General features: G+C 46.6%; 2 protein-coding genes across 2 annotated transcripts; both read right to left on the bottom strand.

Moving 5' to 3' along the window:
• Window positions 1–42,896: 42,896 nt before the first annotated feature.
• LOC136458994 (uncharacterized) lies at window positions 42,897–46,802 on the bottom strand. Its single transcript, XM_066458897.1, has 6 exons — window positions 46,381–46,802; window positions 45,438–45,565; window positions 44,432–44,535; window positions 43,517–43,604; window positions 43,362–43,423; window positions 42,897–43,245 (listed from the first exon to the last, which is right to left on the bottom strand). Exons 1-6 carry the CDS (start codon window positions 46,491–46,493, stop codon window positions 43,093–43,095), a joined length of 648 nt encoding a protein of 215 aa, XP_066314994.1. The 5' UTR covers window positions 46,494–46,802; the 3' UTR covers window positions 42,897–43,092.
• A 10,076-nt stretch (window positions 46,803–56,878) lies between these two features.
• Window positions 56,879–61,277, bottom strand: LOC136458993 (proline-rich receptor-like protein kinase PERK2). Its single transcript, XM_066458896.1, has 8 exons — window positions 60,626–61,277; window positions 58,816–59,280; window positions 58,615–58,701; window positions 58,451–58,521; window positions 58,297–58,373; window positions 58,022–58,169; window positions 57,622–57,783; window positions 56,879–57,532 (listed from the first exon to the last, which is right to left on the bottom strand). Exons 1-8 carry the CDS (start codon window positions 61,170–61,172, stop codon window positions 57,170–57,172), a joined length of 1,920 nt encoding a protein of 639 aa, XP_066314993.1. The 5' UTR covers window positions 61,173–61,277; the 3' UTR covers window positions 56,879–57,169.
• Between the last annotated feature and the right edge of the window lie 10,812 nt (window positions 61,278–72,089).

The following is a 72,089-nucleotide window of genomic DNA, read 5'->3' as shown; positions in this document are numbered from 1 at the left end:
TTCCATCACCGCAACAACACCATCGCCTCCCTAGCACCCCACTGCTCCTCCCAGTGCTCGCTGTTCAAGCTCGGTAAGCTCTCGCCCCACGCTCCGCCACCACCTCTGTCACCATGGTCCCACCTAACCAGACCACCCCAGGCCACGCTAGAGCGCTAGCTAGGTTCGCTGTAGCTCTGTGATGCTCGGCGTAGCGTTTGATTGAGTCGTCATGGCTTCCACCGGCGTCTCACCGTCGACCCGCACCTCCACCCCACCATTGACACCGCTGTAGCCGCTAGCTCCGACGAGAAGGCCACCCACGTAGCTCAATCGATGTGCCAGGTCACATAGATCACCGTGTGATGATGTCACCGCCGACAGGTTCGCCGTCAGCGAGCTCTGGCTGCGCCACCATAGAGCAGCGTAGCGACTCTGTTCTTGTCTCGATGACATGTGGGGTCCTCTGACCGACGGGTCCCACCGGTCAGCGACAGCAGGAGATAGGATAGGTCATTTGATTCCAGATTTTGAATTGTTTGGTGATTTTTATATCTATAGTTTGGTAGCTTCAAAAATTGTGTAATAAATTGTGTAGTGTTCCTTAGGAAGTGTAGTATTTAGGAAAAATATATTCTTGGCACTTACGGTAGAATTTTTGGAAGATTTAAATGGAAGTTTGAAATATGTTTTTGAATGCATGCAAATTTGTTTATTTTAGATCTAGAGTTCCTGTGCTCTAGAAATTATGAAATTTTTGTGGTAAGCTATTCTTATCATGTATGAGCTCTGGTAAAAATATGAGGATAAGTGCATGTGTAGATTTATAGTTATAGATTTTTCTTTTATAAATAGTTAATCCTTGTATGAATTTTTATAAATTATTTATGAATCCAAAATTCATGAAATTTGTTGGGGGTAATCCTAGCACCATAAGGATGCTAAGAAAAATAGGAAATCTGTTGCTTGACACTTTTCACTAGGGTTTTCTATTTATGCTACTTTAAGCCTTTCTATCTTGTCATTTTTGTATAGAATGTTTTGCTGTATAAAATGGCATGAAACTTTTATAGTAGTCTTAAAGTAACCTTAGTAAAGCACTGTAAATTTTTGAGAATTTATGAAGTACATCTGATATATGTTTATTATTTAACCTATGTATCCAAATAAAATAATAAAGGCATATAAAGGATGTAACACCTCGGATGTTAGCCTTGCATAACTTGACTTGCATAACATGAGCATAAGCATCAAGCATTCATAAATCATCATTTACAATTGAAACATTTGATCGAAACATATGAAACATTGCTTGTTATCTCGTGTTTCTTGGAACATATGCATATGATCTTGTACAAATGAATGCAAGTGGGTAATGCTAGTCACTAAAACACCTTAGCTACACTTAGGTTAACAAAAGGAACCTTGTTCATGAAGGCCACATCTCATGATCAAGCATTTAAGTGATATTTCATGTGTTGACCTGGATAGCTCTATGTGTGACCACTGCATAAAATGATAGGATGACCTTGCAAATTGCTCAAACATGCTTAGGATATCATTAGGAACAACTTTGGTATTTAGTGCTAGGGCTAGTTTGATCATTTAGCCATGGTTTGAATTTGTATCATGATTTCAAAGTGACATGTTTGACTAAAGTTGAACTAGGTGTTAGAGACCTTGCATGGAGGAGTTCACTAAAGCAAAGTTGTAATGTTTGGCATAGGGAACAACTTTGATTTTTGGGTCTTTGACTGATTCAGCTCCTAACATGTTTGAAATTGGATCACAAGAATCATCAAAATCTTGATTTCAACACTTAAGAAATTTTTCTAAGTCAAGTTCATTGAACAGCCTGACAAGCTGACCTTCATGACAATATAACTTGAATTCGGTTGAGAATTGAGGCACGATCATTGAACAACATTTGTAACTGGTACTTAGGTCTACAAAGTTGGTTTAGTAACCTAGCGCTAATTCGTCATGGTTTGGAAGTTAATTCATCACCAAAACTCGTCGTCAGGCACTGCATCGCGCGACTGACGAACTGAATCGACCGGCACAGTGGCCGACCGGTTTCAGACACCGCGCGCCGCGTGGCACGAGAAACGGCCGCGCGTCGCCGCCGGTCTGTCCGCGCAGGCCACGACGCGCCTAGGCGTGCCTTCATCACCGCTAGCGCCCGCCCGAGCCACCCCGCGCCTCATTTCCCAATTTCTGCTCTGTCTTCCTCGCCACAGCGACAGCCGAGCTCGGCCCGCACCTCCGCAGTCGCCGTAGCCAACGCCAACTCGCCCTCGCTGCTTCTCCACCCCGGCAACGCCTCCACTAGTGCCTCAGCGACCCACTGCTCCCTCCCGTGCTCGCTGGCCATACTTGGTAAGCCACCGCATTGCGTACGCCCTCACCGGAGCCCCGCCGCGGACTCCATCTCCGTGGCCACGTCGCCACCGTCCATCCCAGGCCGCGTTAGGGCACTAGATAGCTCCGCCGTAGCTCGGTGATGCTCGGCGCAGCGTCCATTCGAGCCACCGTAGCCCACGCCGGCGTACCGCCGTGGTCCAGCCCCGCCGTTCTGCCATGGCCGCCGCCGTCAGCTCTAGGGTCGGCAATAGGTCCGGCCAAGTAGCTCAATCAATGCGCCAGGTCATCTAGGTCATGCCGTGATGATGTCACCGTCGGCGAGCTCTGGCCGCGCTAGCATTGTGCAGCGCCGCTGCCCTGTTTCGTGTCACTGACGCGTGGGGTCCCCTGACCAGCGGGTCCCACCTGTCAGCGACAGCAGTAGTGAAGGCTAACTCATTTTGAATTTAGTTTTTGATTTGTTTTGTGAAATTTGTATCTTCAGTTTGGTAGCTCCAAAAATTGTGAAATAAATATGATTGTGTTGCTTAGGAAGTGTAGTATTTAGTAAAAATATGTTCTTGGCTTCAACAGTAGAAATTTCTGGAGATTTAAATAAGGATTTGAAATGTGCTTTTGAATGCATTCAAATTTGTTTATTTTATATCTAGAGTTCCTGTGCTCCAAAAATTATGAAATTTTTGTGGTAAGCTAGTCTTAGCATATGTGAACTCTGGTAAAAATTTGAGGACCAGTGCATGTGTAGATCTATAGTTATAGATTTTTCTTTTATAAATAGTTAATCCTTGCATGAATTTTTATAAATTAATTATGAGTCCAAAATACATGAAATTTATTGGAGGTGATACTAGTACCATATGGATGTTAAGAAAAATAAGAAATCTATTGCTTGACACTTTTCAATAGGATTTTCCATTTATGCTATTTCAAGCCTTGCTGCCTTATCATTTTTATATAGAATGTTCTACTTAGTAAAATGATATGAAATTTTTATGGTAGTCCTTTGATAGCATTAGTGAGGCACTGTAAATTTTTGAGAATTTATGAAGTACATCTGATATATGTTTATTATTAAACCTGGATATCTAAATAAAATAATAAAGGCATTTAAATAAATAGTTTGGACTTCACCATTACATCATCTTAACTGTATTTGGTATGCTTAAACTGGTGGTAGAGTCTAGGTTGTCAAATTTTGAATGATTACATGAAGTAGAAGTATTTTTACTTTACATTGCATGTTAAATAGTTTCCGGACTGATTCTAGAATGTGATGAGTTGCATGTTGAAACTGATGTAGACTGTAAAAATGGTTAATAACAAAGTTATGGAGAATTTGATAAGCTTTCTAGAAAGTTTAGGATCACTATTTTTGGATTTGTAGAACTCTAGTTATGAGTGAAACAAGTAGCTCCTGTTCGTGGCATAATCGATGCATTGTAGAAGTAGTTAAGTAATAATCGAGAAGAGATATGCACCTACTCAAACAACGTGATGCACTTGTTAATATATATGCATTTGTAATACTTATACCATACTCATGCATCTAGGATCGGAGGAAGAGATCACGTTGCTGGAATTCGAAGAAGCAGAGGAAGGGAACCCGCAGGAGGATCCGCAAGCCACAGCTCCCGAAGGCGTGGAGCAGAACCCTAAAGAGCTTCCGGAGTGCCCTGACCACCGCCCTACTTCCTTTCTGCGAGGCAAGCCCCGGAGCATTATAAGTCTCCCAGTAATTTACAAATGTTTACTTACGTATTTATGATTGATGCATTAGGTTATAAGAGTTGAATGAAACCACTTGATGCATGTACATTCCTTGTCCAGATATTAACCCTTTAACCGGTATAGGTCCAGGATCGAATATATGCTTAGCCATGCTTAGACCGGTAGAAGTCGGGTGATGTCCTGTCACCTGCGAGATATAGGTGGATACCGGAGCATGGTTGGCTATATCTGCTATCATGGAACAGAACCATGTGGTAAAAGTAAATCGAGACTGGACGGGAAGTCGATAGAGAAGCAACAAGACATGGAGGTCTTGGGTGTGGACTTATCCCCGTCTGTGTTGATTAAGGACCGTACCATTGTTGACACTTCTTACAAGATTGAACGCGTGCCTCTCACTTAGCTGGCCGGATAACTCGTTCCGACCATGAAGCCGAGTAATTCAACTTAGGCCAAGAACCGTTCTGTTGTGCGCTCCTTCTAGGGAATGATCAGACTGAGCCCAAGGGCAGGCTTGGCCTGAGCATCCTGGCATCTGGTGTTCCAGATTGTGTGGAGCGATATGGACCCGCGAAATGTGTACCTGAGTTGTACCAAAGGTGACCTAAGACTATCGTGGCTGATAGATCTGGGTTTGTGTTAGGAATAAATTCCCAGCTGGTTGAAATCGATTCGAATCGCCGTCTCTCCCGGATAGTGAGAAACTTGGCTAGTCCCAACATCGTAGTAACTATATTATGAAACATGATGGTTCAGATGAATATGGAATTATAATACCTGCTATGGTTACTATTGTATGCTTCTAAATGATATACCACATGTTTGGCACAGGATAGTTGCTAATCTAGAAATGGATAGTCATAATCAACTTGATAAAGGAATCATAATGGTACAATGGGTAAATTGCCTTTTACGCAAAATGTTGTCAAGTTACGTCCACTTATACAGCCTTGCATAATCCTTGGAGTCATTTTATTTTTGGTTCATGACGGGTAAGTCTAGCTGAGTACCTTCTCGTACTCAGGGTTTATTTTCCCATTGTTGCAGATGGCACTGTGTATCATGGTTATTGCAAGAGTTGCTTCTATCCCGCTATGGATGAGGAGTAAGCCTTGGGCAGGCTTCTTTAGTAATTCCTATCTTTGCTTTTGTGGACCGTGATCTGGCTTGGCACTGTATCAAACTATGTTGGAAACTTTATCTTCGAACTTATTTGCTTCCGCTTTATTTATCAAACTCGGTTTGTAATAACTTTTATTCGTACTCTGATGATGAAAAGTATCTGTGAACTTTATGTAATATGTGGCATGTATGTTGAATCCTGTACGATCTTGGTTGTTGTAAATCGTTTATCGAGACCCGTCGTGGTACTCGACGGACTACCGGGTTTATATGGGTTCAAGTATGATAGTGCGACTGCTTGTGGATTGCCATTGTACTTGTATTCTTATAAATTGGTCGGTTCTGCGACAGCTGGTATCAGAGCAGGATTCAACGTTAATTGTCACAAGTGTATTTAAAACAAAAGTTTTTGTTTTCCAAAAACCCTTCTCTAGCAACTAATAGTTATTTAATAGGTATTTGAAATCTAAAGTGTGCCAATGATCACTTTCCTTATGCCCAAATTAAGGACTATTAGGTGGCTATTTAAGTACTAACATGGGGGTTTTTACTTCGTCGTCCATACGGCGTGCTATAGTATGGATACCATTCAATTGAGTGGTAATGTATGGATCAAATGCCTCTACGCCAAGGTAAGATGAGTGTATGACCGCAAGATGTGAGCGTGCGGTCGGGAAGAGTTAGCTTTGGTGCGGCTATGTATGCATGCTTGCATGTGTATATGGTACGTATTTAATTGTGGGTTTAAATTATTGTTGGGTAGATTGATACGGAAGTATATGTATGGGGATACATATATGAAAGTATTTACAATTACATTCTGCATATTTCATTATGGGTCTAGGGCTGAAATGAAATTTTATGTAGGTACACTAACAACGAAACGTGTAGCTCGACTAGTTACGATATATATGAGAGAACGTATGTATGCCACCGCGTCTACCGTTAGAAACAAATTTTTTCTAAGTTTGTGAGGACGTATGGAACGAGCATGCATCATGTTAAATTACCATCCACATAACTATATTGTTCCTCCCCTTATAAAATTCTTACTCGGTTATATAACTCTTATCCATTATGGCATTGTCTCACCAAGGGTACATGTTAATGGTGCAGATGGCACGCACCAAGCAGACTGCTCGCAAGTCCACCGGAGGCAGAGCTCCTAGCCGTCAGCTTGCTCCACATACCCGTCAACGTCACACGTTCCTTGGAGAGTTTTGGATGCCTACACTCTTGTGGAGAGTGCTCAGCTATGTAGGTTATCCCGATGGAATGGAACCCCGCTACTTCTGGGTGAATGAGCGGTTGGGAGAAGGTCTCTTAGTTACAATGGAGGCCATTGTCCGTCCCTGAGGTGATGATTCTGAGTGGATAGGTTGGTGTTATGAGTCGACTGGCAGGACTGCTGAAGAAGCAGCTGGCAGGGCAGCCTTTGGGATCCTGAGGGATATCATGGATCGTTTTCCTCAGGAGCTGGCAGCCGCTTTGGTTGGAGTTTTTCCGAGGGGCAATCCCTCCACTAACTCATGGCAGCAGGTAAGAGGAAGACCCTTGGAAATTGGTGCAGCAGAAGGGCAGAATAGTGATAACCCTTCCATGAGCGCCATGTTCACAGTGATGAGAGTGTTAGATGGAGTTGAAGGTAGCCTCAGACGTGTGTCTGGTGCTCTTGGTCATGCCCGCGAAGACCGACGTTAGCTTTAGAGGGAGCACGACGCCGAGATTGAGAGGCTCACTGAAGAAATGACTCAGTTAACTCACCAGCGAAATGTAGCTTGGTCCAGGGAAGATGTCCTGAGGGCTCGACAGTTTGAGCTAGGACAGCAGCTGGCCAATGTGGAAGAATACAACGATAATCTACATGAAGAGGTTCATCTACTGCATAATCAGCTCCACCCGTATGTTCCACCTGGAGCCACAGAAATGGATCTAGAAGGGTACGAGGAAGAAGAAGAAGTGGCACCTGAAGAAGAAATAGAGCCTGAGGAAGGAGATGATTCTGCATCTGACCTCGATAGTGATCATGATGAGGATTAGATCGCTTAGCATTTAGAGGAAGGACTAATGTACCACCTTTATTTATGTAATGGACCTGTAGTTCGAAGCTGGCATTCGTAACCAGACTATCATGTAATGTTAATCGCACGTTTGGTTGAACGTCAATGCAATTCCAGTTCTTCACGATAATCACGCTTTAAATTTACATGCGTTATGAGCACGATAAGTGGTCAAATTGGCGATGTCATGTTGTGAGAATGAATTATTATGCCTCTGTTTTTATTGTGCTTTTGAGAATTTTCTCCAGTAATTTCAGTTTGGCATGAGTACCTAATTCATCTGCAATCTCTTGGCATCAACCAATAATCGCTTATTGTTGCAACTTCGCAGATGACGCGCACCCATGCTGGAGCTGGTGGCAGCCAGGATGGCAACCAGGATGACTTGCCACCCCCACCGCCATCGTCTGCTCAGGAATTCTTTACCCAGTTCCTTGGGAGCCAAAGGACAATGGAGGAAGCTTTGCGTCTCATCGCGCAAAACACTGCTCGTGGCCATCCACAGCAACCAGGGGCTGAACCAAATTAGCATAGTTCATTCAAGGAGTTTCTGGACACGAAGCCTCCGATCTTCAAGGTGGCTGAGGAACCACTGCAGGCCGATGAGTGGCTAAATACCATCGAGCAGAAATTCCGTCTGCTAAGGGTCACCGAACATCTGAAAGCAGAGTATGCTTCTCATCAATTACAAGGACCAGCAGGGATCTGGTGGACACACTTCCTGTCGTCTCTGCCTGCTAATGCGCGAGTTACCTGGGATCAATTCAAACTGGCTTTTAGGGGACACCATATTCCCCTGGGCCTGATGCGCATGAAAGCAGCCGAATTTATGAGGCTCACTCAGGGAACAAAGTCACTCACAGAATATATGCACGCATTCAACAACTTGTCAAGATATGCTCCAAGTTTTGTGGATACTGAAGAGAAAAAGATTGAGAGTTTCAAGCGAGGTCTGGGTACCAAATTAATGAAGACTATGGCAAATTCTCGATGTGCCACGTACAATGAGTTTATTAGTGATGCCTTAACCCAAGAAAACCACAACAACATGCATGCAGTTGCTAAAGGTCGCAAGAGGGTATATGAGGCCGGTGCATCCGGATCTTTCCAGTCCAAAGCGCCTATCGCAGCTAGGCCACAATTCTGTCCACCTGCACCCAAGTTTAGGCCTCCACCACCGAAAGCTCAGAATAACAGGCCACAGAAACCATTTCGTAAGGCGTTCACTATTGCCTTACCAAAAGGAAATGGCAATCAGGACAGCTCCACCGGATTCAGAAGTAATCAACCTTGTTTCAACTACAACCAACTAGGTCATTGGTCCAAGGAGTGCCCCCACCCTAAGAGGAATAGCAACTCAAATCAGAACAATCAGAGGCAGGTGAATGCCAGGGCACGTCAGGGACAAGTGCATTATACCGCTGTGGAGGAAGTGCCCGCTGGGGAAGTTGTCACGGCTGGTATGTTTCTCGTCAACAAGCATCCCGCAGTTGTTTTATTTCACTCGGGAGCTTCTCATTCATTTATGAGTCAAGCATTTGCATCTAGACATGATCAAGAAATTATAGAAGTAAGTAAAGGGGGTTTTAACATAAGTTCAGCAGGGGGTACTATTACTACCAAAAAGATAGTCAAAAACGTACTCATCTTGATACAAGGGAGAGAGTACACAACAGATTTGATAATATTGCCGGGGTTGTCGATAAGTGTAATCTTAGGCATGAATTGGATGAAGGATCATGGTGTTCTTATTGACACTAGCACCCGCACTATTATGTTGAGAGAACCCACGGGAGGGAATGCTTTTCTAGTCCCACTCTCCCGCGATTTCGAACCCCAACATTTAGCCTGTGCTATCCAAACCACCACCATATGTGATATCCCCGTGGTTTGTGAGTTTCCAAATGTATTTCCAGAGGAATTACCAGGTCTACCACCGGATAGGGACGTGGAATTTAAGATTGAATTAGTGCCAGGTACCGCACCCATATGCAGAAGGCCCTATAGAATGCCACCCAATGAGTTAGCAGAACTTAAAGTTCAATTGCAAGATCTATTGGACAAAGGTCTTATCCAACCTAGCTCATCTCCGTGGGGATGCCCAGCATTGTTTGTGAAAAAGAAGGATAAGTCACTGAGAATGTGTGTAGATTACAGACCACTCAATGTTGTGACCATCAAGAACAAATATCCGTTGCCCCGCATTGACATCTTGTTCGATCAGCTAGCAAAGGCAAAGGTATTCTCCAAAATTGACTTGAGATCAGGGTACCATCAGATAAAGATCAGACCAGAGGATATACCTAAAACTACTTTCTCTACTAGGTACGGCTTATACGAGTATTTGGTTATGTCTTTCGGACTAACAAATGCCCCAGCCTATTTCATGTACCTAATGAACTCGGTATTCATGCCCGAACTGGATAAGTTCGTGGTCGTGTTTATCGATGACATATTGATTTATTCAGAAAATGAGTCAGATCATGAAGAACACCTGAGGATTGTCCTATCCAGATTGAGGGAGCATAAGCTATATGCCAAGTTTAGCAAATGTGAATTTTGGATGAGCAAAGTACCTTTCTTAGGTCACATTTTATCGAGAGATGGAATCTCAGTAGACCCATCAAAAGTACTAGAGGTCATGGAGTGGAAAGCCCCAACTTCGGTTCATGAAGTTTGGAGTTTTCTAGGGTTAGCAGGATACTATCGTCGGTTTATTCCAAATTTCTCAAAAATAGCTAAGCCTATGACCAGACTACTTTAGAAAGATGAGAAATACAAATGGACACCAGAATGTAAAACCGCTTTTCACACCCTCAGAACTTTGTTGACTACAGCACCTGTGCTAGCACAACCAGACATTGAAAAGCCTTTTGATGTATTTTGTGATGCCTCAGGAATAGGTTTGGGATGTGTGCTTATGCAAGAAGGGAGAGTAATTGCATATGCCTCTCGGCAATTGAGAAAACATGAAGTCAACTATCCTACACATGATTTGGAACTGGCAGCCGTTGTCCATGCATTAAAGATATGGAGACATTACTTGTTGGGCAATGTATGTCATATCTATACTGACCACAAAAGCCTCAAGTATATCTTTACCTAGCCAGAACTGAACATGAGACAACGTAGATGGTTGGAATTGATTAAGGATTACAATTTGGAAGTGCATTACCATCCGGGTAAAGCAAATGTAGTAGCTGATGCACTTAGTCGGAAGTCCCATTGCAACACTATGGAAGCACTATTGGAAGATGGATTCAACTTGCTACATCCTGCCGTACTCCACAATATCATAATCAGTTGTTCGCTTGAGGGCAAAATCATAGAGCTACAGCAGACAGATGTAGGAATAAGTCACATCAAGAGAAAAATGCAAGAGCAAGAAACCAAACATTTTAGATTGGATGAAAGAGGTGTATTATGGTTTGAGGACCGACTAGTGGTGCCAAAAGACCATGAGCTAAGGAATCAAATCTTAGAAGAAGCTCACTCGTCCAAATTGTCTATCCATCCGGGTAGTAGTAAAATGTATCAAGATCTAAGAACCCGTTTTTGGTGGACTAAGATGAAGAAAGAGATCACAGCCTATGTTGCTAGGTGTGATAACTGCAGTAGAGTGAAAGCCGTCCATATGAAAACCGCTAGATTACTTCAGCCATTGCCTATTCTAGGATGGAAATGGGAGGAAATCAGCATGGACTTTATCACAGGCCTTCCAACAACGCCACAAGGTCACGATTCAATCTGGGTCATTGTTGATCGTCTTACCAAGTCAGCACACTTTATACCCATGAACACACGGTATATAGTTGGGAAATACGCTGAGATATACGTATCCCAGATCATGAGATTGCATGGAGTACCTAGGACCATAATCTCGGATAGAGGACCACAGTTCATAGCTCGTTTCTGGGAACACTTACACCAAGCTTTGGGAACCAAGCTAATCAGAAGTTTAGCTTATCATCCACAAACTTCAGGATAGACAGAGAGAGTAAACCAAATCCTAGAAGATTTACTTAGAGCTTGTGTTATATCTTCAAAAGGGTCATGGGAGAAATGGTTACCTTTAGCTGAATTCTCCTATAACAACAGCTATCAAGCGAGTATCAAAATGGCTCCATTTGAAGCCTTGTATGGCCGAAAGTGCAGGACTCCCTTGAATTGGATTGAGCCCGGTGAAAGGAGATACTTTGGTATTGATTTTGTCAATGAAGCCGAAGAACAAGTACGTATCATCCAACAGCACATGAAGGAAGCTCAATCAAGACAGAAGAGTTATGCCGATAGAAGAAGAAGACCACTAACTTTTGAAGTGGGTGACTATGTATACTTGAGAGTATCACCCATGAAAGGTGTGAAAAGATTTGGGATGAAAAAGAAGCTTTCACCAAGATATGTAGGGCCATACAAAATTTTGGAACGAAAAGGAAATGTTGCATATAAGCTACAACTACCACCAGAGATGAGTGCAATCTTTGATGTGTTCCATGTTTCTCAGCTAAAGAAATGTCTTCGAGTACCGGAAGAAGCGATTGCACCCACCAACGTGCAGCTTCAATCGGATTTGACCTATGAAGAAAAGCCAATTCGAGTAGTAGAAGAGATGGAGAGAGTGACAAGGAGTAAGATTATTAAGTTTTATAAGGTGGTGTGGAACAATCATAGTGAACAAGATGCTACGTGGGAAAGAGAAGATTATCTATGAGAAGTTTATCCCGCCTTTTTCCAAGAATGGTAGGTCTTGCAAATCTCGGGACGAGATTTTTATAAGGGGGAGGGGCTGTAACACCTCGGGTGTTAGCCTTGCATAACTTGACTTGCATAACATGAGCATGAGCATCAAGCATTCATAAATCATCATTTACAATTGAAACATTTGATCGAAACATATGAAACATTGCTTGTTATCTCATGTTTCTTGGAACATATGCATATGATCTTGTACAAATGAATGCAAGTGGGTAATGCTAGTCACTAAAACACCTTAGCTACACTTAGGTTAACAAAAGGAACCTTGTTCATGAAGGCCACATCTCATGATCAAGCATTTAAGTGATATTTCATGTGTTGACCTGGATAGCTCTATGTGTGACCACTGCATAAAATGATAGGATGACCTTGCAAATTGCTCAAACATGCTTAGGATATCATTAGGAACAACTTTGGTATTTAGTGCTAGGGCTAGTTTGGTCATTTAGCCATGGTTTGAATTTGTATCATGATTTCAAAGTGACATGTTTGACTAAAGTTGAACTAGGTGTTAGAGACCTTGCATGGAGGAGTTCACTAAAGCAAAGTTGTAGTGTTTGGCATAGGGAACAACTTTGATTTTTGGGTCTTTGACTGATTCAGCTCCTAACATATTTGAAATTGGATCACAAGAATCATCAAAATCTTGATTTCAACACTTAAGAAAATTTTCTAAGTCAAGTTCATTGAACAGCCTGACAAGCTGACCTTCATGACAATATAACTTGAATTCGGATGAGAATTGAGGCACGATCATTGAACAACATTTGTAACTGGTACTTAGGTCTACAAAGTTGGTTTAGTAACCTAGCGCTAATTCGTCACGGTTTGGAAGTTAATTCATCACCAAAACTCGTCGTCAGGCACTGCATCGCGCGACTGACGAACTGAATCGACCGGCACAGTGGCCGACCGGTTTCAGACACCGCGCGCCGCGTGGCGCGGGAAACGGCCACGCGTCGCCGCCGGTCTGTCCGCGCAGGCCACGATGCGCCTGGGCGCGCCTTCATCACCACCAGCGCCCGCCCGAGCCACCCCGCGCCTCATTTCCCAATTTCTGCTCCGTCTTCCTCGCCGCAGCGACAGCCGAGCTCGGCCCGCACCTCCGCAGTCGCCGTAGCCAACGCCAACTCGCCCTCGTTGCTTCTCCACCCTGGCAACGCCTCCACTAGTGCCTCAGCGACCCACTGCTCCCTCTCGTGCTCGCTGGCCGTACTTGGTAAGCCGCCGCATCGCGTACGCCCTCACCGGAGCCCCGCCGTGGACTCTGTCTCCGTGGCCACGTCGCCACCGTCCATCCCAGGCCGCGTTAGGGCACTAGATAGCTCCGCCGTAGCTCGGTGATGCTTGGCGCAGCGTCCGTTCGAGCCACCGTAGCCCACGCCGGCGTACCGCCGTGGTCTAGCCTCGCCGTTCCGCCATGGCCGCCGCCGTCAGCTCTAGGGTCGGCAATAGGTCTGGCCAAGTAGCTCAATCAATGCGCCAAGTCACCTAGGTCATGCCGTGATGATGTCACCGCCGGCGAGTTCGCCGTCGGCGAGCTCTGGCCGCGCCAGCACTGTGCAGCGCCGCTGCCCTATTTCGTGTCACTGACGCGTGGGGTCCCCTGACCAGCGGGTCCCACCTGTCAGCGACAGTAGTAGTGAAGGCTAACTCATTTTGAATTCAGTTTTTGATTTGTTTTGTGAAATTTGTATCTTCAGTTTGGTAGCTCCAAAAATTGTGAAATAAATATGATTGTGTTGCTTAGGAAGTGTAGTATTTAGTAAAAATATGTTCTTGGCTTCAACAGTAGAAATTTCTGGAGATTTAAATAAGGATTTGAAATGTGCTTTTGAATGCATTCAAATTTGTTTATTTTATATCTAGAGTTCCTATGCTCCGAAAATTATGAAATTTTTGTGGTAAGCTAGTCTTAGCATATGTGAACTCTGGTAAAAATTTGAGGACCAGTGCATGTGTAGATCTATAGTTATAGATTTTTCTTTTATAAATAGTTAATCCTTGCATGAATTTTTATAAATTAATTATGAGTCCAAAATACATGAAATTTATTGGAGGTGATACTAGTACCATATGGATGTTAAGAAAAATAAGAAATCTATTGCTTGACACTTTTCAATAGGATTTTCCATTTATGCTATTTCAAGCCTTGCTGCCTTATCATTTTTATATAGAATGTTCTACTTAGTAAAATGATATGAAATTTTTATGGTAGTCCTTTGATAGCATTAGTGAGGCACTGTAAATTTTTGAGAATTTATGAAGTACATCTGATATATGTTTATTATTTAACCTGGATATCTAAATAAAATAATAAAGGCATTTAAATAAATAGTTTGGACTTCACCATTACATCATCTTAACTGTATTTGGTATGCTTAAACTGGTGGTAGAGTCTAGGTTGTCAAATTTTGAATGATTACATGAAGTAGAAGTATTTTTACTTTACATTGCATGTTAAATAGTTTTCGGACTGATTCTAGAATGTGATGAGTTGCATGTTGAAACTGATGTAGACTGTAAAAATGGTTAATAACAAAGTTGTGGAGAATTTGATAAGCTTTCTAGAAAGTCTAGGATCACTGTTTTTGGATTTGTAGAACTCTAGTTATGAGTGAAACAAGTAGCTCCTGTTCGTGGCATAATCGATACATTGTAGAAGTAGTTAAGTAATAATCGAGAAGAGATATGCACCTACTCAAACAACGTGATGCACTTGTTAACATATATGCATTCGTAAAACTTATACCATACTCATGCATCTAGAATCAGAGGAAGAGATCACGTTGCTGGAATTCGAAGAAGTAGAGGAAGGGAACCCGCAGGAGGATCCGCAAGCCACAGCTCCCGAAGGCGTGGAGCAGAACCCTGAAGAGCTTCCGGAGTGCCCTGACCACCGCCCTACTTCCTTTCTGTGAGGCAAGCCCCGGAGCATTATAAGTCTCCCAGTAATTTACAAATGTTTACTTACGTATTTATGATTGATGCATTAGGTTATAAGAGTTGAATGAAACCACTTGATGCATGTACATTCCTTGTCCAGATATTAACCCTTTAACCGATATAGGTCCAGGATCGAATATATGCTTAGCCATACTTAGACCGGTAGAAGTCGGGTGATGTCCTATCACCTACGAGATATAGGTGGATACCGGAGCACGGTTGGCTATATCTGCTATCGTGGAATAGAACCATGTGGTAAAAGTAAATCAAGACCGGACGGGAAGTCGATAGAGAAGCAACAAGACATGGAGGTCTTGGGTGTGGACTTATCCCCGTCTGTGTCGATTAAGGACCGTACCGTTGTTGGCGCTTCTGACAAGATTGAACGCATGCCTCTCACTTAGCTGGCCGGATAACTCGTTCCGATCGTGAAGTTGAGTAATTCAACTTAGGCCGGGAACCGTTCTGTTGTGCGCTCCTTCCGGGGAACGATCAGACTAAGCCCAAGGGCAGGCTTGGCCTGAGCATCCTGGCATCTGGTGTTCCAGATTGTGCGGTGCGGTACGGACCTGCGAAATGTGTACCTGAGTTGTACCAAAGGTGACCTAAGACTATCGTGGCTGATAGATCTAGGTTTGTGTTAGGAATAAATTCCCAGCTGGTTGAAATCGATTCGAATCGCCGTCTCTCCCGGATAGTGAGAAACTTGGCTAGTCCCAACATCGTAGTAACTATATTATGAAACATGATGGTTCAGATGAATATGGAATTACAATACCTGCTATGGTTACTATTGTATGCTTCTAAATGATATACCACATGTTTGGCACAGGATAGTGGCTAATCTAGAAATGGATAGTCATAATCAACTTGATAAAGGAATCATAATGGTACAATGGGTAAATTGCCTTTTACGCAAAATATTGTCAAGTTACGTCCACTTATACAGCCTTGCATAATCCTTGGAGTCATTTTATTTCTGGTGCATGACGGGTAAGTCTAGCTGAGTACCTTCTCGTACTTAGGGTTTATTTTCCCATTGTTGCAGATGGCACTGTGTATCATGGTTATTGCAAGAGTTGCTTCTATCCCGCTGTGGATGAGGAGTAAGCCTTGGGCAGGCTTCTTTAGTAATTCCTATCTTTGCTTTTGTGGACCGTGATCTGGCTTGGCACTGTATCAAACTATGTTGGAAACTTTATCTTTGAACTTATTTGCTTCCGCTTTATTTATCAAACTCGGTTTGTAATAACTTTTATTCGTACTCTGATGATGAAAAGTATCTGTGAACTTTATGTAATATGTGGCATGTATGTTGAATCCTGTACGATCTTGGTTGTTGTAAATCGTTTATCGAGACCCGTCGTGGTACTCGATGGACTACCGGGTTTATATGGGTTCAAGTATGATAGTGCGACCGCTTGCGGATTGCCATTGTACTTGTATTCTTATAAATTGGTCGGTTCTGCGACAAAGGAATAGTTTGGGCTTCATCATTATATTGTCTTGAATGTATTTGGTATGCTTAAACTGTTGGTTGGCTTTATGTTGTCAAAATTTGAGTGATTACATGAAGTAGGAGTATTGTTGCTTTAAAATGCAAATTTAAAAGGATTCTGGATAGATTCTGTAGTTTGATAAGTTGCATGATAGGGATGATGTTTGCTATAAAAATGGTTAATAACAAAGTTGTAGATAATTTGATAAGCTTTCCAGAAAGTCTAGGATCACTGCATTTGGATTAGTAGAACTCTAGTTATGAGTGAAACAAGTAGCTACTGTTTTGTGATATAGTAGATGCATTGTGGAAATAGTTAATTAAATAATCGAGAAGAGATATGCACCTACTCAATAAACATGATGCACTTGTTAACACCATGCTATTACAAATACTTATATGAATGCATTCATCATGTGTCATCATGCTATACTTGTACGCATATATGCATTCGCAATACCTTATGCCATATTCATGCATCTAGGATCAGAGGAAGAAATAACGTTGCTGGAATTCGACGAAGTAGAGGAAGGGGACCAGCAGGAGAATCCTCAAGTCGTAGCTCCTGAAGGCGCGGAGCAGAATCCTGAAGAGCTTCCGGAGTGTCCTGACCACTGCCCCACTTCCTTTCTATAAGGCAAGCCCCGGAGCATTCTAAGTCTCCTAGTATTTTACAAATGATTACATCAGTACTTATGATTGATGCATTAGGTTATAAGAGTTGAATGGAACCACTTGATGCATATAAATTCCTTGTCCAAAAATACTACCTTCAATCCAGTATAGGTCCAGGATCGAATATATGCTTAGCCATGCTTAGACCGGTAGAAGTCGGGTGATGTCCTATCACCTGCAAGATATAGGTGGATACCGGAGCACGGTTGGCTATATTTGCTATCGTGGAACAGAACCATGGGGTAAAAGAAAATCGAGACTAGGCAGGATGTCGATAGAGAAGCAACAAGACATGGAGGTCTTGGGTGTGGATCTATCCCTGTCTATGTCGATTAAGGACCGTACCATTGTTGGCGCTTCTGACAAGATTGAATGCATGCCTCTCACTTAGCTGGCCGGATAACTCGTTTCGACCGCGAAGCCAAGTAATTCAACTCAGGCCAGGACCCATTTTATTGTGCGCTCCTTCCGAGGAACGATCAGACTAAACCCAAGGGTAGGCTAGGCCTGAATGTCCTAGCATCTGATGTTCTAGATTGTGCGGCACAGTACGGACCCGGGAAATGTAGACCTGAGTTATACCAAAGGTGACCTAAAGCTGCCTTCACGTGGTATGCCTAGGTTTGTGTTAGGAATAAATTCCCAGCTGATTGAAATCAATTCGAATCACCGTCTCTCCCGGATAGTGAGAAACTTGGCTAGTCCCAACATCGTAGTAACTGTGTTATGGAACATGATGGTTCGGATGAATATGGAATTACAATACCTGCTATGGTTACTATTGTATGCTTTTAAATTGATATACCACATGTTTGGCACATGATAGTTGCTAATCTAGAAATGGATAGTTATAATTAACTTGATAAAGAAATCGTAATTGTACAATAAGACAATTGCTTTTATGCAAAATGTTGTTGAGTTATCTCCACTTATACAGCCATGCATAATCCTTGGAGTTGATTTATTTCTGGTTTATGATGGGTAAGTCTAGCTGAGTATCTTCTCGTACTTAGGGTTTTATTTCCCATTGTTGCAGATGGCACTGTGTATCATGGTTATTGCAAGAGTTGCTTCTATCCCACTGTGGATGAGGAGTAAGCCTTAGGCAGGCTTCTTTATTAATCCCTATCTTTGCTTTTGTGGACCGTGATCCTACTTGGCACTGTATCAAACTATGTTGGAAACTTTATTTTCGAACTTATTTGCTTCCGCTTTATCTATCAAACTCGATTTGTAATAACTTTTATTCGTACTTTGATGATGAAATGTATCTGTGAACTTTATATAATATGTGGCATGTATGTTGAATCATGTACGATCTTGGTTGTTGTAAATCGTTTATTGAGACCCGTCATGGTACTCGATGGACTACTGGGTTTATACGGGTTCAAGTATGACAGTGCGACCACTTGCGGGCTACCATCATACTTGTACTCTTATAAATTGGTTGGTTCTGTGACATTCTTGGTGCGACGTGATGTCCGTAGACCCCTCCATGGATGTATTCCAGCAGGTCCTTCCCCTGCTCGGTGGGGATGCAGCGCTGTAGGATTCCGATGTGGCTGCGCTTGTAAAGCTCCCCTTTGATGATGATGAAGGACTTGGCACGACGTGCGAGCTATCAGGCCTCTGTCTTGTTGGTGGGGAGCACCTTATGGAGGAGGCAATCGAGATAAGGTATTCTCTAGTCGGTCGGAGGGTCAGGCTTCGCCACTTGGTCTTTGATGAGTTCCATAACCTTGGGGTCTGATGGAACTGAGGGTCAATCAGCCCCCGAGCCCAAAACTAGCGGCTCATTATCAGTCTATTCTGGTTCCTCGTATCGGACCGAGGGCTTGTGCAGGTCACTAGCGAAGATGCTGGTGGGGACCGACTCTTGGCTCGATGTCATCTTTGCTAACGTGTCAGCTGCTTCATTGAGCCGCCTCAGGATATGGTTGAGCTCGAGGCCGTTGAACTTGTCCTCCAACTGTCGGACCTCATGACAATATACAACCATCTTGGTGTTGTGGTAGCTTGACTCCTTCATGAACTGATCGATGACCAGTTGTGAGTCGCCTCGGACATCAAGCCATTGGATGCCCAACTCAATGGTGATGCACAAGCCATTGACGAGTGCCTCATACTCAGCCACATTATTTGAAACAAAGAAGTGGATGCGAATTGTGTACCTCATGTGCACCCTAAGGGGGAAACAAAAACTAGCCCAACCCTGGTGCCCTTCTTCATCTATGATCCATCGAAGTACATCATCTAGTACTCCTAATCGATGGCTGCCGGTGGCATCTGGATCTTGGTCCATTCAGCCACAAAGTCAGCTAGTACCTAAGACTTGATGGCTGTTCGTGGGGCATACATGACGCCCTAATCCATTAGCTCAAGTGCCCATTTTGCGATTCTCCCTATGGCCTCCCAGTTCTGGATAACCTTGCTGAGGGGGAAAGATGACACGACAGTCACCTGGTGTGAGTCAAAGTAGTGATGTAGCTTCCTCTTAGTGATCAGGATGGCATATAGGAGCTTCTAGATCTAGGAGTAGCATGTCTTGGAGTTGGACAAGACTATGCTAATGAAGTACATCAGGTGTTGTACCTTAAGGGCGTGTCCCTCTTCTCCCCATTCTACAACCAAGGCGGCGCTGACCACCTAAGTCATAGCTACAACATAGAGTAGGAGCGGCTCTCCCCCAGCTAGCCGGACTAGAATTGGGGCCTTCATTAGGAGCACTTTGAGCTTGTCAAGCACCTCCAGAGCCTCAGGCATCCACACGAATTAGTCGGTTTTCTTCAGGAGTCAGTAAAGTGGGAGCCCCCATTCGCCGAAGCACGAAATAAACCGATTAAGCGTTGTGAGGCATCCGGTAACCTTCTAAACTCCCTTTAGGCTTGGAATTGGGCCCATCTTCATGATGGCTGAGATTTTTATTGGGTTGGCTTTGATGTCATGCTCAGAGACAATGAATCCAAGCAGCATGCCCCTTGGGACCCCAAAGACGCATTTCTCAGGGTTGAGCTTGATGTTGTTCTCCCAGAGCTTCCTGAAGGTCTGCTTTAGGTCAACCACAAGCTAGTTGGTCTACTTGGACTTGACTATGATGTTGTCCATGTAAGCCTCAATGGTCTGCCCAATGAGGTCTCCAAAGCATTTGGTCATGCAATGCTAGTACATATCCCCGGCGTTCTTGAGTCCGAACGACATCATAACGTAGCAAAACGATCTAAACAGGGTGATGAAAGAGGCCATGAGCTATGTAACACCCTAGGTGTTAGCCTTGCATAACTTGACTTGCATAGCATGAGCATGAGCATCAAGCATTCATATATAAGCATTTACACTTGAAACATATGCAACATTTCTTATTATTTCTTGTTTCCGTGTGTATAGGCATATGATCATTAGTGTAAACATGTATTTGGTAGATGTGAGTCACAAAAACATGTAGCAACACATAGGTTAGCAAATAGGACATTGTTCATGAAGGTCACCTTTCGTGATCAAACACTTAAGATTTCATTTGTTAAACTAGATAGCACTATGAGTGACTAATACATGAAATGATTGTATGACCTTGCAATTAGCCTAAACATGTTTAGAGTATCATTATGAACAACATTGATATTCATGGTTAGGGGTAAATAGGTCATTAGGCCCTAGCTTGAATGTAGACCATCAATTGAATATGACATGTTTGACCAAGTTTGAACTATGTGTTAGAGACCTTGCATGGAGGTGGTCACTAAAGCAAAGTTGTAGTATTTGATATAGGGAACAACTTTTATTTTTGGGTCATTGACTAGTTTAGCTCCTAACCTACTTGAATTGGTCTCACAAGAATCAGCAAAACAAGTATTTCAACACTTAATAATATTTTTCTAAGTCTGGATGATGAACAGCCTGACAAGCTGACCTTTAGGGTGACATAACTCGATTTTGGTTATGAATTAGAGAATGATTCTTTAACAACAAATGGAGCTGGTACATAGGTCTACCAATTCGGTTTAGGATGTTTGCACAACGGAGCCATGGATTTTTAGTTAATTTGATTGCAAAACTCGCTGTCAGGCCTTGCCATCGGGTGACTGATGAACTAAAACGTTGTTTTAGTGGCCGACCGTTGCCAGGACTCACGCGCCGCGTGGAGGCCAGCAGCGGCCATGCGTCGCCGGTGTCCTACCCCACGTGGCAGAGCCAGGCCTGAGCCGGCGTTAACACCCCAGCACCGCCTGCTCCAGCCCAGCGCCCTCATTTCCTATTTCTGGTTCCCTCCTTCGCCTTTACGCGCAACCGCCACAGCCACCACAGCGCCGGGTCTCCACCACCGCCATTGTTGGTCACCAGCGTGCCCCGCCACTCCTCTGTCACCATAGCACTCCACTACCACCCCAGCAACTCACTGCATCCACCCGTACCCGCTGATCGAGCTCGGTAAGCTCCAACACCATGCAAGGGCTCGCCGGAGCTCCACCGCCGAGTCCGTCACCGTGGCTAGAGGGCCACAGTCCACCTCTCTCTACATTAGCATATGTGCTAGGCCCTCCATTGTTCGTAGATGCTTGTACGAGCGTTAGGTAGGGCCATCGAGGTCATCGCCGGTGTACCGCCACCGTCCTGCTCCTCCGAGCCACCATGGCCGCCGCCGTCGTCGCTAGCGCCGACGAGAGGCCCAACCAAGTAGACCAATCAATTGCACTAGGTCAAGAGGGTCGTCCCGTGTAGATGTCACCGCCCGCCGCGAACTCGCCGTCGGTGAGCTCTGGCCGCGCAAGCCTCGCGCAGCGCCGCTGCCTTGTTTGGGTCACTGACGTGTGGGGTCGTCTGACTCACGGGCCCCACCGGTCAACGACAGTAGGGATTAAGATAGTTCATTTTGATTCCAGATTTTACACTGTTTTGTAATATTGATATCTCCAGTTTTGTAGCTTCAAAAAATGTGAAATAAATTTGGTAGTGTTCCTTAGGAAGTGTAGTATTTAGCAAAAATATAGTCTTGACACTTACAGTAGAAATTTTGGAAGATTTAAATGGAGATTTGAAATGTGTTTTTGAATGCATGCAAACTTGTTTATTTTATATCTAGAGTTTCTATGCTCCAAAAATTATGAAATTTTTGTGGTAAGCTATTCTTGATATGTATGAGCTCTGGTAAAAGTTTGAGGATCAGTGCATGTATAGATTTGTAGTTATAGATTTTGCTTTTATAAATAGGTAATCCTTGTATGAATTTTTATAAATTATTAAGAATCCAATATTCATGAAATTTGTTGGAGGTCATCCTAGTACCAAAAGGATGCTAAGAAAAATATAAAATCTATTGCTTGACACTTTTCACTAAGGTTTTCTATTTATGCTATTTTAAGCCTTTATGCCTTGTTTTTTTGTATATGATGTTTTACTGTATAAAATGGCATGAAATTTTTACAGTAGTCTTTTGGTAGTATTAGTAAGGCACTATAAATTTATAAGAATTTATGATGCACATTTGGTATATGTTTATTATTTAACCTATGTATCTAAGTAAAATAATAAAGGCATTTAAATAAATAGTTTTGGCTTTACCATTAAGTGTTCTTGAATGTTTTTGGTATGCTTGAACTGTTGGTAGGCTTTGTGTTGTAAAAATTTGAATACTTATAAGAAGTAGAAGTATTGTTGCTTTATAATTCAAATTGAGCAGGTTTTCGGACAGATTCTGTAGTTTGATAAGTTGCATGGTAAAAATAATGTTTGCTGTAAAAATGGTTAATAACAAAGTTGTAGAAAAGTTAATCATATGTCTTGTGTTAAAATTTGAGGACCATAGGTCAAACGGTTTAGGAGTTACATCTATTTAAAGTTAGTATTTCTGAATTTGCTTGCTCTCTGGAATTTCTAGACAGCACTGAGTTGCTTATCTGTTTTAGTTAAGATAAAATGTGATTTAGCTTTTTATGATTAAATAAGAGTTGTAGGCAATTTTATAAGCTTTCCAGAAAGTCCAAGATCACCATATTTGGATAAGTAGAACTTTAGTTATGAGTAAAACAATTAGCTGCTGTTTTGTAGTGTGGTACATGAACTGCTGAAATGTTTCAATGAATCATTAAGAAGAGATATGCACCTACTCAGTAAAAACACAATACACCTGTTATTATTTTAGCACCTTGATGTTAAGAATACATACAAGAATGCATCCATCATGTCTCATCATGTTATACTTATCAGCATATATGCATTCACAATACCTTATGCCATATCCATGCATCTAGGATCGGACGAAGAAATAACGTTGCTGGAATTCGACGAAGTAGAGGAAGGGGACCAGCCGGAGAATCCTCCAGTTGCAGCTCCTGAAGGCGAGCAGCAGAATCCTGAAGAGCTTTCGGAGTGCCCTGACCACCGCCCCACTTCCTTTCTGTGAGGCAAGCCCCGGAGCATTTTAAGTCTCCCATTATTTTACAAATGATTACATCAGTACTTATGATTGACGCATTAGGTTATAAGAGTTGAATGGAACCACTTGATGCATATAAATTCCTTATCCAGAAATACTACCTTCAACACAGTATAGGTCCAGGATCGAATATATGCTTAACCATGCTTAGACCGGTAGAAGTCGGGTGATTTCCTATCACCTGCGAGATATAGGTGGATACCAAAGCACGGTTGGCTATATTTGCTATCGTGGAACAGAACCATGGGGTGATGTAACTCAAGGCCGTACGGAGTCTATGTGTAGGGTGACTCATGTGATTCCATCTGTGATGATCAAGGACCGTACCATTGTTGGAACTTCTGACAAGATTGAACGCATGCCTATCACTTAGCTGGCCGGATAACTCGTTCCGACCGTGAAGCTGAGTAGCTCAACTCAGGCCTGGCCCCGTTCTGTTGTGCGCTCCTTGCAGGGAGCGATCAGACTGAGCCCAAGGGCAGGCTAGGTCTGAACGTCCTGACATTTGGTGTCCTAGATTGTGCGGAGCGGTACGGACCCACAAAATGTGTACCTGAGTTGTACCAAAGGTGACCTAAGGCTGCCTTCACATGGTATGCCTGGGTTTATGTTAGGAATAAATTCCCAGCTGGTTGAAAATCAATTCGAATCGCCGTCTCTCCCGGATAGTGAGAAACTTGGCTAGCTCCAACATCGTAGTAACTGTGTTATGGAATATGATGGTTCGGGTGAATATGGAATCACAATACCTGCTATGGTTACTATTGTATGTTTTTTAAATTGATATACCACATGTTTGGCACAGGATAGTTGCTAATCTAGAGATGGATAGTTATAATCAATTTGATAAAAGGGATCGTAATTGTATAACTAAGTCAATTGCTTTTATGCAAATGTTGTCAATCTATCTCCACTTATACAACCTTGCATGATCCTTGGAGTCGATTTATTTCTAGTTTATGATAGGTAAGTCTAGCTGAGTACCTTCTCGTACTCAGGGTTTTAATTCCCATTGTTGCAGATGGCAATGTGTATCATGGTTATTGCAAGAGTTGCTTCTATCCCGCCGTGGATGAGGAGTAAGCCTTGGGCAGGCTTCTTTATTAATCCCTCTATTTGCTTTTGTGGACTGTGATCCTACTTCAGCACTGTACTAAACTATGTTGGAAACTTTACTTTCAAACTTAATTTGCTTCTGTTTTTATCTATCAAACTTAGTTTGTAATAACTTAGTTTCATACTCTGATGATGAAAATGTATCTGTGAACTTTATGTAATATGTGACATATATGTTGAATCATGTACGATCTTAGTTGTTGTAAATCGTTTATCGAGACCCGTCGTGGTACTCGACGGACTACCGGGTATATATGAGTTCAAGTATGACAATGCGATCACTTGCGGACTGCCATTGTACTTGTACTCTTATAAATTGGTCGGTTCTGCGATAGCTGGTATCAGAGCAAGATTCAACGTTAATTGTCACATGTGTATTTAAAACAAAAGTTTTTGTTTTCCAAAAATCCTTCTCTAACAACTAATAGCTATATAAATAGGTATTTGAAATCTAAAGTGTGCCAATGATCACTTTTCTTATGCCCAAATTAAGGACTATTAGGTGGCTATTTAAGTACTAACATGGGGGTTTTTACTTCGTCGTCCATATGGTGTGCTATTGTATGGATGTCATTCACTTGAATGGTAATATATGGATCAAATGCCTCTACACTAAGGTAAGATGATGAGTGGTATGACCGCAAGATGTGAGCGTACGGTCGGAGAGAGTTAGCTTTGGTACGGCTATGTATGCATGCTTACATGTGTATGTGGTGCGTATTTAATTGTGGGTTTAAACCGTTATCAGGTAGCTTTGATACGGAAGTATATGTATGGGTATACATATATGGAAGTATATTTAAATTTACATTCTGCATATTTTATTATGGGTTTGGGCTGAAATGAATTTTTTATGCAGGTACACTAACAACGAAACGGGTAGCTCGACTAGTTACGCTATATATGAGAGAACGTGTGTATGCCACCGTGTCTACCATTAGAAACAATTTTTTCCTAAGTTTGTGAGGACGTACAGAATGAGCATGCATCATGATAATTATCATTCACATAATTACATTGTTCCTCTCCTTATAAATTTCTTACTCGGTTATGTAATTCTTATCCATTATGGCCGTGTCTCACAAAGTGTACATGTTGATGGTACAGATGGCAGCACCCATTGGATGTGAGAATTTCCTAATGGTTTTCGGAACACCTAACCTCTTGTGGAGAGTTCTGCACTTTGCGGGTACCATGAACTGCCCCTTTATCATTGGATTGAAGAGTACTTAGAAGGATAGCCATGGTACGAGGTGTGGCTCACTATACCAGCCCACACACAACCGCCCTTCTAGCAGGAGTGGAAGGCAGAATCAGAAGGGAAGACTCCTTGGGAGGCTGCCCAAGTTGTGGCCTTTGAGGTTCTGAGGCAAATCTGCCAATAGCATGGGGATGCACTCACTAGTAGTGCGGCGAGTATGTTTCCTTGGGTGGATCCATCCACCATAAATTGGGAACAACGTAGCCAAAATGCTTTGATTAGAGATCGGGATGAGCGAGCAGATAGCTCTAGTCCCTCCATGAGTGCAATGTTTGCGGTGATGAAGATGTTTTATGCACGCCAGGACACTAGGGATTTCTGGCAGGAATCATACACCACCTGCATGGACAAACTCATGAGAGCTAAAGCCACGCAAAACAAGCTCAAGATGTGTGTGCGCAAGCAAAAGAAAGCCACAAGTAAAGCCCGATGGGAATCTGACCAAGCCTATGTAGCTTTGGGCACTCTTCATGCCCAAATGGAGCAAGTGGATCAACAGAGGGTAGTAGCTTAAGAAGCTAGAGCCAATGATCAAGCAGTACTTGTAGGACTATGGGAGCAGTTGGAGACCGCCCATGCGGAGGTGTCCATAGCTAGACATCAGCATGATGTAGCAGAAAACTGTGTCGCTAACATAAGGATAGAGCGAGATAGGCACCGCGACATGAGCAACGCTCAGGATCATGCTGAAAGGGGCCTACGTCAGTAGCTTGCACAGGCTCAACTTCAAGTAATGAACCTTCAGCACAAAGTGCACTATTTGAACAACCAGCTGAACCCTATCCTTGATGGGGAAGAAGATGGTCCAAATATGGAAGAAGATGAGGACGAGGAAGAGGAGGTGGATCCTGAGGAAGGAGATGAGCCTATCTCTGACCTCAATAGTGATCATGATGAGGATTAGATTGCTTAGTGCTTAGTGGAAGTACTTAATGTATCATTGTTGGTTATGTAATGAACTTGTAGTTTGAGTTTGGTGTTGGTGATTTGAACTATCATGTAATATTGTTATTTGCATGACTATCACATGTTTGGTTAAATTGCAAATTCTAGTTGATCTATCTGAGCTCATGATTTGGATATTAACGTGCTATGAGTCTGATGAGCGGTCAAATTGGTGGTGTCATGTTGCGAGAATGGATTATTATGCCTCTATTTTTATTGTATGAATTTGAGATTTGTCTCCAGTAATTTCAGTTTGGCATGATTATAATTCATCTGCTATCTTGTGGCATCAACCAATAATCGCTTATTGTTGCAACTTCGTAGATGACATGCACCCATGCAGGAGCTAGTAGCAGCCATGATGGCAACGGTGATGACTTACCACCACCGCTGCTGCCGTTCGCTTAGGAGTTCTTTGCCCAGTTCTTGGGGAGCCAAAGGACAATAGAAGAAGCTCTGTGCCTCATTGCGCAAAACACCGCTCGTGGCCACCCACAACAACAAGGGGGCAAGCCAAATCAACACAGTACATTCAAGGAGTTTTTGGATACAAAGCCTCATATCTTCAAGGTGGCTGAGGAACCACTATAGGCTGATGAGTGGCTCAACACCATTGAGCAGAAGTTTCGTCTGCTAAGGGTCACCGAGCATCTGAAAGCTAAGTATGCTTCTCATTAGCTGCAAGGACCAGCAGGGATCTGGTGGACACATTTCTAGTTGTCTCTACCTGCTAATGCGCGAGTGACATGGGAGCAGTTCAAGCTAGCTTTTAGGGGACATCACATTCCCTGCCCTGGGCCTAATGCGCATGAAAGTGACTAAATTTATGAGGCACACTCAAGGAATGAAGACCCTCATAGAATATATGCACGCATTCAACAACCTATCCAGGTATGCTCTAGGTTTTGTGGATACTGAGGAGAAGAAGATAGAGAGCTTCAAGCAGGGTTTGGGTACCAAACTGATGAAGACCATGGCCAATTCTAGGTGCACCACATACAACGAGTTTATTAGTGATGCTTTGACCCAAGAAAACCACAATAACATGCATGCGGCTGCTAAGGGTCGTAAGAGGGCATTTGAGGTAGGTGCCTCTAGATCTTCATAGTCAAGAGTGCCTATCACAACGAGGCCACAATTCTATCCACCTGCACCCAAGTTTAGGCCTCCACCACCTAAAGCTCAGAATAGCAGGCCACAGAAACCATTCCGTAAGGCATTCACTATTGCCTTACCAAAAAGAACAAGCAGTCAGGGGAGCTCCATAGGACCTAGGAGTAAGCAGCCATGTGTCAACTACAATCAAGTGGGTCATTGGGCTAAGGAATGCCCCACCCCAAGAAGAATGGTAACCCAAATCAGAACAATCAGAGGCAGGCGAACATAAGGGCACATCTGAGATACGTACATTATACCATTGTTGAGGAAGTACCCACTAGAGAAGTTGTCATGGCTGGTATGTTTCTCATCAACAAGCATCCCGTTGTTGTTTTATTTGACTCGGGAGCTTCTCATTCATTTATGAGTCAAGCATTTGCATCTAGACATGATCAAGAAATAATTGAAGTAAGCAAGGGGGGTTATAATATAAGTTTAGTAGGGGCAACTATTGCTACAAATAAGATAGTAAAAAATGTGCTCATCTCTATACAAGGGAGGGAGTATACAACGGATTTGATAATATTGCCCGGGTTATCGATAAGTGTAATCTTAGGCATGAATTGGATGAAGGATCATGGTGTTCTCATTGACACCAGGACCCGTACTATTATGTTGAGAGAACCCATGGGAGGGAATGCTTTTCTAGTACCACTCTACCGCAATTTTAAACTCCAACATTTAGCTTGTGCTATCCAAACCACCACACTTTGTGATATCCTAGTGGTTTGTGAGTTTCTAGATGTATTTCTAGGGGAATTACCAGGTTTATCACCTGATCGGGAGGTGGAATTTAAGATTGAGTTAGTGCTAGGTACGGCACCCATATTAAGAAGGCCCTATAGAATGCCACCCAATGAGTTAGCAGAACTTAAGGTTCAATTACAAGATCTATTGGACAAGGGTCTTATCCAATCTAGCTCATCTCCATGGGGATGTCCAGCATTGTTTGTGAAAAAGAAGGACAAGTCACTTAGAATGTGTGTAGATTACAGACCACTCAATGTTGTGACCATCAAAAACAAATACCTGTTGCCCTGCATCGACATTTTGTTTGATCAACTAGCGAAGGCAAAGGTATTCTCCAAAATTGACTTGAGGTTAGGCTACCATCAGATAAAGATCAGGCCAGAGGACATACCTAAAACTGCTTTCTCTACTAGGTACGGCTTGTATGAGTATTTGGTTATGTCTTTCGGACTAACAAATGCTCTAGCCTACTTTATGTACCTGATGAACTCGGTATTCATGCTCGAGCTCAACAAGTTTGTGGTCATGGTCGTGTTTATCGATGATATATTAATTTATTTAGAAAATGAGTCAGATCATGAAGAGCATCTGAGGATTGTTTTATCCAGACTAAGGGAGCATAAGCTATATTTGAAATTTAGCAAGTGTGAATTTTGGTTGAGCAAGGTACCTTTCTTAGGTCATATCTTATCAAGGGATGGAATCTCTGTAGACCCATCAAAAGTATAAGATGTCATAGATTGGAAAGCCCCAACTTCGGTTCATGAAGTTCGAAGTTTTCTAGGGTTAGCAGGATATTATCGTTATTTCATTCCAGACTTCTCAAAGATAGCTAAGCCCATGACCAGACTACTTCAGAAAGATGAGAAGTACAGATCGATGCCAGAATGTGAAGCAGCTTTTCACACCCTCAGAACTCTGTTAACTACAGCACCTGTGCTAGTACAACCAGACATTGAAAAGCCTTTTGATGTATTTTGTGATGCATCAGAAATAGGTTTGGGATGTGTGCTTATGCAAGAAGGAAGAGTTATTGCATATGCTTCTCGGCAATTGAGAAAACATGAAGTCAACTACCCTACACATGATTTAGAACTTGTAGCAGTTGTTCATGCATTAAAAATATGGAGACATTAATTGTTGGGCAATGTATGTCATATATATACTGACCACAAAAGTCTCAAGTATATCTTTATCCAACCAGAGCTGAACATGAGACAACGAAGATGGTTGGAATTGATTAAGGACTACAATTTAGAGGTGCACTACCATCCGGGAAAAGCTAATGTAGTAGCAGATGCACTCAGTCGAAAGTCTCATTGCAACACTATAGAAGCATTATTGGAAGATGGATTCAACTTGTTACACCCTGTTGTACTACACAATATCACGATCAGTTGTTCACTTGAAAGCAAAATCATAGAGTTGCAGCAGACAGATATAGGAATAAGTCACATCAAGAGAAAAATGCAAGAGCAAGAGACTAAGCATTTCAGATTGGACGAAAGAGGTGTGTTATGGTTTGAGGACCGACTTGTGGTACCAAAAGACCGTGAGCTGAGGAACCAAATTTTAGATGAAGCTCACTCGTCTAAATTATCTATTCATCCGGGTAGTAGTAAGATGTACCAAGATTTGAAAACCCGTTTTTGATGGACTAAGATAAAGAAAGAGATCACAACCTATGTCGCTAGGTGCGATAACTGCAGTAGAGTAAAAGCTGTTCATATGAAATCTGCCGGATTACTTCAGCCATTGCCTATTCCAGGTTGGAAATGGGAGGAAATCAGTATGGACTTTATCACAGGCCTTCCAATGACACCATAAGGTCATGATTCAATATGGGTCATTATAGATCGTCTCACCAAGTTAGCACATTTTGTACCAGTTCACACAACATATCACGTGGGGAAGTACGCTGAGATGTACGTTTCTCAAATTGTAAGACTGCATGGAGTACCCAGGACTATAATCTTAGATCGAGGACCACAATTCATAGCTTGTTTCTAGGAGCACTTACACCAGGCTTTGGGAACTAAATTGATCCGAAGTTCGGCATACCATCCACAAACTTCAAGACAGATGGAGCGAGTAAACCAAATCTTAGAGGATTTGCTAAGAGCTTGTGTTATATCTTCCAAAGGTTCATGGGAAAAATGGTTACCACTAGCTGAGTTCTCCTATAACAACAGTTATCAAGCAAGTATCAAGATGGCTCCATTTAAAACCTTGTATGGCAGAAAATATAGAACTCTATTGAATTGGATTGAGCCCGGTGAAAGAAGATACTTTGGTATTGACTTTGTCAATGAAGCTGAAGAGCAAGTATGTGTGATCCAATAGCATATGAAGGCAGCTCAATCGAAATAAAAGAGTTATGCTGATAGAAGAAGGAGACCACTGACTTTTGAAGTGGTTGACTATGTGTACTTGAAAATATCCCCCATGAAAGGGGTGAAGAGATTTGGAATAAAGAAGAAGCTTTCACCTAGATATATAGGGACATACAAGATTCTAGAATGAAAGGGAAATGTTGCTTATAAGTTACAACTTCCACCTGAGATGAGTGCAATATTTGATGTCTTCCATGTTTCTCAGTTGAAGAAATGTCTTCGAGTACCTGAAGAAGCTATTGCACCCACCAACGTGCAACTTCAATCGGATTTGACCTATGAAGAAAAACCAATTCGAGTATTAGAGGAGATGGAAAGAGTAACATGGAGTAAGATTATTAAGTTCTATAAGGTAGTGTGGAATAATCACAGTGAACAAGATGCTACGTGGGAACGAGAGGATTATTTACGAGAGGTTTATCCCACCTTTTTGCAAGAATGGTAGGTCTTGCAAATCTCGGGATGAGATTTTTATAAGGGGGAGGGGTTGTAACACCCTAGGTGTTAGCCCTGCATAACTTGACTTGCATAGCATGAGCATGAGCATCAAGCATTCATATATAAGCATTTACACTTGAAACATATGCAACATTTCTTATTATTTCTTGTTTCCGTGTGTATAGGCATATGATCATTAGTGTAAACATGTACTTGGTAGATGTGAGTCACAAAAACATGTAGCAACACATAGGTTAGCAAATAGGACATTGTTCATGAAGGTCACCTTTCATGATCAAACACTTAAGATTTCATGTGTTAAACTAGATAGCACTATGAGTCACTGATACATGAAATGATTGTATGACCTTGCAATTAGCCTAAACATGTTTAGAGTATCATTATGAACAACATTGATATTCATGGTTAGGCGTAAATAGGTCATTAGGCCCTAGCTTGAATGTAGACCATCAATTGAATGTGACATGTTTGACCAAGTTTGAACTATGTGTTAGAGACCTTGCATGGAGGTGGTCACTAAAGCAAAGTTGTAGTATTTGATATAGGGAACAACTTTTATTTTTGGGTCATTGACTGGTTTAGCTCCTAACCTACTTGAATTGGTCTCACAAGAATTAGCAAAACAACCATTTCAACACTTAATAATATTTTTCTAAGTCTGGATGATGAACAGCCTGACAAGCTGACCTTTAGGGTGATATAACTCAATTTTGGTTGTGAATTAAAGCATGATTCTTTAATAACAAATGGAGCTGGTACATGGGTCTACCAATTTGGTTTAGGATGTTTACACAACGAAGCCACGGATTTTCAGTTAATTTGATTGCAAAACTTGCTGTCAGGCCTTGCCATCGCGTGACTGACGAACTGAAATGTTGTTTCAGTGGCCGACTGCCGCCAGGACTCACGTGCCGCATGGAGGCCAGTAGTGGCCGCGCGTCGCCAGCGTCCTACCCCACGTGGCAGAGCCAGGCCTGAGCCGACGTTAACACCCCAGCACCGCCCGCTCTAGCCCAGCGCCCTCATTTCCTATTTCTGGTTCCCTCCTTCGCCTTTACGCGCAACCACCGCAGCCACCACAGCGCCGGGTGTTCGCCACCGCCATTACCGGTCACTAGTGTGCCACGTTGCTCCTCCATCACCGTAGCACTCCACCACCACCCCAGCAACTCACTACATCCACCTGTGCCCACTGATCGATCTCGGTAAGCTCCAACACCGTGCAAGGGCTCGCCGGAGCTCTGCCGCTGAGTCTGTCACCGTGGCTGGAGGGCCACAGTCCACCTCTCGCTACGTTAGCGTATGCACTAGGTCCTCCATTGTTCGTAGATGCTTGTATGAGCGTTAGGTAGGGCCACCGAGGTCATCGCCGGCATACCGCCGCCGTCCCGCTCCTTCGAGCCGCCATGGCCACCGCCGTCGTCACTAGCGCCGACGAGAGGCCCAACCAAGTAGACCAATCAATGCACTAGGTCAAGAGGGTCGTCTCGTGTAGATGTCACCGCTGGCAAACTCACCGTCGGCGAGCTCTGGCCACGCAAGCCTCGCGCAGCGCCACTGCCCTGTTTCGGGTCACTGACATGTGGGGTCGTCTGACTCATGGGCCCCACCGGTCAGCGACAGTAGGGATTAAGATAGTTCATTTTGATTCCAGATTTTACACTGTTTTGTAATATTGATATCTCCAGTTTTGTAGCTTCAAAAATGGTGAAATAAATTTGGCAGTGTTCCTTAGGAAGTGTAGTATTTAGGAAAAATATAGTCTTCACACTTACAGTAGAAATTTTGGAAGATTAATGGAGATTTGAAATGTGTTTTTGAATGCATGCAAACTTGTTTATTTTATATCTAGAGTTCCTGTGCTCCAAAAATTATGAATTTTTTGTGGTAAGCTATTCTTGATATGTATGAGCTCTGGTAAAAATTTGAGGATCAGTGCATGTATAGATTTGTAGTTATAGATTTTTATTTTATAAATAAGTAATCCTTGTATGAATTTTTATAAATTATTTAGGAATCTAATATTCATGAAATTTGTTGGAGGTCATCCTAGTACCAAAAGGATGCTAAGAAAAATATAAAATCTGTTGCTTGACACTTTTCACTAAGGTTTTCTATTTATGCTATTTTAAGCCTTTATGCCTTGTCTTTTTTGTGTATGATGTTTTACTGTATAAAATGGCAATGTAAATTTTTAAAAATTTATGATGCACATTTGGTATATGTTTATTATTTAACCTATGTATCTAAGTAAAATAATAAAGGCATTTAAATAAATAGTTTTGGCTTTACCATTAAGTGTTCTTGAATGTTTTTGGTATGCTTGAACTGTTGGTAGGCTTTGTGTTGTAAAAATTTGAATACTTATAAGAAGTAGAAGTATTGTTGCTTTATAATTCAAACTGAGCAGGTTTTCGGACAGATTCTATAGTTTGATAAGTTGCATGGTAAAAATGATGTTTGCTGTAAAAATGGTTAATAACAAAGTTGTAGATAACTTCATCATATGTCTTGTGTTAAAATTTCAGGACCATAGGTCAAACAGTTTAGGAGTTACAGCTGTTTAAAGTTAGTGTTTCCGAATTTGTTTGCTCTCTGGAATTTCTGGACAGCACTGAGTTGCTTGTCTGTTTTAGTTAAGATAAAATGTGAATTAGCTTTTGATGATTAAATAAGAGTTGTAGGCAATTTTATAAGCTTTCCATAAAGTCCAAGATCACCATATTTTGATAAGTAGAACTTAAGTTATGAGTAAAACAATTAGCTGCTGTTTTGTAGTGTGGTACATGAACTGCTGAAATGTTTCAATGAATCATTAAGAAGAGATATGCACCTACTCGGTAAAAACACGATACACCTGTTATTATTTTAGCACCATGATGTTAAGAATACATACAAGAATGCATCCATCATGTCTCATCATGTTATACTTATCAGCATATATGCATTCGCAATACCTTATGCCATATCCATGCATCTAGGATCGGAGGAAGAAATAACATTGCTGGAATTCGACGAAGTAGAGGAAGGGGACCAGCCGGAGAATCCTCCAGTTGCAGCTCCCAAAGGCGAGGAGAAGAATCCTAAAGAGCTTCCAGAGTGCCCTGACCACCGCCCCATTTCCTTTCTGCGAGGCAAGCCCTGGAGCATTTTAAGTCTCCTAGTATTTTACAAATGATTACATCAGTACTTATGATTGATGCATTAGGTTATAAGAGTTGAATGGAACCACTTGATGCATATAAATTCCTTGTCCAAAAATACTACCTTCAACCTAGTATAGGTCCAGGATCGAATATATGCTTAGCCATGCTTAGACCGGTAGAAGTCGGGTGATTTTCTGTCACCTGCAAGATATAGGTGGATACCGAAGCACGGTTGACTATATTTTCTATCGTGGAATAGAACCATGGGATGATGTAACTCGAGGCCGGACGGAGTCTATGTGTAGGGTGACTCATGTGATTTCGTCTATGCCGATCAAAGATCATACCGTTGTTGGAACTTCTGACAAGATTGAACGCATGCCTATCACTTAGCTGGCTGGATAACTCGTTGTGACCATGAAGCTGAGTAGCTCAACTTAGGCCAGGCCCCGTTCTATTGTGTGCTCCTTACGGGGGGCGATCAGACTGAGCCCAAGGGCAGGCTAGGCCTGAACGTCCTAGTATTTGGTGTCCTAGATTGTGCGGCGTGGTACGGACCCACGAAATGTGTACCTGAGTTGTACCAAAGGTGACCTAAGGCTGCCTTTACGCGGTATGTCTGGGTTTGTGTTAGGAATAAATTCCTAGCTAGTTGAAAATCGATTCGAATCGCTGTCTCTCCTAGATAGTGAGAAACTTGGCTAGCTCCAACATCGTAGTAACTGTGTTATGGAATATGATGGTTCGGGTGAATATGGAATCATAATACCTGCTATGGTTACTATTGTATGCTTTTTAAATTGATATACCACATGTTTGGCATAGGATAGTTGCTAATCTAGAGATGGATAGTTATAATCAATTTGATAAAAGGGATCGTAATTGTATAACTAAGTCAATTGCTTTTATGCAAATGTTGTCAATCTATCTCCACTTATACAGCCTTGCATGATCTTTGGAGTCGATTTATTTCTGGTTTATGATGGGTAAGTCTAGCTGAGTACCTTCTCATACTCAGGGTTTTAATTCCCATTGTTGCAGATGGCACTATATATCATGGTTATTGCAAGAGTTGCTTCTATCCCGCCGTGGATGAGGAGTAAGCCTTGGGCAGGCTTCTTTATTAATCCCTCTATTTGCTTTTGTGGACTGTGATCCTACTTCGGCACTGTACTAAACTATGTTGGAAACTTTACTTTCAAACTTAATTTGCTTTCGCTTTTATCTATCAAACTCGGTTTGTAATAACTTGGTTTCATACTCTGATGATGAAAATGTATCTGTGAACTTTATATAATATGTGATATGTATGTTGAATCATGTACGATCTTGGTTGTTGTAAATCGTTTATTGAGACCCGTCGTGGTACTCGATGGACTACCGAGTTTATATGGGTTCAAGTATGACAGTGTGACCGCTTGTGGGCTACCATTGTACTTGTACTCTTATAAATTGGTCGGTTTTGCGACAAGCTGGTCGGACTCTTTCATCAAGATCTGATGGTACCCAGAATATGCATCAAGGAAGCATTGGGTTTCGCACCCCAAGGTTGAGTCAACTACCTGATCTATGCATGGCAAAGGAAACAAATCCTTCGGGCACGTCTTATTGAGGCTCGTGTAGTCAACACACATTCTCTATTTCCCACTTTTCTTTTTTACCAAAATGGGATTGGACAACCACTCTGGGTGGTATACTTCCTTGATGAAACCGACCGCTAAGAGCCTAGCGATTTCCTCGCCGTTGAGCCTCCACTTCTCCTCGTTGAAGCGGCGTAGGCGTTGTTTGACTGGCTTGGAACCCGGCCTGATCTTCAAGGCATGCTCGATGACTTCCCTCGGAATTCTCGGCATATCTGAGGGTTTCCATGCAAAGATATCTCGATTGGCGTGGAGGAAGTCAACGAGCATGCCTTCCTACTTGGGGGAGAGGGCAATGCCGATATGCACCATCTTGTTAGCAGGGTTGTCGGGGTCGACAAGGACCTCCTTGACGTTCTCTGTAGGCTCAAAGGATCCAGCCACCCACTTCGCATTGGGTGCTCGTTCAGCGATGTCCTTCCCAATGGTTGTGAGCTCCTCGGAAGCTAGGGTTGTCAAAGCGAGCTCGTAGCTCTTGACCTCGCACTCGTAGGCCCTCTAGAAAGAAGTGCCAAAGGTGATGACCCTGCATGGGCCTGGCATCTTGAGCTTGAGGTAGGCGTAGTTGAGGACAACCATGAACTTCATATAGCATGGTCATCTCAGGATGGCATGGGAGGTTCTGTGGAACCCAACCACTTTGAAGGTGAGGGTCTTCGTCCTATAGTTGGATGGAGACCCAAAGGTGATGGGCAAATCAATCTGACCAAGTGGCACGGCCTGCTTTCTAGACATGATGCCGTGGAAAGGTGCTCCGGTCGGCCGAATACGCGCTCGGTCGATGCCCATGGCATCGAGCGTCTCAGCGTACATGATGTTGAGGCTGCTGCCTCCATCCATCTGTACCTTGGTGAGCCGCTTCATACCGACAATAGGGTCAACCACGAGTGGGTACCTACCTCGGTGTGTGACGCTATTCGGGTGGTCGGATCAATCAAAGGTTATGGGACACCCTGACTATTTGAGAAAAGTGAGCGTGGCGGGCTTAGCTTCATAGACCTCTTGGTGCGCGAGCTTTTGTCAATGCTTGGAGTCATATGTCTCCAGCCCACCGAAGATCATGAGGCAGCCATCCGGCGACAGAAAGCCATCTTCCTTTTCTCTAACATCGTTAGCTTCTGCCTTGGGCTTCTTCTTCTGCTCCCATTTCTTGGAGCCACCGGTGAAGAAATGCTTCATGAGGGAGCAGTCCTTGTACATGTGTTTGACGGGGAAGGCGTGGTTTGGGCATGGCCCCTTGAGCGGCTTGTTGAAGTGATCGAGGGTGCCCTCAGTCGATGCTCGACTGGATTTTTGCTCAGTGGTGGCCACGAGTGAGCCTACGAGCCATTTTCTAGTTCTTCTTCTTATTCCAATGGTCGGAGGGGCCTTCGTCAGCGTCCTCGTCTCGCTTCGCCTTGCTTCTAGAGCGATCAAAAATTGCTCCAACCGCTTCCTCGCCGAAAGCGTAGCTGGTCACAATGTTGAGGAGTTCCTTGGTAGTCCGTGGGCCCTTATGTCCCAACTTATGAACCAACGACTCATAGGTGGTCCCTAATAGGAAGGCTTCGATGACGCTGGCATCGATGACATTGGGAAGCTCATTGGACTACCGGGAGAAGCGTCGGATATACTTGCGGAGAGTCTCTCCTGACTTCTGTCGGTAGTTCTTCAAGTCCTAGGGGTTTCCAAGGCATGCATAAGTGCCCTAGAAGTTTCCCATGAAGATTTGTTTTAGGTCTGCCCAACTTTGAACGTGGTTGGGCGGAAGGTGCTCTAGCCATGTTCATGTCGAGTTGGCTAGGAACAAGGGGAGATTGTGGATGACAAAGTCATCACTGACCGCATCGTCGGCCTAGTAGGCGAGTCGGTAGTCCTTGAGCCACAAGCCGGGGTTTGTTTCCCTGAAGTATTTCGGGATGTTACTCGGTGAGCGGTATTAGGGCGGGAGCGCCGCCTTGAAGATATGCCAATCGAAGGCCTAGGGCCCCGTTGGTTTTGGACTATGACTCTGGTCCTTGTGGTTGTAGCGTCCACCCCGTCGAGGGTGGTAACCACGGCTAGTCCCCTCCCCCGCATCGATGTGGGTACACCAAGTGGGTGTCGAGTGCGTTATGGTTGTGGCCGAGATGCTGCTACACCAAAACCATGATGCATGGCCTACCACCATGCGGTGCCTGGTGGACTAATGCGTCCTTATCGGGTCACACTGAGGGCATACGTTGGCTGGTGGTGAGCTCCCATCGCCGAGACAACGAGCTCTTGGCCTGCTGCGCAGCCGCACACTCGAGCAGCGTGCGAATCTCATGGTGGGCCCGTTGATCCTCGAGCAGCGTAGGCCCCAAAAGCCCCCTAAGCAAGGCTGCCACACCATTGATGTTCTGGCTTGCCCAGGCAAAGTGTAGGAGTGCTTGATCATCCTCGATGATCCTCTGGTTCTCGTTATGGGCCATGGCGCATGCGCGTCCCTAGTCTTAGTGGCACTCGATCTCATGATCGAGCTCCGCGCATTCCTACTCGAGCTAGAGTCGCACTTCCTCAAGCTCTAGGTGTTGGGCCTTCAGCTGCTCCACCCGCAGGCGAGGTGGGGCTCCTACATCCCCCTTGACCTCATCGTTGAGGTCATTCATTGAGGTAGCCTCCTCCTCGTGGATGCTTTTGACGTGTCCCTCGGGGGTACCTGTCATGAAGCATTCATGAGAGGGGTGATGGCTCCCCCTAGTGGAGTCAGAGCCAGAGGGCGACTCTAGCTCCTCTACGAGGAGATCATAGAAAGACTCCACGACGTGTTCGATCACCCCCATGAACTAGTCATTCATGGGGGATGGAATCATGCGTTGCACCACAAGGTGGCCAACGGTCTCTGCGGCATTGTGGATACCAAACAGGAGCACTGTCGGGACGCTGTGGATGAGGTATTCTAGAGAGAGCAACTCTCCCTTGGTAAGCTGCGCCATGACGTTGGTGAACGAGAAGGTGAGGTGGCACAGGCCCTCCCGAGATGGTTGGGGTCCTAGGAAGACACCGAGCTTACGCTACAACCTCCCGTAGTTGAAGTCGAGGAGCTGGCCGCTCCTAGGGGCGCGAGCCTCCGGCACATGCAGCCGTAGCTCCTCAAGCGCCTCGGTGATCGCATCGAGGACAGTGGAGTGGAGGGGTTGAATGATGATGGGCGCCCACGCCAGCTTTCCCTCCATCATGATGATGAAGTCCAGGTCCCCAAAGCACACATGTGTGCCCGGGATCTAGCTGATATCGTGACTAGCCATCCAAGGCCTGGTGTTGATATCGAGACACGCAAAAGGCCCCTACCTAGTGCGCCAACTGTCGGTATTTCGAGTAAACACCAACGAGTAAATTTGTATGTTGCGCGTCTGACCTGGATGGTGTGCTAAGAGGACATAAGGATTATACTGGTTTGGGCCGAATATCCCTATGTCCAGTTTTGGGCTACACGTGTTATTAGCACTGAGTTTGTAGTAGGGGGTTATAAACTGGCGAGAGAGGAAGGAGCTCCCAAGTCTCTATGGTTCGATTGCTCGATGCTTCTACTGCTCGATCTATCGATCGATCGACCTCTTTGAATGGTGCCCTGCCTTCCCTTTTATAGACCCAAGGGGAGAGAATAGGATACCAGAGACCGAGAGAAGGGAAGAGGGAAAAAAGAAAGAGAAATAAGGCTCCTAGGGGTGTGCCATCCTCCTCTTCACGTGGGTCCCACTGATCCTGTAGATTTGTGGTGGCAGTGGCGTCGCACCGGGGTCCTATTGGCCGCTACAGCATACATTCGGGCATCGTGCGTCGTTCTTGTCTTCCATCCCATCCGAGCGGACAAAATGGTTAAAGGGTCTCCTAACAGAGGCCATATGGGGGGATGGTGGTACAGTGCCAGTCAACTAACATCGGTTGACTGATGTTGGACGGTGGTCAGGTAGGGAGTTGGCAGCACAGTGCTGACCTATTAACATGGTGGGTGATGTGAGTCTCCTAGCATGGCCTTACGTGACTGCTAGTCGTATCAGGATGCACCTGAGACGTGCTCCTAGGCATGCGCCTCCATGTCATAGTGGTTGAAGTGGTTTGGGTCCCACCCTGGGGCCACTACTTTTGTCTGGCGACAAATCTGCCCCCTAGGGAACGGGCGAGGCGGAAATCCTACCCTAGGGGCCAGGTGAGACGAAATTCGGCCCTCAGGGGTTAGACAAGGCAGAGCCCTCCCCGTAGGACCAGACTAGTAGGAGCCCGTGCCCTGGGGTTGGAAGAGTTAGAGGCCACGCCTTGGGGTCGGACGAGGCGGAAACCTCATCCTCGAAGTCAGAGTCCACGCCTTGGGGTCAGACGAGGCGGAAACCTCGTCTTCGGAGTCGAACGAGGCGTGGCCCGGCGCCTAGGGGTTGGATGAGGCAGAAACCTCGTCCTCGGAGTCGGACGAGGCCGCAGTTGCGTCCTTAACCATCAGATGAACTGATGTGACGCTCATTAATCCTTTGGCTCGGGTACCCGGATATAGATATCCGACATGCAGCGTCGCCGCCGGGAGAGGAGTTGAGGAGCGCCGCTGCGAGCTCGTGCCACCGCACCGCTGCTGGTAGAGGAGGGGCGTGCGTTGCTAGGAGACGAAGAGCAACACAGAGAGGCCACACCCGCTCCACCATGCCCAACCCGCATCGCCACGCCGTGCCCAGCCCGCACCTCCGTGCCGCTCACGACGGAGAGAGAGTGAGAGAGTGGAGGAGGGAGGGGAGCCATTGTGCGCCTGTGTGGGGGCGTGAGGGAGGCGCGCCGCTGTGGAGTCGGAGGGAGGGGCACCGCTATGCGAGGGTGTAAGGCATGCAGCGTGACTTAGGGAGATAGAGGTGGGGATGGAACTTAGGATTTGTTGTGCTCGCGATATATACTAGGAACCCGTTACCAGGCCTAGATGGGCTATATGGACCACTATTAATCGAGGCGGGCCGTATAATGTGACCGCCTCGGTTAATGATTAACCGAGTACATTAACCGAGGCGGTTGCGTTAGGATAACTGCCTCGGTTAATCGATATTAACCGAGACGGGCAAATAAGGTTGCCCACCTCGGTTAATGATTAACTGAAGCGGTTGCTGGACCGGCTGCCAGCCACCCAATAGCGAAGGTGGGCAACCGGCCCGCCCACGTCCGAGACAGTTTGTTAAACGCCTTGGTTAAGTTTTTGTGTAGTAGTGACTGTTTGTTCGACATGTCCCGCTCTCGTCAAACTATCCATAAAAACACGACAGACACGATCGATAGTGACTGACTTTGGCAATTCTAGACTTCTGAGTTTTGCAATTAGGATTTTTATGAAGATTATGCTTATGATGCTGATGCTTAAAAATGCAATGATGGGTTGTGAAAGGAGTCAAAATAGGACAGAAGAATGCATCGGTTGCATAGGGGTCTATTTGGCATGACTCCGTCAGCAGCTTCTGGGGAGGAGCCATATCGAACACTTTGGAAGGAGAAGTTGTTTTCTTATGAACAAAAGAGGAGTTGGAGCCATTTGGGGTCTAGAGGAGCTGCAATTTGTGGCTCCTTCTCAAGTGTTTGGTGCTCCTCTGGAGAAGCACTTTGCAAAGGAGCCATGCCAAAGAAACCCTAAATGTAATGATATACTAGCTGCAACTAGTTTTGCTCTATATATTAATTTGGGTTGCAAAATGTACCATGGTTTTTTTAAATGTTTCATGAGTTCTCAATTGGATCCTCGAACTAAAAAAAGTCACTATGTAGGTCCTCAATCTACTACTAATTCTCATTTGGGTTCTTGAACTTAAAAAGTGACCATGTAGGTCCTCATTCTGCTGTTGTGCCTATATGGCCATGTCGATTAAAGTTGTAGAAAAAAAACGTCCTCTTCATCTCTCTCCCCTTGCAATTCCTAGTTCCCTCTCTTAAATCCACCTCTCTTGGTCTATCCCATGGTCGTTGAGTGTGCGCCTATGGAGCGTAGGTGTAGCTGCAAGGCTAGTAGGTGGTGCAGGCGCAAGGCGGGCGCGGGAGCGACGGGAAAACCACATTCATGTTGAAGGGAGTGGACATGGTGGAGGTAGGGGAGGGAGTGGTGTTTTCCGCAAGTTTCATCAAGCCTCATCCATGCTGGCACAACCACATAAGCATATAGAGGTGATCTGGTAGGATTTGAACCTCTACTTGGACGCGACATTAGTTGAATGACCTAAATCGTCACTTTTAGACCCAGGTGAGTATTCATATGTATAGTTGATTGAGGATACAGATGGTTTTTTTTTAGTTTGAGGGGTGAGAATCCGTAAAAAATTGGGGCTCATGGTACATTTTGCTCTAATATATATATCCGGGTTGCTTAAAATTTGATATCTAGATTGCAACATGCTGCTGATTCGAGCACGGCAGCTCGCACTTGGCAGTCTCCATCGAATCTACCCCTCCCAACAGGCAATAGCTTGACACTTGTTCCTTTGTTTACCTATACGCTCTACGATCCTTCTCGTAACCTATGTCCATATGCTGGGAGCACATGTTATATACAGTACAGATCAACAGGTCAGGAACGCGGGTCGAATGATCGATCGGATCATTAGTTACTTTGATTGATGACTCATTGAGATCACGCGAGCATGGACATACGTATACGTACATAATCACTACACGAAACACGTAAACAAACAGACACCAGTAATAACAATCTTCAGACGAACTCATCCTCCATTTCCTGCATGGACTTGCCGGCCGAGGCGATCTGGCGGTTGGACGTCATCTTCTCGGCCACCATGAGGCCCTTGTAGCTCCGTATCTCCGCCCACTTCTCCTTCTCCAGCCTTTCCATCTCCTCCTTCCGCTTCTGCCAATTCAGTGATCGTTAGACGCCATACATAGCCTCGCTGTTATATTTATATAGGGGAAAAAAACATGCACAGTAGCTCTCAAGAAGAAGGCTCAGATATCAATCAATCATACCTTCTCTTTCAGCTGCATCTTCCTCTCGGCCTTTTCTGCTGCATTTGATGCCTCTTTCTCGGCTGCACACAAGGGAAGAAAGATTATTAACGTGCATCTGCCATGCATGATGCATGGTGTACATTACATGGGCAGATCAGCGTCTATGTAAGCACCTTTCAAGTCTGCTCGGCGTTCTACCCGCGTTTTATTCAACCTGTTGATGATCTCGTTGACACGCTTCTCGACTGTAAGCACATGAACCTGTCAATCAGTAGATAGCTAGTGTGAATTATCAGGTGTCAGTATTCGCAATGCGTGATCCCAAACTAGCTACAGGCACAGGATGATCTAAGAAACCCCAAAAGGATTCAAAAAATCTGTCCAGCCAATATGCTAGCTATATCTAGCCCTACAAGAAATCCAAAATGCTTTTCCAGCGAGATATATGATGCAAAAGGTTGGATTGGATGCAATAATGTAACATTTGAACATGATTAAAGTGCTACAACAATCAGACAAGTGGTCTGCCCAGATACACCTTTAGCAGCACTGAGGTGTTTCCTCACCTTCTCCCTTTACAATATTAACCAATGTGTTTTTTTTTTTTTCTTCATTCGAAATGAGACCCAACTCTGCATTATTTGAGAAGACTTGTTCAACGAGTGAAAAAAAAGAGGATGCAACGACATTGTCGAAGCGCAAAAGGTGAGCGTTACAGTGACAGACTGAACTCTACTGTACTATACACTACTAGGCATGTTCGCTTGAACTTATCAGCTAGAATTTACAGTATTTTTCTTTTACAACGAAACAGCTTCAGCCGACTTATCATTCGACTTTAATACCAACCGAACATGTCCTCTTCTCTCTCCATCTGCGTTGCAGTATCAAAGAATGCTCTAGTAAATAGACTGATGAATAATTTAATTCTATTTAGCACAAGCGCATCGAATTAGGTGGATGGCACGTGGGACCGTTCTCCCACCTGGCCGAGGATACGATACGAGTCCCAGATTTGGAGGGAGAGGGAAAGGGCAAAAAAAAAAAAGGTGGGATATATACGAACAGTAGTAGTGATGACTGATTACCATCCGTGGGTTGTGGAAGCCAACTTGGCCGACATCCATGGATGGGGACTTCTTGAGATTAGACCAGGGCGTGTAGATCACCTCAACGTTGTTCATCTTGTTCCCTGCACAACAAGCACATGCAGAGAGAGCCGCGTCCAATTCAATCGCTGACAACGTTTTCATGATCACGAATAATCACCATCGGCCAAATCAATATACGCGCCAAGATAATTGAGTGGTCCCGTCCCGTGTGCAGCTCGCGCCAATAATACACGAGAGAGAAAGAAAAGGCTCTCTCCTCAGTCCTCTCGCTGCAGGAAAAAGAGAGGGGGAGAGATCGACCGGTCGATGGGGGAAAAACTAGAAAAGATTCCCGCCGCCGCAACATGCAATGTGAGCTGAGGCAGGGGAGTACCCGACAGGTCACACCGTATTCTATTTTGATTCTCCCACGGGGGAGAGCATAACTGCAGATGCAGATACTCAGGCTGTCTCCACGAGACCCACTGGGAGTCCTAAATTTAAAATGGATTTTCAATAGAATATCTATAGTCTTTAAAAGTATTTTATATAGAAAACTTATTTTAGATGTTAGGTGAGGTATAACTCAAATCTGGGTATTCTCTTTTTTGAAGACCTATTTATAGAAATAGTTTTTTTTGTCTTATCGTTGGAGAAGACAAAAATGAGTATTGAAACATTTGCATGTAGCGCTATCAAACATATGGAATGAGTCGATTCTTGAAGACAGGCTAAATGGTCTTTACTAGGAAACCTAGCTACGCCCATGAATCTTCGAGCTTCTCTCGGGTACTCTTTTTCTTTTGCTCTTTTTTCTTGAATTTGCATGATTTATAGTACTATCAGAAACTGTGAATTATTTCATGCCATCATTATTCTAGGTCGTCATATGAAAAAACACTGGCGGTATCTAAGTTTTGTATCCTTCAAAAGTGAGTGTTGCTCTACGTCTACTAGCAGCTAGCCAAGGAGGGAAAACTACACTGCTAAAATTGGCACGTACCTTGAATGGAATGAGCCTTTACGAGCTGTGCGCAGTCCTCCAATAAGCCCTCGCTGATGGTATCTATGGTCTCGCCTTTCTTTAGCCTCAAATAGACGTGTGCCGAGGATACCTTGTCCACATGGAACCTGCAGGCGCACCCAACATAGTATATTTTAGTGAGCTATTTTAGTAACTCGTTAACCCGTAAGTATATATGCTTTTGTTTGGTTAATTAGCCGAGCTATAGCAAGTATATACTACAATTCTTTTCATCTCGATTAACGTTGCCAAATACTAAAGCGCTCCAAAAACAAGATATAATACATCTCCAAGCTTGCTATATATACAAGGTGCGTGTGTGAGGACGTGAGGTCCCCTGGAGGCCACTAGTCGTCGTCGTCGTCGTAGTACTCCTGGATAAGATTTAATCACATAGCCAGCGCCCAGCAGTAAGCAAACAAAACGACTTGTACAACCGACAGAACGCGGCCAGAGGCGAGACGACGACGATGGACGTCCGACTTGGTTTGGTTTGGTCGTATCTATTGCATTGGTAGGCCGGTAGTTGGGGCGTTGGGGATGGGATGTCCACGCCAGCCTCGTCAAGGCCCAGTCACGCGTCAATCTATCCGCTCCTCGCCGCTCGCCCTCCCAGTACAGAGGAGAGCCTAGCTATTTCACCGCCGCGACACCACGTCCACGTGCTTGCCGTCACCGGCGCCGGCCTGCCCTCGCCCTCGCCTGTGGTCTCCATCTGGCTGCTTCCGCTCTGCATGCGCTAGCTGTAGCACAATGCTGCCTCTACGTATCGAAAGGGCGAGCGAGACGCGCGCGCGCAGAACACGCGTCGCGGTCGGAACCACCATTGGATCGCTATGACTAGCTAGAGCGTCGTCGCGAAGAAATCAGAGGCCGGGACCGGCTCCGCCGGGATGGAAGAACGAGCTAGCTAGCGACGTACCAGACGTCCTCGGGGAGGCCGTACTTGATGAGCTCCTCGTTCTCGTTCTTGTCGGCGCCCATGTAGATGGTGTAGTCGCCGGCGTCCGGACGCGCCTTGAAGTAGACCACCATCGTCGCTCAAACAACTCTATCTACCCTCTTCTTCTTCTTCTTCTTCTTCTTCTTCAGACCGGCCTCTTTATCTCTAGCTAGCTTCTACCAGCCTACCGGCTACCGTCTCTGGACTCCACCGGCGGCTGCTGTATATACAACGTCTACGTGTATATTCAGGTGTAGCTCTGTCGCCGCGGCAAATAAAGGCTAAAGGAGCAAGCAATCAAGAAACTGCAAGAGGGAAGGGAAGCAAGTAGGAGGTTGGGTAGCAGCACTACAGCAGGCAGGGAAGGGTGCGGGGGGGCCTGTGCGGCAACGAAACAGGCGAGGGGCAGACAGGGGCGGGTATATAACGGCGTCGGGGGGGGGGGGGGGGGGGGGGGGGGCGGCCGGACCGGGTCTCGCGGCGAAAACGCCGAGCTAGCCTCGCAAGGGGCCACGGCCGAGGAGTCGTCTTGGCAGTCTTCTCACGATGGGGGGTTGGGCCTCCACGTGGAAACACGATGGATCCGATTAAAAAATTGCGGCGTGGCCCCCACTTGGGGGGCCTTATCCCTTCGCCACTTTTGCTCTCGTTGCTCTCCCCGGCCCCTCCACTCTCGCTTTCGTTAATGTTAATCCCTCTTAATTATTATTTATCTCTCTTCGGCGGCACCAGCACCAGCTCCCCAGCCTGTGAAAGGCAGAGAACCCCTGGTAATCTCGCCTGACCTGGGCCTGACATGGCAAAGCGGTTGGGGATAAACTACCCGAGTTTTTTTTTTTTTTTTTGACAACAATACTACCCGAGTTGACCTCCATAGGTTCTGTGTAACGGAAGCAATTGGTGGCGCCGTCAAAGCGCCGGATCTTTTGCGAAAACGACGCCCGCTCCGGGGGGAATTTTTTTAACACTTTTTTAAACTAATTTTAAATCTAACGAACACTTTTGGCCGCGCCTATTGCCATGACGCGGTTGTGGCACGGCGGGAGGCTGACGTGGCGACGACCGGAGCGCTGACCGGTGACGTGGCAGGGTCTACCGCTCCACCGATCTTTGCGTGGCAGTGACGCGCCATAGCCCACGGCACGGCAGGATCAGATAAATAACGCCCGCGAGCCGCCCTCCCTCCCGCCTGCCCGCGAGCCGCCCGCCCTCCCTGCCCGTAGCGCCGCCGCGCCTACACGCCGCCCACCTCGCCTGGCGTCGCCTGCCGCGTCTGCCGCGCCACGCACACTGGCGCGACACGGACGCCCTTACTGCAGTTCAACCCTCGTTGAGGTGAAATTTGGTGCCTATTTCTTCGTAATCAAAACCCTCGTACCTTCCCTATCCCTTTATATTAATCGTTAGCCATTAGATTGAGAGATTCTTTTAAAATATACTTTAGCCGTTAATTTATCTTATATTGTATTATTATTTATATACTTAAATTGTTAAATTTCTTACAATGTATTATTAATTATAGCGAAAACAAATGTCTAATTAAAAAGCACGTGGAATATAAATCTATTTATGTGTTTTTTGTGCACTAGACATACGTATATATAGCGACAAATTTGGTTGGTTGAGTTTTTATGATTTAAATTGTTATATGCTTGTTTTCTTACCTGGAAATATTAATCCAAATGATCATTTTACTCAATCATATATTGAAAGCACTATAACCTCTAAAATCATGCACAACATCATCGATGTCGTACTGCTATAAGTCTATCGTAGCATTGTGCGAAAAAAATAGATAGCTTGTTTACCTGTAAGTACTTCGATTCACTATATTCTTCGAGACAGTTACATATGATGAAATTATTAAAGGCTAATTCATTATCGTGTTCAATGCAGCAATGGAACGGGCATGATACATTCTCTATAGCTCTGTATATCTAGACGGAAGCAGAGTTAGTTAGAGGGAATGCGAGGCGCAAATACAGAGAGTACACGGACGGTCTTGACGTCCTGACACGGCACCAGGTTACGCTCTCTTTACTATCATACATGTGTCTTGTTCGATGTACACTATATCACAACCTAACTCAATTACGAAATGCTCAGGTGCATTAGTGTCCTTGGGATGCTCCGGAGCTCGAGTACTATATGAGTCATGTCACTAGGGATGAGTCAGACGAGTATCACTGCAACGTCCCTCTTATTTTCTTCCACGTGGTCGAGATTCACTTGCCCATCAGGGTCTGCAGACAGTTTAGAAGAATGGCATGTTACCCACCACTGCTTTACTCCACCAATCAAGAATTGTACGGGTGCGTTATCGATTAATAACAAAGCTACAATTAGAGATGTGTGTGGTACAACTAACATCGTTTTGTTGCGGGTACGACCATAGGAAGAGGTACAAGACCAAGGATTGGCGCGTGATACACAACGCGTAAATCCACTTGTGGCAGAACAGGGAACGACAGTCGGTCCATGTGGGTCCCTCACACGACCAGCACACCTTCGATGAGTACCTGTGGTAGCTTCACAGGTCTACGAGGACATATATCAAGCCTCCGTACACTGAGGATGCGATTGACGATGACTCAGAGGAAGATGTGATCGAAGATGTGTACGACGTTGCCACTAGGTAGGACACACAACTACAGAGAGCCTTGCTTCAAAGATACGTTGTAAAATACTCAGAATGATATAATTTGTTATCTATTTGGTATTAAGTTTGTGTACTAAAACTATCCAACCGCGTTTCTATACCCAGGCGACATAATTGTCAAAGATGTCCAATGAAGCAGCGTTTTGGCTTCACGAGTCTAGAGGATAGAGGCTAGGCGTTCTCGAGGCTTTTGTGGAGGTAAACATAAACTTATCAGTTCCGGAAATGTATCTTTAGTGTATATGTGTTTGGGAAATACACTAACTTTAACGTCTATTTATGCAGAAGGTGAAGCGGAACTACAGGAAGCTAGCTCAGAAAGCTGAGCTGCATGGACACTCCTTGGGTGGAATCGGCAGTCCCGGCACGGTTGGGTAGCACGTCTTCTGGCTCTTTGAGGACACCAGCCGACTCTTCTCAGCCGGTGACAGATGCCACTTCCACAGTGCGTACACCACCACATCATAGCGCCGGGAAGGACCCTACAACCGAGGACGACGATGACGACGACGACGACCCCCCGGGCTTCCGCAGACAACACCACCAGTGGGACGATTGACCGCAGGACGAGATCGGCATGTGTCAGCTAGGTGGTACCCCGCTTGGTACCCAAGAAGCCTCACAGGTAGTAGCAAAGGTAGTTTCTTTAAATACGTAGGCTCCATGAACTAACGATTATAAAGATTATATGTAATCGTGCATATCATATACTTGCAGGGTACGAGTCGTACGCACCGACAATACGACCACACCGATGTTGGCTACACTTCCAATGTGTTGCCAACAAATCCGAAGAGACAGAGGCGTCCGAGGGATCCTTACACTCATGGGTCTTAGTTTGTTAGGTCGAACGAATATTGTCGTCCGAAATTTGCAGGCTTAGTTGGTTATGTTATGTCGAACCAATGAAAATGTTATGTGGCAGCTTGTCAACTTGCGCACGGACTTTATTTATTTGCTTCATATTCGTTTCAATGTGTCGCGGCAGCACTACCGGCGAGATTAACTAGCAACTAGTTCGGGAACCGGCAGTCTCAGCGTATCTCGCCGCCGGTGGCCGACGTCTTGACCCCGATCCTCCCGATCTTGGTCATCGCCGCCACGAAATCGCCGAAGAAAACACCCTGGTTGGACGCGCAGTAGTCGATCGTGCTGCGCGACCTCATGTTGGACTAGCCTAGAGCACCTGCTCGGAGCCTACCGGCGAGGGGTCGAGGGAGGCGAAGGCGTTGGGGTCGGAGCTGCAAGTGTCGTTCAGTTGCGACGCGAAGCCGGGGTCCATGGTCGCGTTGCTGCCGATCCTCATCGACAGCAGCCGATCTTCTGTCTGCGTCCAGGTCCTGCCGCGCCGTGGTACTTGGCACGGCAGTGCCGCGCCGTGGTCGGTGGCGCGGCAGACCCTGCCACGTCACCGGTCAGCAGCCCTGGTCGTGGCCACGTCAGTCTCCCGCCGCGCCACCATGCATGGCGTGGCACAAACATTTCGTCGCGCCATGGCAATAGACGCGGTCAAAAGTGTTAGTTTGAAAAAAAATAATGTTAGATTTAAAATTAATTTATAAAAAAATGTAAAAAAAATCTCTAGGGGACCTCTTCTCCTCGCCAACGGGGGCGTGCAGCGTGCTCGCCTGCTTGCCCACACACAGGCCACAGGCCCACAGCTCTCATCGGGCCGTCGGGTCCGTTCATAGTGATTTCATAATTACCGTGCAGTTTGAGTTTGCCATGGTACAACGAGCACAGCGGGCCGGGGTCGGGGTGGAGTGACCACTGCCGTCCGTGCCCGGCGATCTCGGTGCCGTGCGCCTGCCATGCCGGGTGCCGGGTGCGAGCCTGCAAAGTGGAAGCAACGCTCAGGGGTGAAGTGACCACTGACCGGAGTTTATTCGATTTCGCCCAAATGGAGGGATGGCCCCGTACGACCACGAGCGGGCGCCCGGCGGGGGATGCATGGTTCTGCCGTCTTCTGCGACTGTGGCCTGTGGGGGGATCATCTCATCGATCCGACTCACCACGGCAGGAGGGCAGCGTTCCAGCGCCACGAAACGTGGGGAGACGGAGATGCGGGGCGCGGCGCCGGGTCGGCCGCTATCGTCCCGTCCGACGCAGCAGCGCCTACGAGCGGCTGATGATGCCCGCCTAGGCGAACGCGATTCGCTCCATCCGTTCGCGTCAGCCTTTCGGCACTTTGCATGATGCATCGCAGTATTTTTGGATCGGCGATCCAAAGGTACACCGGCCTGAAGGACGATAGAATCGGAGGCGAAAGGAACAAGCAAAGGACAGCCTATCAGATTATATGTTACGAACAGTGGCCAAATTGGCCGTTAAATAAGAGTGGCCGATTTTTTGTTTTTTCAAAATTCAAAGGAAAAGGGTCGATCGCACGGATCGCATCACCGATCAGGCGATCACCCAGTTAGATGAGAAGATTATCGGTAAAGAAACCCACGTGAAACTCGACGCAAGAAATGCTGGGAATTTTTGGATAAAAGGGAGCTCACATAATGCTTATCCATTATTAAAGGATTCATTGGTTGGTGTTCTGTTTGGTCGCGGCATTCAAGTGGGAATGAATGATCGGCTGTTCTATTAAATTTTAAACTCTATTTTCCTCTTACCATTGTCAAAAAACACCTGCCAGTTTCCTTGGGAATGACCGTGGCATATGCCTTGCCATTGCATCCAAATCCGTTTCAGGGCTTGGGCCCAGTTTAGTTCCAAAAATTTTGGCAAAATGGGCACCGTAGCATTTTGTTGTTATTTGGTAAATAGTGTCCAATCATAGTCTAATTAGGCTTAAAAGATTCGTCTCGTGGATTTCGTCTAAACTGTGTAATTAGTTTTATTTTTTATTTATATTTAATGCTTCATGCATACGTCCAAAGATTCGATATGACAGGGAATGTGAAAAATTTTGCAAAATTTTTTGAAAAATTTTGCAAAATTTTTTGCAAACTAAACTGGACCTTGTTTGAAATGGAGGAGGAGAAAACAGGGGGAAACAATGATCAAGGGTACGGATGTAATAGGAAAATAGGGGATTGGAGAAACACAAGAAATACGTAAAAAGGTGGTGTTTGTGAAACATAGAAAACAAACGGAAAAAACACAAAACAGGAGTATGGATGCAATAGAAAAATAGAGGATTGAAAAAACACAAGAAATACTATGAAATGGTGTTTGGAACATAGGAGTCATAAGACAGGAATAATTAAAAATAAGAATGATAAATGATCATTTAACACCATGATTTTACTATCGACTAGCATATATAATGGTGATCATAAATGTGTAGTATCTCGCACTGGTTCATGAACCTAGTCCAAATGAAATACAGAAACATGGCATTATACAGGAACAGAGGAATGCATGTTTAATGGTTGATGTGACCTCTAAAGATCATTGGCCAAGAATAGCCTGACGATCTTTGGGGTCCGGCTACTGCCCACCACCACATCGACAGTGTCAGGCACGTATACCTTCATGACAAGGGTTTCAAGGTCATTGTGACATTCTTTAGTAAGGCCCCGTTTAGTTGCCAAAAAATTTTGCATAGTAACTGTCACATCGAATCTTGTGGCACATGTATGAAGTACTAAATGTAGACGAAAAAAAAAACTAATTACACAGTTGGTCGAGAAATCGCGAGACGAAACTTTTGAACCTAATTAGTCCATAATTAGACACTAATTATCAAATACAAACGAAATGCTACAGTGAGCCAAAATCCAAAATTTTTTGGATCTAAACGCACCCTAATTGCAAACAAACAAGGTGGTGTGCACAGAAACCGAAACATAAACTGAAGGCTTCGGTTGTACTGCAACCAACTAGCACTGGCTGAAGTTCTAGTCATGGGAGAAATTTCTAAACGATTTTATAGAGTTAACATCATAAACTAAAACACAAGAATCAGCTCCACGATAGAGGGCAACACTAGGACTCTGAAACCTTTCCTGTCTAGCAGTATCCCATATCTGCATATATAGAATGTAGAATGTCATAAGCGGCAATCAGAACTAACCATAACCCTGAAATGCACAAATGCAAAGGGGAAATTTGAATGCTTGGGAATCGGTAAAAGCAGAACAGTGGCAAAATAATTTTCTCGGTAAAAAATTGTCCAGACATCCACTGATAACAGAAATTCGGCTTCTCATGAATGTATATGGCTGCAGTTCACTAGTGTTAAATGATCTAAATAACAGAAATTCGGCTTCTCATGAATGTGTATGGCTGCAGTTCAGTAGTGTCTGCTATCTAGCATTTAATTATCCCTTGATGACAAAACTTCTATACTAAATTTTAGCAAAAACAAATCAGAAAACATAAGAATCCAACAATACTGTAATCTTGAAGTTAAAACTTACTCCTGAATCACACATTTTAAACAAATCGCACCTAGAAATTCAATATACAAATTTAGTGTGCCTTACACAGATAACTTGTTCCAAGCATCCATGAGCAAAAGGAGGTCCGTGACTAGTTGTTCTCACAAGGAAGCGTGACTAGTCTCCAGCTAAGGCCAACAATTGATGGAGTCAAGTGTACTACCTAAAAAGTGAAGAGCCTGTCCTCCAATAGCACCTCGGTGAGGAAATTAGCACCGGTTTGGCCTTGTTCTGGTTGCTAAACTTCTTATTCACATATCTAAATTTACTGAGATCTAGGGTAACCCTAGGCAGCGCATCTCCAGGAGGCCGCGCCTCGCAGCCCGCCGCCGCCACCGCCGGCGGCGGACCCCCTCCCCTCCCTTCCCCTCCCTGCAACTTCACCGCCTGCAACTCCCATCACCTCCACAGCCCTGGCTTGCCCCAGATGCGCCGTCGCCAGATCCGGCGCTGCCGCCCCCCTCCCACCGCCGGTCTCCAGCCCGGCTCCAGCGGCTCCCAACCCCTCCCTTCCCTTTCCTACTCCCCCCGCGCCAACTTATCCCTCCACCACCTCAGCCCCTGCCTCCCCCGGTTGCGGCCCACAGACGCGTGCGGGAGCAGGAGCCGTGACGCCACCGTCCGAGTCGGACGCCCGCTTCCAAGGGCCGCCGGAGCCTTGATCTCGTCGTCGCCCCCTCCCTCGGCGTCCATGGCGACTTGGGTCCACCGCTGCTGGTTGAGGCACCGTCGACGCCGCTGCCGCAGGGGAGCCATCCGGCCCAGCATCACCCGTCCAGCGAGGAGCCCAGATGCGGCGCCGTCGACGGAACTGACGGCGGGTCTCGCGGGGAGGCCAAGCGGCCACCGCCTCCGTCCGCGGGGCCTGCGTCGTCCACGCCGGTCTCCCACCTCTCCCCGCTCGCGGAGCCCTTCTTCCCCAGCGGTGCCTCCGGACGCCTGAAGGCCATGCGCTGGTCCGAGGACTCCATCTCCTCCGACTCAGAATCCGACTTCTTCCCACCCATCGTTACCCAGGCCTCCTTCGCCGATGTTGTCCGCAGGAGCTCTCCCGCTCAGGAAACCCCTAGGGCGGCAAGGTCCAGTGCCTTGTCGCCCACCCGAGCAGCCAGCGAAGACAGCACGCAAGGTCGACGGCAGGCATCGTCAAGGCCGTAGGAGACGCAGGCGCAGGAGGAGGTTCCCTGTTCACCGGCGGCTGGGACCTCGCGGCGAGGCCAACCAGGGCCCAGCGGAGTGCGTCCCTGCCCGCCAAAGATTGGGCGCGTGTGTTCCGCTGCGGAGGAGGAGGAGGCGCATCTCGTCGCCTGACGCGGAAGGGTGGCGGAAGGTCCTGCATAGGCAGGCGGAACCAACGCCTGCTGAGCGCGCCGCCACCTTCAAGCCACCTCATCGGAGGCGCATCGTGGAAGCGTTGCGAGATAGGTGCCTAAACTGCTTGTCTTACTCTCACCGCATCGCCACGTGCCGCTTGCCTCTGCGATGCCTGCGATGTCGACACATTGCTAGAGACTGCAAGCGACTACGCTCGCCGGGCCACAACCGGGTTGGCCATCCCAATCCGGCATCACTCCCGCAGGGGGTTCGGGCAGCGCACCCAAGGCGCCTGGGGACGCAGTCACGGTGAGGCCGACAAGACGGAGGTGAGCACCGTGATGCTTGTCCAAGATGCTGAGCCAGCGAAACAGTCCGAAATCACCGATTGTTGGGTCCTGCTCCATTTTGAACAAGATCCATCCTCTCCATTCGAGTTGATCGTGGGAAGACAGCCTGCCTCGAATCCGATGGTCCTTGAGGCAGGGCTGCTTAGCGGTCATCGTGGCGCAACAGAGCAGCCTGGAACAAAGCCACCTATGTTCGCAGACTGTTGGATACCATCCAGATTTGAGCAAGACCCAACCTCCCTTGGCGAGGCGATCGCTGGAGAGCAGTCGGCCTTAGATCAGATGGTTCTAGAGACAGGGCTGCTCAGTGGTCCCCGTGGCGCAACAACCCCTCCCTCCGGTGTCCCCGGCAACGGCAAGGACGGTCGTCCGTCCCTGAGGTATGAGGCGACCAGTGATGCAGCGCCAACCACGACGGGACAGGCTGATCATGCCGGCGCATCTGGCGACCAGGAGGGGACGGAGGTCCCACCGTCCTCACCATAGAAGGCACACACCACGGCTATGCTTTTGGCTCAGTGCATGGATGCCGGACCGTAAGCTGAGGCGGCCGGTGGCACGGCAACGGCCGTCGTTCAGGCAACCGACGAGCTGACTGCTGAGGGCACGTCCACACTGAGGGAGGCCGCCAAGCGACTGTCCAGGTTCATCGAGGAGGTCTAGATAATGAGACAGCCACCTCTCATCAGCTCCCCCGCCTAAGCAGAAGCCAGCACCAAAGCAGACTACTCTGCCCATTCGGAGCAAACGGATTGCTGCTCAGCAGATGGACCACATCCCGACGTCCAAACATGGGGAAGTTCTGCTCATGAAGAAGATGGGGACCCTGGCACCTTCGGCGCCGATTTCCTCTGCAGCCAAAGTGTTCGTACGATTCGTACTTCCAGGGCACCCTATCGGAAGCAAACGTCGAGGCGCTTGATGCGTTGTTCCTAGCATCTAGGGCGATGGCTGGTGGAGCATCGCGGTCTGGTACTTTAGCTAGATCGTAGTCTAGGTTGATCCCAATGGATCCCAAGGTTGTCATAGTCAAAATATAGTCCCTTTGAGATAACCGTCGGGCCGGGAACGATCTCTATTGTATTTCAAACTTCTACCTTCTTAATACAATGATACGCAATGCTCTTGCGTATTCGAGAAAAAAGAAAACGCATGCAAAATCTTACGTGAAAACAAAAAGGAAAATCGTATTTCATGATTGTGGCAAGAAATCCGAAGGAATTGGCTTGCAAATCGAATTGCAAGATACTAATTCATCAGCGAAGTTTTCCTGGCCCTAAATCGAATTGCAATATACTTACTTGGTAAGAATCAAACTCACTTAAGTTTGACTAAGTTTATGAAAAATAGTATCAATATTTAAAGTCCGAAATAGGTATGTTTTTAAAATATATTTCATGATAAGAGGTTTGTTACAGTGCTACTTGTGGAATTTTTTTCGTTAATCAAAAGTAACTAGGGGTAATTTGGTCATTCCAGTGGCTCTCCGCCACCTGAAGCCGCAGGGGGCTCACCGATGCCGACGCCCGCCTGTTCGGGCATCACCCCCACCTATCTGGAGGAGCTCGCCACCGACCATTTGTACGGGCCACCACCTAGGATCACCGCCAGCCACCTTCACGAGCTGTGCACGGCCCTGGCAGTCTGCAGGTCATCCGCTTGACCGGTAGGGGCTCGGTAGCCTGCCTCCTGCCGTCGCCAATCTGTTGCTGCCTGCGATCTGTCACCTGCCTGCACTTGTCTGGCCTAGTTCCAGATAAGTGCAATAACGTGTTTTCGATTTTTTTCTTTGCTTGTAACAAATTCAAAACTTAACTTTTAATTACCGGGGAGCGCCAATAACGTGCATATACAATTTACAACTTATAAACCTCCACTCACCCGGTCTAAAAAATGCATGAATCCGAAACCACAGAGAAGTACCAAAAAGAGAGAGAGAAGCAAAATTCAGTACCACAGCCTTGACTCGCGCATGTACACGAACGAAACAACGAATTCACGATCCACTCTAGCCTGACAAGGCGCCAAAAAAAATGCCGGGTGTCAGTGTGTTAAGGCTGGGCGCGTCTGCCGGTGGTGCGCCGGCTCATCCTCTCGGTGTCGCCGGCCGCGCGCCTGCCGTGCCCCTGCGCGCCCGCGGCCACCTCGCCCGTGTCGCCCGCGCTGCTGGCCGTGTACTCACTGGATGGGTTCAGCCCGTACTCGCTGGTGGGATCGCTGAACTCGCTGCTCGAGTACTCCGTGATGGTCCCGGTCCCGGTGCTCCCTCCCGCGCCCGGCCCGAACGCCATCCGCCTGAGCCGGTTGATCTGGTCCGTCGTGCCGCCGCCCGACCGCTGCATCGCGCTCTGCCCTGGCATCACGCCAGCGTTCAGGTCCTCCACCGACAGCTCGCCCTCCAGGTACCGGACGATCTGATCATTTGGGAGCGGGAAACGAGTGTTAAGGCTTGCAGCCACGGCTGCATCCAGTGTGAGACGCTCTGGAGCAGGAGTCTTATTACCTGGCTCATCCGCGGGCGAGACCGCGCGGTCTGGCGCACGGCGGCCGCGGCGCATGCGACCAGCCGCGCCATGTCGTACGCGTCGTAGTTGCTCTCCAGCCTCGGATCGATCAGCTCATCATAGTTTTCCTCCTCGACAGCTCTTGTCAGCAATGGCCTAGCCTGTTTGAACAGAAATGGAAGAGATGCTTCATCACTCGTTGCCGTTGCATATGGAATGGGGAATCAACGTGATGCTATTATAAGCAGTACCGATATTTAGTTCACAGTCATAACTCATAACTGAGTGGTGGTAACTAATTTAGGCAAGCAACTTCTGGAGTAGGACTTGAAGGACACCGTAACATGAATCACAGAATGTTACAACAACATAGCATTGGGTCCAAGAAGGGCCACTCACCCAAGAGACCAATGTCTCAGGCTGATACTCTGAAGATGTCATGATTGGCTTCCTCCCAGTGATCAGTTCCAGAAGCATCACGCCGAAGGAGAAGACGTCGGACCGGTCGTTAACTTTGCCTGTTGCAGCGTACTCTGGCGCCAGATATCTGAAAACAAAAGGAAAAGACAGCACAAATTCAATCTCATGTCACTAAATGCACCGGTTCATGTGTCAGCAGGTTATGATATATGTGGGCACATTGCTGGGTGTACCAACATCACAGAACGATTTACCCGAAAGTTCCCATTACGCGTGTAGAAACAGCGGTGACTTCAGCTGCTTGGTATTTGGCCAACCCAAAATCTGCAACCTGTACCAAAAAAAGTGCACCTTTCAGTTAAACATGCAGGCAGGCAAGCTAAAAGATTTTCGGCTGTTAAGGTCTACCTTTGGCTCGTAGTTGTAATCCAGAAGGATGTTCGCAGCCTTGATGTCACGATGGATGATCTTAGGATGACCTGACAGCAAACAAAAAATCAGCCCATTTTGTCAGGGACAGAAGCTTCAAATATTTCGCGGGGAAAAACAGAGGGCAAGAGCCAAGAACTCACAGTCTTCGTGCAGATAGGCGAGGCCCTTCGCCGAGCCGACCGCGATCTTCCACCGCCTCGGCCAGTCCAATGTCGGCCTGCCACTCCCTGAGATCAGGCTCCAATGTCAGTCAGACCCAGTCGCAGCCAAAAAGTTTCGATACAGCCATCGGTCGCACGGCATTCAGGAGATGGGGTTGCATTTGGCGAGAGCGTCCGTACCGTGGAGCTGGAACTCGAGGGTCTTGTTGGGCACGTACTCGTAGACGAGCAGCCGCTGTTCGCCGTAGAGGCAGTAGCCGACGAGGGAGACGAGGTTCTTGTGGTGCACGCGGCTGATGATCTCCACCTCGGCGCGGAACTCGAGGTCGCCCTGCCAGCTGCCTGCCCGCAGCTTCTTGATGGCCACCTCCTGCCCGCCCACCGTGGCGCGGTACACGTGCCCGAACCCGCCCTGCCCGAGCAGGTTCGCGTCCGAGAACCCGTCCGTCGCCGCCGCCAGGTCGTCGTACGCGAACGTGCCGCCCGTGATGGCCGGCGAAGGGTTCAGCGGCGTCATCGGGGACTCGGACGGGCCGCGGCTGCTCTGCCACGAGTGCATCAGCGGCGGCGTCGAGGATGGCGTCGTCGACGGCGCGTGCGACATGTACGGCGGCGTCACCGGACGCCGCGGGTCGTAGAGCTCGCCTGGTGTGCCAGGGACAAGAAAGAGCAGAACGATCGGTGAGTCCAGCAGCGTCTAGAGAGCAGAAGTGGCGCGAACGCGCACCATCTCAGCTGCGTGCGTGCAAACAGCTCGCCATCCATGGGAGTCGCGAAGCACGCCGCATGAGCGAGCGCGATGCCACCTCGCGTCGATGTGACCGTCACCCGCGATACGCGGAGGGAATTATGGCCCGTGGAATTGCGGTTTGTCACCACGGTCACCACGCTAATGCTGGGATGGGGCTCGCGTTCGGCGTCCGAACTCCCGAGTCGCGACGCGTACTGTCGCATCAACGTGGCCACGACGGAACATTACTCTTGTTGATCGCACGCATGCCAAGGAACAAAGGCGACCGCGTTGTATCTGTACATAGGCCCGGTTCGCTGGGCTGAAACTTGGCTGAAATTGACTGAAAACACTGTTACGACTGAATTGTTGGGAGAGAAAAACACTGTTCCAGCTAAAAAAAACAAATCGAATATGGGATAAGCCGAACGCGACCATAGAGCTAGGAGTTGGGGGTGCTATCTGAGGGTGGCTCATAGTAGGGTCTGTTGGCACGATCCAAAACACGACACGGCACGAAATATTTTAGGCTATGCCGGTACGATACGAATACGAGGGCCCTACCGTGCTTAGGCCCTGTTCGTTTGGCTGAAAATACTATTTCGGCTGAATTGTTGTGAGAAAAAATACTTTTCAAGCTAAAAAAAAGCCGAATAAGCCGGAATATAAGGTAAGCCAAACGGGGTCTTAGAATCTCGACACGACGGGCTACATGGCCCGGTCTGCGTCTTGGGTTATGCTTGGGCTGGCACAACACGAAAATGGCACACAGATACTTCTACAACTATACAATATAATTTTTTAACATTTACTATACTACCTCTTATCTAATTCTTGAATAGATTATAAAAATCATTAAACTGTCATTAAAATAATACCCACAAGATATATATTTCATACCACGAGAGAAGAAAAAAAAACTAGTAAAGATATTTTAAGGGGCGTGCTTAGGCTAGCACGATCCGAACATGTGTCGACGTGTTACGGACCAGCCTGTTCGGTAGGCCGTAAACGATTGTATATGATTGTAGATTATAAACTAAAATAATATTTTTTTATACCAAACTAACCAAATCAGTCAACAATAAATAATTCACGATCCATGCCAGCTAGCCAAACGTGCTGCGTATTTGGGCCGAAGAAAAGATTCACCGTACGACACGGCCCGAGCCTCCCCGTGCCTTGCTAGGCACTGACCCGATGCGGCAGGAAGCACGAGGCCCAAGTCCCACCTCTATCTGTACATACGCGTGTACGTACCTGGCAACCCCTGAGACGGCGGCGGCGACCGCCGCCGGCGTTTCCTTCCTATGAAGCAGTAGATGAGCCCGACGGCGAGGCCGAGCAGGACCACCGCCGCGACGGCGACGCCTATGCCCACCGCGGTGCCGTTGCTTGACGACTTGGAGGGCGATGGCGACGTTGGTGGTGTTCCTGTCGACGGGGCCGGCGGCGGAGGTGGAGGCAATGACAGATGTGACGGCGGAGGCGCGGGTGACGCCGGGACGCCATTAGGGGGTGGAGGTGAAGATGGTGTTGGTACGCTCGCTGGTGGAGGCGGGGACGGCGTCACCGGCGGTGGGGGCGACGGAGATGGAGGAGGAGGGGACGGCGTTGGCGTGGGCGGCACCGGCGCGGGAGTCGGCGGTATCGGCGATGGCGTGGGTGGCACCGGCGCCGGAGTCGGCGGCTGCGGCGATGGCGTGAGTGGGACCGGCGCCGGAGCCGGCGGCGATGGCGTGGGCGTCACCGGAGCCGGTGGTGAAGGAGATGGCGTAGCCGGCGACGTTGGCGCTGGAGACGACATGGCGCCGCCCCGCTCGCTTGCGGTGGTGCGGCGCGCTTGTGCAACGTTTTAGTCGCCCGCCCTGTTACCGGTGGACTACGCCCAAACCAACACCAGCGAACAAGCGAAGACCGGGGCGCGAACGCGATATCTATGTGCTGGACCTGACCTGGACGCGTTGAGCCAGTCAGAGCTTCCAAAAGAATTGGTAAATCAAGTGGTAAAAAAAAGTTGGAACCATATTGGTTCGGTTTCTCCAACGGTTTCTAAAATCTCGATTAAAAAAAATATAGAAGATAATTTTGTATCAAGAATCCTGAATTATTTGCAAATCACCATAAGTCCTCAACCACTTTTATACTTTTTTTTTTCTCTTATATATTTGCATCGGAAAATATTCTGATGGATACGCATGTATATTCTCATGCTATGGGGTCGATTTTTTTCAAGTGTGGAGAGATTGAAAGTTGTTGGAGAATATTTTTTTTTCAATCTTGCCAAAAAATAAAGATGGAGACGTCCTAGATTAATTAATAGATCTAGCAAGTTAACAGAAGAGATAGTAACATTAAATCCCAACAGTCCCTTATAATAATTTTTAAATGATTTTGTATTGGGAACCTGAGCTGTTTCTAACCAACTAAATATTTTTAAGTAGTTTCTTTGTCTCTTGTCGTTTTCTCATCTAGAGGCCTTTATTTTTTTTAATTTATTTATTCGTCCAAATTAATCCGATCTTCCAATGAAAACGAAGAAATGAGAGCAGAGTCCCTCTCAACTAAGAAAACTTACGAGTTGGAGTGGATATTTAGCAATATTTTATTTTTAAGTGATATTTTACCAAACTGTTGGAGGGTATCTTTTTTCTTTTTTTGCTAAAAATTAAAAAAGATTTTATTTGACGCGCTTAGCCGTGGGGTGTTTTTTCTGCTTGCATTGGCCGTGCACAATTCTTACCTTCGCTTGCCGAAGCGACAGCAGCAGCAGCGCGCGTGCGCCGCGACGTGCGCTTAATACGAACGGGTCTTTTCTTCACTTTTTTTTTTATTTGGGGGTTGTATAAGATTGACCGCGCAAAAGTCAGTCAGGGCTTGATGCTACATTTGCTCCGTAGAATAGAAGTCCTGTTTTGTTTAGGCCATGTTTGCTCGGAGGAATTCTGGAGAAATTTATGAGAGAAAAATATGATTTTAGACGAAAAAAACGGGGTTTAAGGACATGGACGGAGCCTTAGTGTTTCCATTGAAAGAGCCCTAAACTGCTAAGGGGGTGTTTGGTTCCTACAGGAAAATTTTAGTCCCTGTCCCATCGGATGTTTGGACATATGCATGAAGTATTAAATATAGACGAAAAAAATAACTAATTGCACAGATTGTGGCTAATTTGTGAGACGAATTTTTTAAGCCTAATTAGTCCATGATTTGACAATGTGGTGCTACAGTAAATATGTGCTAATGGCGGATTAATTAGGCTTAATAAATTCGTCTCGTAAATTAGTCTCCGTCTATATAATTAGTTTTATAATTAACTCATATTTAGTTCTCCTAAATAACATCCGAACGTCCGATGTGATATGGACTAAAATTTAGTCCATAGAACCAAACACCCTCTAATTATAACTAAAACGTGTTTGGCAAGAGCTTTCGACGGCAGGTAGCCAGCGCTAGGTACACGGCAACCGAAGTTTGTGAGTGTATAAGGGGGTGTTTGGTTTCATGGACTAAATTTTAGTCCATGTCACATTGGACGTTCGGATGCTATTTAGGAGAACTAAATATGAGTTAATTATAAAACTAATTACATAGATGGAGACTAATTTACGAGACGAATTTATTAAGCCTAATTAATCCGCCATTAGCACATATTTACTGTAGCACCACATTGTCAAATCATGGACTAATTAGGCTTAAAAAAATCGTCTCGCAAATTAGCCACAATCTATGTAATTAGTTATTTTTTTCGTCTATATTTAATACTTCATGCATGTGTCCAAATATCCGATGAGACAGAGACTAAAATTTTTCTGTAGGAACCAAACACCCCCTAAGACCAGAACGTCATGTACGGAAGGAAAACAGCACGGCAAGCGGCAGCTGCAACCTGCAACCTCACCAACTTCGGTTGCCATGGCGCGACGACACGGCCTGACCCGAGTACCCGTACCCGACGGCTAGCTCGTTGCGTTGCATGAAGGAAGAACCTACGGCTGCGGTCAGCCAGAACTAGGACGTGCCCTACTGCCTGCCCTAACCGCGTTGAATCTTTCTTCCGCTCGGAAGGTCGCCAACGTCTCATTCTCAATCCGAACGGTGAGTTTTCTTGTCCTGTAGCTTGCCGACATGTGCTTTGGATTAGTAGTTGCACGCAATGCTCTGTCTGCTGTGTGAACCCGAATGCTGTATACATCTGTATGCAACTTGCATAGATGTCGTTGTCATCAACCGTTCGATCATGAGGCGATTTGTCGGTGCTTTGTACTAAATTTATATTATTACGTGTTGGTCTTAAATAGTGTGTTAAAGGATATAAGATTTATACTCGTTCGGACAGAATGTCTCTACTTCCACTTTGCGGCTGCTGCTCATATTATTAGCACTAAAAAGTTCATAGTAGGGGTTATAAACGAGCAAGAAAGGAACATGTCCTAAGTCTCTGATGGTAAGATTGAAAGGTCGCCGATTGCTGCTCAACTGTGTGTTATATGATGCGTGGTGTGTTCTATTGATCGGTTCTCTTAGTGGGGTGCCCTGCCTTATCTTTTATAGACCCAGAGAAAGCAGGGATTACAGATGAGAGAAAAAAAACCAAAGGCAAAGAAGGTCCTTCGAAGGTGCCGAGTCTTCCTTTTTCTCTGAACGAGCCCTGCTGACACGGCAGACGGTGCCAGGGATAGCTCCATGCTGGGCGTCTGTCCGCTGATGATGCCGTGCTCTGGCTTGATCAGCAAGTGGTCACGTCACATCCCGTCCCGACGGGCGGCGCGACAGACCAGGGTGTTGATCCGTGATCCTGCGTGGAAAGACGGCGCAGTGACTGCACGTCCGTCACTGTAGAGGATGTGAGTCTCCTCCTAGACCATAGTTGTTGTCATTTTCTTCCGTCAGGATCCGCGCCCGAGGACAAATGGCGGCACCCACAACACTGTAAAACAAATTTTGATGCCCACAATACTTTTCGGGATCTGACATGACCGGAAGGGCTTTAAAGCGCCCGTCTTGTCATATCCTGACGGGACTTTCCTGCAGGCACGCAGGATATGGTCCTCAGTATTGCGGTCGACTTTGAGTGTCCTGGCTTATCTGCACGCGTAGTTATGAAGGAGCAGCGCGTAGGCGTCGAGTGAGGCGAAGCCTGCCCTCAGACATCGGGTGAAGCGGAGCCAGCCCACGGGGGACAGGCGAGGTGGAGCCAGCCCCCAGACGTCAGGTAAGACAGAGCCTACCCTCGAACGTCGGGCGAGGCGGAGCCAGCCCCCGGACATCGAGCAAGGCAGAGTCTGCCCTCAGACGTCGGACGAGGCGGAGCCATCCCCTGGAGGTTGGGCGAGACGGAGTCTGCCCTCAGACGTCGGGCGAGACGGAGCCAACCCCTAGGGGTCGGGCAAGGCGGAGCCAGCCCTTGGACATCGGGCGAGATGGAGCCTGCCCTCGGACGTCAGGCGAGGGGGAGCCAGCCCCTAGACATCGAGCGAGGCAGAACCAGCCCCTGGACGTCGGGCAAGACGGAGCCTGCCCTCGGACGTTGGGCGAGGCAGAGTCTGCCCTCAGACGTCGGGCAGCGCGGAGTCCGCCCTCGGACGTCGAGCGATGTGGAGCCAGCCCCCAGACGTCGGGCGAGGCAGAGTTAGCTTGGGACGGGGCCCATGATCTCGGTGGATGGACGAGGAGTGACTCGGTAAGCGGTGTAGTCGCGCTCTTGATTGTGCGGATGAGTCAGCGTTCGACGGTTGTTAGCTCCTCCTCTTTGGGTACCCTACTATTGGTCCTTGACAGTAGCCCCCGAGCCCCCGGGTGATTCGAGTAGAATCGCCTGAGGGATTTTTGACTTGCCAGCGGGTACGCGCGAGCGCACCCGGTGGGTGTAGCCCTTGAGCCTGCGGAGGAGTAGGATACTCCTTCGGAGGGTTTTCCGAAAGAGAGGATTCTGAGAACCCTGGCCCTCCATTGTTGCCCACGGCGTGCCCTGAAGATGCAATTTCTTCTTCACCGAGGTTAGACCCTTCACGGGTATGGTCATGAGATTTGGTGGTTGTTTAGCTGGATAGCTCAATTAGGATCCTGACAACCTATTCGTGGGGATCCGGTCAGAGTCAGCCCGTCTTGTGCGCCTAAGTTTTGGCCAATCGCGGGCCCATCCTTTTGTCGTAAGAGTGCCTTGGGACGGCCATTGAAACCGTTGATGGGCCAACCCTCAAACTCCTGGGCCCAGCCAGGCCGAAGGAACACTTTTTGACTTGTATCCTTTTGCTGGTAAAGAGTCCTGGTCTACCTGGGGAGGCGAAACGTCCGGCACGACTTTGGAGGAAAAGGATAAGGATTATGGGCGTATATGCCGCGTGGTCACGTGGTGGTGAATCATGGCAGGCATGGAGATCTAGGTGGACGGTTGCCTTCCTCGCTTCCGTCGCCCCTATAAAACCAAAGGGTTTGCCCCTAGGGTTTCATACATTACCTCCTTGCCTTTACATCTACAACCTCCACCGCTAATCGCCTAAGCCTCCCGCATTCGCATCTCAGCCATCATCGAATTTGCATCCACTCACTCTAATCCTCCAATGGAGCTATGGTGCCACTCTGATATCACCCTCCAGCGCCTGGAGGGCCTCGTTTTCCTTGGTCTTCTTTGCGCGTGGACTGCCACCGAGGAGTGGTGGCTGTCCGGCGATGAGGACGAGTCGTCGTCGCCCAATGGGTACGTCGTATCCTTCACTCACTTCCATGAGTGGGGATTCACCACCCCCACCCATAAGTTTCTTCAAGGATTGCTGCACTACTATAAGGTGGAGCCGCAACATCTTAATCCCAACAGAGTCTAACATATTGCGGCGTTCGTCACCCTGTGTGAGGGGTTCCTAGGGATTTGTCCCCACTTCGACCTATGGCGGTACTTCTTTGACGTCACCCTCCTGAAGAAACAGGAGAAGAAGCAGGAGCTGAATGTGCCGATGGGATGCGCCGGCATTCAACTACGTAATAACCAGGTCAGCGAGTACCCATCGATGCGTCTATCGACCTCCAACAAGGGGTGGCATTCACATTGGTTCTACATCAAGAACGACGCAGCTGCCCCCTTGCTAGAGTTCACCAGGCTTCTCATCGAAGGGGTCCGAGAATCATGGATGAGGTGGGGAGTCCCGGAGAAAGACAAGAAGAAAATCTAGGACCGTCTCATCGTTGTTCGAATTCTAAAGGAGAGGGGCGTGAAGGGGTCAGGGATCATCAGCGCCTACCACTCGCAGAGGGTGGTGCTACTGATGAGATGTGCGCTTCCCCTACACATGATGGCACCCGAGGCGTCACTCGATGGGACGGTGCTCGCTGAGGGAGCACTCTCCCCCTCTAAAGTGGCGCAACGCATCAAGGAGGTGATGGAGCCTTTGCGGGACAATGTCGACACTGTTCTTGATTTCGTATATCTGGTGCCGGGGCATCCCCCAATGCGATCGGAACCAGGGTACATTGTCTTTATAAGTTTTCTTCCCTCGTTCCTCTTTTTTAATCAAACTCCCGACCACTTGACGCTAATATTGAGATAGGGGGACCAGCCGAAGAAGCTTGTGCTTATGGATCTTCCGGCTTCGCTGTCGAAGGATCTAGCCATGACGGTGGCCAACCACGCCGTGGCTGAGCGGTAGTAGAAGGCAAAGGAGGATGAGAGGAGGAAGAAGTAGCAGAAGCTACGCATGCAGGAGCGTGAGGAGGAAACCGATAGTGATGATGATGACGACGAGGAAGAAGAAGAAGAGGTAGTTGCCAACACCGAGTGGGATGACCTAGAGAGCGAGGATACACTGATAGGTACCCACTCGTTCATGCAGGGACCCTTCCCATTTCATGCGGGAGGAAGTGAGTCTATGAGGACAGCGGAGGCGAGCCAAACTGTCGGCCCATCCTCAGAACAAGTAGGGCGAGTGGATCAACCGCCGTGCCCGAGGTGTTAGCATAGGGGAGCGGCCCTACCATTGTGCCTCAAGAGTCAACAGGGGCAGGTGGATCTGTTGCCACGCCCGAGGTGCTAGCAGAGTTGGGTGGATCTACCACTGTGCCTGAGGTGCTGAGGGAGGGGATGGCTCCGCTGCTGTGCCGCCGAGTGCAAGGGAGGCGAGCCCCTCGGCCCGGGAGTAGGGGGTGGGCTCCAAACAGCCCCATCTTGAGGAGGCAGAGCAAGGACCTAGGGCTAAGGGAATGCCCTCGGAGTTCGCTGAGTAACCAACGATGGAAGCAATTCCACTGTCGACGTCGGAGCGGACAGAGCTGTCGCTCATACTCATGGCGCTGATCGCTATGGGCATGACGCCGCCAGTCGAGGCCCCTCTGACATAGATGGAGGCGGAAGAGACTGTGATGAGCTAGGCACAGCCAAACATAGCCATGGCGGTGCCAGAGGGAGCAACATGATCTGCGCCACCGGTGGCCCAAGTGACGGCGCCCGACATAGGCCGGTCGGGTAGAGGCATGGCCGAGGGGTCCCCGGGCTCTATGGCAGTTGTGGAGAGGACCAGCTAGGAGTCACCCTTAGCTCTGATGTTGGGGGCAGCCACTCGCCTACACGGGGCGAGCCACTGCCCTAGTGGATGGATCCATAAGACCCAACGTCGATACTCTTCTCGCTCGACGATGCTACTGAGAGCATAGAGCGAGATTGTCTCAACGAAGGGATTTCGGCCATGCTGGAAGCTTTGAACCAGGCTAGGGGCATCCTGCGCGACATCATCATTCCTACCGGCCAAGTATTCACTTAATCTCTCCTCGCGCTTTCTTCTTTCTTCATGTATTTTTGTGTTTTGACGTTGATCTTTTTTCAGTCCCTTATTGCTCGTAGCCGGGAGAAATCCCAATTTCTCCACGAGCAGAAGGAGAAATGGGACCGCCTTGCCGAAGAGGCCCGGCTATGTGGGGACATGAGTGCCTAGCTTGCTATCGCACCAATAGAGGGTGGCCAAGCTGACTCCCTAGCCAAGGAGGCAGCCGGGCTCCGACAGCGGGAGGCCAAGGCGTGTTGTGACGCAGAGGATGCCAAGAAGGCATTCCAGGATCTATCGGTGAAGGCATGATAGGATGAGGAGGAGGCCACCAGAGTCTAGAAGGAGTGGGATGAGCTGCTCTAGAGGGGCATCGAGGCCCGCCAGTGGATCCTCAACCTCCTGGCTGAGGTGGAAAAGGAGCGAGAGCTCAAGCTTGGAGCTGAGGAGAGGTCTGTGGCCCTATAGCAGAAGACGAACCTGGATGCCAAGGCGGTTGCCCAGCTACGTAAGGAACGAAATGAGCTACGCCAGACTGTGGAGAGGCTCTGCTCAGAGCATGGCATGGCCCACAGAGAGCGCAACTAGGCCATTCAAGAGCATGATGAGGCGCAGCAGAGGATTGGCTCCCTATAGGCCAATCTCGGAACCATGGTAGCCCAAAGGCTAGAGGCCAAGAGCGTCTCCGCTAGGCTAGTCATGGAGCTTACCGAGGCGTGGAGGATCCTTCAAGCAGAGAGCGATGAGCACGATCTCCTACATGTTGCTGTCGGGGTGGTCTTCGATGACCTAGAGGTGGCATGGTCAGAAGGAAGCTCTTCGCTCTAGGATCACCCAAGCCTTCGCCATCGCCCACTCCCACTACGTTGATAGTATTGACTTTGTGAAATCTCTAGTTTGGTTTTGGATAATTGATGAAACCCTAAGTGCTAACCTAGTTTATCAAGATGATTATGAGATAGGTAGCACTACTCCAAGTGATGAAGCAATGACAAAGATCATGACAATGGTGATGGCATGGTGATGGTCAAATGCTTAAACTTGGAAAAGAAGAAAGAGAAAAGCAAAAGGCTCAAGGCAAAGGTATAAAATATAGGAGTCATTTTGTTTTAGTGATCTAGACACTTAGTGAGTGTGATCACATTTTGGATAGATAGCCATACTATTAAGAGGAGTGAAACTCGTATCAAAATGCGGTTATCAAAGTGCCACTAGATACTCTAAATCATTGCATATGCATTTAGGATCTAGTGGAGTGATAACACCCTTGAAAACATTTGTGAAAATATGCTAACACATGTGCACAAGGTGAAACACTTGGTGGTTGGCACATTGGAGCAAGGGTAAAGAAGTTAGAAGTGAAAATGAGTTAGTCACGAAGACGCTGGCGTCGGTCAACTGACCGGACGCTGGGTCTGAAAGCACCGGACGCTGGCAGCGTGCGTCCGGTCAAACTGGTCGGTTAGCACAGTACCTAGGGTATTGCACCAGATGCTAGTCTGGGTCCGGTCAAGGTGGACCAGACGCGTCTGGTCAAAGAAATATGCCTCGGGGAGCTTACTAGAAACGACCGGACGCTGGGGCTTCAGCGTCCGGTCAGTTTTTGCCGGTGCGTCCGGTCAGTTTCATAGCCGTTGGAATCTGACAAATAGCGTTTTAAGCAAGTGACACGTGGCGTCCATCGGGCGACCGAACGCTGAGTCCAGGGTCCGGTCAGTATGATCGGAGCGTCTGGTCAGAGCACGTTTTGCCCAGTGAAGGGGTATAACGGCTCTATTTGATTGGGGCTCTATTTATAGCCCCATGGCCGGCTCAAGATAGCACTCGTGCACATTTTTATTGACATAGCAACCTTATGAGCTTAGCCAAAGTACTCCCACTCATCTCCATCATTGATCCATCATCATTGTGAGATTGGGAGAGAATCCAAGCGTATTGCTTGAGTGATTGCATCTAGTGACACTTGGTATTCGTATTACGCTGCGGATTTCACTTGTTTCTCTTGGTGGTTGCCACCACCTAGATGGTTGGAGCAGGGGTGGAGGATCAGCATGAGTTGGTGATTGTTCGTGGCCATCTCCGGTGATTGTAAGGGGAGTTGTACCTTCCCCGGCGAAGTGCTAAAAGGTAACTCTAGTAAATTGCTCGTGTTGTTGAGTTACCTCACTTGTGGGTCGGTTCTTGCGGTGTCCTATCATGTGGACGAGGTTTGTGAAACACCTCTTAGCCACCGAACCACCAAGTGTTGATCGATACAATGGGGACGTAGCGTGTTGGCAAGCACATAAACTTTGGGAGAAAATTGATTGTCTCTTGTCATTTGCATTCTCCCGGTGATTGGCTTGATCTTCATCTTGTGATTGGTTCATCCCCTACACGGCGGTATAATCACCCTACTTACTTGATTATATTCTTGCAAACTAGTTGATACAAGCTCTTTAGTGTAATTAGAACTAAGAGCTTGCTTTATTGTTTACATTCATCTAGTTGAGCTCTTTAGAGTAGCAAGTTTGTGTGCCTAAGTAATCATTGCAACTAGAATTGTTGGATAAGTGGCTTGCAACCCTTGTAGAGCTAGAGCAAGTTTGCATTACGCTATTTGTCATACTAATCAAATTGCTCTAGTTGATTTGTAGATTTTTAAATAGGCTATTCACCCCCCTCTAGCCATATTAGGACCTTTCAAGTGGTATCGAAGCCGTGGTCACCGTTTGATTAAAGACTTAACAACCTCAGTGTCAAATTATGGCTCAAGTTGTGTTCAACCATGTGGGGGGAAAACCACCGTTCTTTGATGGCACATGCTATGGTTATTGGAAGAGAAAGATAAGAATGTATCTTGGTTCAATCAATGATCAAGTATGGGAAGTGACCGAGAATGACTATGCTATCATTGATCTCGATGATCCAACCAATCAAGATAAGATCAACAAGCAATGCAATACAATGGCTCTCAACACCATATACAATGCGATTGATTTTAAGGTGTTTGAGCAAATCAAGGATTGTGATAGAGCAAATGAGGTATAGAAGAGATTGGAGGAAACATATAAGGGCACACCGGTGGTAAAGAGTGCCAAGTTGTATATCCTCAAGGATAAATTGACAAGCTTCAAGATGAAGGAAGATAAGAGCATTCTGGAGATGTTCCATCGATTGCAAGTCATTGTCAATGACTTGAAGGTATTAGGAGAGAAGATCAAGGATGATGATGTCTCCCATCGATTCTTGATGTGCTTACCTCCAAGATTTGAGATGTTAAGATTGCTCATCATAAGAGGAGGATTGAAGGACATTACCCCCAACCAAGTACTAGGTGATGTCATGACACAAGAGACATACCGCGTGGAAAGGGAGGGGGATGACAAGGAGGACAAGAAGGAAGAAGAGGATAAGAAGAAGAAAAACATAGCATTCAAGGCTAGTTCATCATCATACAAAAATAAGGGCAAGTCCAAGAAAGAATCAAGTGATGATAAAGATCTAAGTGATATTGATGATGAGGCTATGGCTCTCTTTGTGCGCAAGATGGGCAAGTTCATGAAGAAGAAGGGCTATGGTGCAAGAAAGAGAAGAGATCACACCAAGAAAAAAGAGTATGTGAGAAGATGCTATAATTGCAAGAGCCCCGATCATATAGTAGCAAATTGTCCATACAATAGTAATAATGATGAGGATGAGAAGAAGAAGCACAAGGAGGATAAGAAAGAAAAGAAGGAGAAGAAGGAAAAGAGAATGACCTTCTAAAAGAAGAAGAAGGGTGGAGGCTATGTAGTCACTTAGGATAGTGATGGCTCATCAGATAGTGATGACACTAGTGATGATGGCAAGAAGTCTATCAAGAGAGCACTAGCAAGCATCGCCATCAACGACAAGCCCTCCATCTTCGACACTCCATCAACATGCTTCATGGTAAAGCCTACCAAGGTAAAATATGATGAGAGTGATAATGGTGAATGTGAAAGTGACTCTTGTAG

Source organism: Miscanthus floridulus, chromosome 6 (genome assembly GCF_019320115.1).
Source record: "Miscanthus floridulus cultivar M001 chromosome 6, ASM1932011v1, whole genome shotgun sequence".
Lineage (NCBI taxonomy): Eukaryota > Viridiplantae > Streptophyta > Magnoliopsida > Poales > Poaceae > Miscanthus > Miscanthus floridulus.
The sequence above is the reverse complement of the archived record's forward strand: the minus strand, read 5'-3'. Positions and strand labels throughout refer to the sequence as shown.

Coding starts and splice junctions, on each gene's coding strand:
- LOC136458994 (XM_066458897.1), bottom strand. CDS start 46,493: ATGGTGGTCTACTTCAAGGCGCGTCCGGACGCCGGCGACTACACCATC. Junction 45,566..46,380: donor GGCCTCCCCGAGGACGTCTG/GTACGTCGCTAG, acceptor GTGCGCCTGCAG/GTTCCATGTGGACAAGGTAT. Junction 44,536..45,437: donor AAAGGCTCATTCCATTCAAG/GTACGTGCCAAT, acceptor CTTGTTGTGCAG/GGAACAAGATGAACAACGTT.
- LOC136458993 (XM_066458896.1), bottom strand. CDS start 61,172: ATGTCGTCTCCAGCGCCAACGTCGCCGGCTACGCCATCTCCTTCACCA. Junction 58,522..58,614: donor CGCCTATCTGCACGAAGACT/GTGAGTTCTTGG, acceptor GTTTGCTGTCAG/GTCATCCTAAGATCATCCAT. Junction 58,170..58,296: donor CGCGTAATGGGAACTTTCGG/GTAAATCGTTCT, acceptor TTTTGTTTTCAG/ATATCTGGCGCCAGAGTACG.